General features: G+C 43.3%; 4 protein-coding genes across 4 annotated transcripts; 3 read left to right on the top strand and 1 right to left on the bottom strand.

The window, feature by feature from the left end:
* Positions 1 to 12,279: 12,279 nt before the first annotated feature.
* LOC147882708 (jasmonoyl--L-amino acid synthetase JAR1-like) lies at positions 12,280 to 14,442 on the top strand. Its single transcript, XM_087400485.1, has 4 exons — positions 12,280 to 12,644; positions 12,775 to 12,876; positions 13,059 to 13,855; positions 14,111 to 14,442. The coding sequence occupies exons 1-4, from the start codon at positions 12,280 to 12,282 to the stop codon at positions 14,440 to 14,442; spliced, it is 1,596 nt and encodes a 531-aa protein (XP_087256611.1).
* An 18,156-nt stretch (positions 14,443 to 32,598) lies between these two features.
* LOC147882707 (jasmonoyl--L-amino acid synthetase JAR1-like) lies at positions 32,599 to 44,271 on the top strand. The gene is made up of 5 exons (XM_087400484.1): positions 32,599 to 32,963; positions 33,094 to 33,195; positions 33,378 to 34,174; positions 34,430 to 34,775; positions 44,181 to 44,271. Exons 1-5 carry the CDS (start codon positions 32,599 to 32,601, stop codon positions 44,269 to 44,271), a joined length of 1,701 nt encoding a protein of 566 aa, XP_087256610.1.
* Positions 44,272 to 52,572: 8,301 nt separating this feature from the next.
* Positions 52,573 to 64,965, top strand: LOC147882706 (jasmonoyl--L-amino acid synthetase JAR1-like). The gene is made up of 5 exons (XM_087400483.1): positions 52,573 to 52,937; positions 53,068 to 53,169; positions 53,352 to 54,148; positions 54,404 to 54,640; positions 64,871 to 64,965. Exons 1-5 carry the CDS (start codon positions 52,573 to 52,575, stop codon positions 64,963 to 64,965), a joined length of 1,596 nt encoding a protein of 531 aa, XP_087256609.1.
* A 592-nt stretch (positions 64,966 to 65,557) lies between these two features.
* Positions 65,558 to 67,524, bottom strand: LOC147882705 (jasmonoyl--L-amino acid synthetase JAR1-like). Its single transcript, XM_087400482.1, has 4 exons — positions 67,160 to 67,524; positions 66,928 to 67,029; positions 65,979 to 66,745; positions 65,558 to 65,694 (listed from the first exon to the last, which is right to left on the bottom strand). The coding sequence occupies exons 1-4, from the start codon at positions 67,522 to 67,524 to the stop codon at positions 65,558 to 65,560; spliced, it is 1,371 nt and encodes a 456-aa protein (XP_087256608.1).
* Positions 67,525 to 72,089: the final 4,565 nt, after the last annotated feature.

Raw genomic sequence — 72,089 nt, 5'->3', positions numbered from 1 at the left:
ACACCAACAAAACAAACAAGCTAAGCTACAGCAACAGATCCAACAGTTCCAGAAAGAAAAAGAGGCAACACAGTAATTAATGATCAAACATTCTGACATGCAGCAACAGCTTTCCAATGCACAGGCCAAACTTGCAGAACTTCAAGAAGAATATGCAAAGTCCACAGAGCAGCAGAGCAAACATATTGCAAAGCTGATAGCACAAGTCAAAGTACAACAAGATTGCATGCCGACTATGATAGAATGGCTCCAAGAAATGAAAGATGAATTCTTTGTCCAGCTCGACCATATGGGAACAAGTCATAATGACCTTCAAATCGAAAATCTTTTGTTAAAGCAACAGCTTCATGCACTACCACATGTAGAACAGCAACTCAAGGAAATGGCCGACGAGGTAGATGGCGTATTCCTTAGCAAATATGACTTTCTGAATTGAAGAATCAGCTGATCCGGACATCCCAAGAGTCATGGAATACCTTGAAGGGCAGAGTCTTTACTATAGCAAAAGACCATACGATGCTTTCGCATTGGCTGCATATGCCTACAAGGCCATGGCCTATGAGCTGGAGACTCTAGGGGAAAAATAAAAGGATGCCCAGAAAAAGCAGATGCCACTGGAGGACGCTCTCACAATCTTTGACACAAGGAAAGCAGGAACTTTTGCAAATTTCGATGAACCTGCAGAATTCATGATAGAAATTACTAAGCTTACAGCAGAATAGCTTGAGGAACATGCCAGCACAGAAGTGAGAACTAACCCCAGCCACTCCAGTAGAACCCCAGTGAACAGCCAGAAGCAGTAGAGGCACCACCGGATACTCAAGAAAAGAAAGAAGAAATCAAAACTGCGAATCCAATTGTCACCTGGGGAACACTGATTGACCTCAATGCTTCACATATCTTCAAGATGCACTTGAAGGAGTATTTTCAGTAAAGAAAACAGCACTCCTTAGTGGCCTTATCCAACATGTAATTTTTTTGACTATGAGTGTTACATTTTGAAACTTATTGTTGCCTTACAACAGTCGGACTAATCTCAGATGGCTATAAAACCTTGTATTAGCTCTTGTTGAGAGTTTGAGTTGTTGAGTTGATGTATTCTCTGGCAAAACATAATATACAAGAAGCATACTACCTTTTGTAAGATTTCCTCTCTGCCCTTTTTACATCTCCTGATAGTCTTTTGTAGTCCGATTACTTTCTGACTATACTCCCACTTCTGGCACCTTGTTGTCAGGAGTGCAGATGTGTTTGTGTTTTTCATTTATTTGAAGACACGATGAACAAAGTCCAATAGACCCTCTTCATCTCGACAAAAGGTGTCTAGTGGCATATTTTAAACATCATAATTTATATTCAAAAGGTTAGAGATGTAGAAGAGAAAGAGATAGATAGTAACGTCTAATAATGCAACCATTGTTTGTTCACCACTAATATAATTCATATCTATCTATCAAGTAAAAAATACTTAAATCGATTTATGTAGTTTAATAATCCTTATATCCAATTATCGGCAATTATCGGAATGGATATATAGCAATTATGAAATGTTATTGCTAATGATAATGGCTTGGAGTAACTCCCACACATGTGTCAAAGATGGGTTGAGGAGTAAAGATCTAAGAGTCCAAGGTATGATAGTAGTAATGTTAAAAAATGATGGCTAAAATTTACATCATAGTTCAGTACCATTGTCACACTTGTGTCAACTCATAAGACCGATCTTACAAAGTTGTGAGTATAAACAATGTGCATTGTGTGCAAAGCATTTGAGAACCACTTTTCTTTAGGCAGACTCTTGTTTCGAATGACTTCTTGAAAGGAACACTTTGCTCTTGATCTCACCCTTTGGACTTCAACTCATTGAGTTACAGAGCTCAACCACTCCATTCTAATGGAATCTGTCACAACTCAGAATGAGGATAGATCTATGCATATGTTTGTTCGCACATCTATAAGTAGAGGAGTGTTGTCAGAGATGGTGCTTGCTGGCCATTTTCAATTCACACTCGGGTCCATATCTATCCATCAACACTTCGGTGATAATGGGTCTGATTTGACAATGGAGCTACAATACGAATTCCATGACGATGGATACAAATTGTTTCACCTTGATGCATAGTTCAGTGATATTCTCACATTGAAGGGAGAGAGATTCAAGCTTGATGACAATGAACTTCAGAAGACTCTACTACATGAAAACCAAAAATATTTCTACTCTTTTTCCAACAAAAATGATGAGGGAAGGAAACTTGATTCAACTAGCAATATTGAGAATGACAAACAACTTAGTGTCATTGACATTATTATGCGACTACCAACAAAGAACAGATTGCGTGAGGCCTATGAGAAGGTTGAAATGCACATCACAGTGGATGAGTTGCCTTCTACTTATGATGGTGATGTTTTCTTTGAGTTACGAGGTACTTCTACGAAATATCGCACAAAAAGTATTGAGTCAAAATGTGATGGTCATGTTTGGAGTGATCTTATTACAACAAATATAGTATTTCCTAGTGTGATTCATAGAAAGGAATGTGGAGGTCACCTTCGTTGTATGAATGCAACTTGTGGTTATAAAAAAAGAATTGGGATAGAGAATGAGATCTGATAAGAGACAACAAATGTGTCAATTGAATCATATGGCTCCTTATCATGTAGACATTGTGGTCGTCCACCAGTTTTTTTGGAGAGATGTTACTGTAAAATGTTACTTTGCATGCTCAAATGTAGAGATGGTGTGAATCTTACTCATGCAGCCATACACCATGGCCATCATAATCATCCAGTTGGAGATGGTTTGACTAGGAGAGCAAAGGATGCCATTAAACCAAAGTTTCTGAAATGGTGAGGACTGGTGGTGTTGTATGTCCTAAAGGGATACAAAATATAATTGTCCAAGACATTATTATGGAAACTTTATTGTCTAAAAAAGTGCAAGATGGGATAAAGATGTCAGATGTTGAGCTACAAGATTTGCTAAAACAATGTGAACCTTTGCTCCATAAAAGAAGGTAATTACCATACTATTTGTCATTACCTTAGTTTATTAAATTATGTTATTGACAATGAATATTGACCAATTTTTTGTGTGTGCATAGATTATCAAGATGGATTAAGGAGGGCCGACGTGACTCTTGACCTGTGTCAGATCGGCTAGATGGAATTTTATACTTGAAAAGACATTGTAGATATAATTTTTTTCAAAGTGTAGTGTTTCCTGGACAATTGCAACATAGTTCATTCAATAGGTGTCATGTATTTAAAATGTCTACCCAAGGTTTTGGTTCAAGGTTTGACTTATTAAATAAAATGAGACCTAGGGGAGAACTAGGTCATTTTTGGGTGTTGTTTGATTTTGTGAAGAGAATGAAAGATTGGACTACAATCCTTTTATCCATGTGTATAATCCTTTTGATTTTTTCATTGCCAGGTGTATAATCCTTTCCAAGAGTTGCAAACAATTGCAACTTGTGACTTCAAGGCGGAAGATACGGATGCACAAATTCTATTTTGGGATACTCTCATCAAAGTAATGGTTTCAGAAGGGTTTGACCATGCTGAATTCAAAGGGTTCATGGCAAATGAGGCCCAAGCCAATTGGAGAGCTATACGTGCCACTTTCAATGGTGGCCCTGACAATATAATGGAAGGGAAAGAGCGATCTTGCTTTTTCCATTGGGAGCAAAGTCTTCATTCCCATGCAAAGGCATGTATAAAAGTTGGCAACCAAGAGGAATTTAAAATTCGATGTAGACGCTGGAAGGATGCCTCTACAGAGCAAGCTACAAAAGTCGAAATGAGAAGCCTAAGGGCTGGTGGAATGCAGGCCATGCAAGTGATTCAGACTTGCCATGGCTTGAAACATGGTTTGCATGGTTGCATGCTAGGATTTCCCATTGGTACCAATACATTATAGACGTTGTTTATTTCTATTGAATTGGATTTTATCATGTTAATAATGTAATTTAGCCATTACAATATTCCTACAATGCTTGGTTTGCAGAGTATGTTGGATAATGAGAAGTACTTGATACCTCCAACAAATCTAGCTGAACCTATTCATGGTAGTTGGAGGGCTGGATTGAACCATGTCAAATATGTTGGTCTCTACAATGCGTCTGTCAGTGATCTCTCAAATGCAATTCTGAAAAGTTCTAGATGCATATCTTTTTTGAAGGGCCAGTTCATCGGAAGTGGGCCGAGTCTAGAGAACCTTTTTTTTTTTAAAGAACTTCAAAATCTTGGATTTACATTAGTTCCAAAACAATTGTTAATCTAACAAGTAATGTTGCAAAGGAAATGGGTGTTGCATCTGAAGAATGTTTTAATGATGGAGATAACAAGACTATGCGAAGGAAAAGGCCAAAGTCAATGCCTTCAAATATATGTGAGGATGACAATCACAGCCCTGAGCATAGTTACGCAAATAAGAGAAGATACTCCATCTCTCCCAAATCTAGTACTAAATTTGCACCAGAGAGATTTGAGGATAATGATTCTAAGAGCGTGCAAGAATATGAAGTGCATGATGCAAATTGGGCATTGCAAATAGTTCCTGTAACAAGCCAAGTCCGTTGCCTGGCTTGGCTTAGACAAGGAGGAAAATGTAACAAGCTTGTCAATATAAAGGATCATGAAAATTGACGTGGAGATGTTGCACCATCACTTTTTGGGAGGATTCAAACACCAATTGGAGTGCGCTCCCAAATGATTTGGTTTTGTCAAAATGATGTAACCCACACGTGGAAGCCATCAACTAGCATTAGAGGTATTTCATGACTATCACCAAGAAGGTGGAAGGTTCAATCAAGAACATCTTTGACAAGTGTGGAGATTGCCAAGTTGACAACCTCAGGGTTTGTTATATTAGGAGTATCAACTCCAATGGTGGGCTGCAAGTTGTGCTTCACCAATTCAAGCCCATGATGAAACAATAGTATTGCATAAAGATCGACCTCGGCGTCGAGATGGCAAAGCAATCAGATGGTGAAACAAAATCACCAAAGAATTAAAACATAGAAAAGGTCATTGGTCATGAAATGCATTGTAATGGATGCAACTGTTGTGAAGGCCATGGAGCATGCTAAGTTATAAGGTTGACATTTATCCATTTCCTTCTTGAAATTGTGAAGACTTCATTGGACGATCATGCAAATTGGACACCTATATTCCATGCAAACATATTTATTACATCTTCCTTTTATGTCTTGGATTGGATAGCAAAAATAATATGTTTGTTCACTAAGCCACCTTGAGGAGTAAAAAAGAGATCTTCCAAGCATTATCATGCATGCCTTGAGGTTTAGTTTTTGGAGACTGCACCTTCATGATGGTCAACAGAAATGGAAGGGCTATTATAATAATCATTTTTTCCATGAGGATTTTGAACCACAAAAATAGTATTTTTTTGGAGACCAAACCTTCATGATGTTGAATACAAAATGAAAAGATATTTATTATAGTCCTTTTTGCCATGAAGATTTACAACAATAATGTTTTTTAAGTCTTTTACATTTCACCTTGCATAAATTTATGGTTTGTAAGCACTGCCTACCAAGCAGCGCTATCGTTACAATTTTCTTGAAAAAGCGTCCCACACCATTTTTCGCCACGTGGCCCCCTTCTATTTTGGTTCTTTCTCTCTCACTCACTCACACTTTCTTTTTTTAAGAGCTCTCTCTCTCTCTCTCTCTCAGAGTTTGCAAATCATTCATTCCTATACACGGCCTTCCATCACAAGTTTTGGAAATTAATCATTCATTCATCTTGACAATTGTTTTCCTTTGATAGAACCAATTGAAAGCAGTGCTCACGAGTACAAGTACTCACTTGTTTCTCTACTTGTTGATAATTGTGACAGGACACTTTGTAGCATGATTTTGCAATCACAAAACTTTAAATATGTCTTTTATTTGATAAATCATGTCTTCCTTTGCAGTGATGTAGGTTGGAAACTTATTTGAATTAACATGAACTCAACACAACAATTAGCAAAATAGTAGACTATGAGTGTAAAATGTTTTGACTTAAATTTAGCAGCAAAAATACGGAACCCCCTCCTGCACATGTCGACCCTTCTCCCTCTCAAAAAGATCGGGAGAGGTGGCCTATGAGACCATGCACATCTTGGATATAATTAAATTTGTTTTTGGGAATTGCCAAGCATACCCATGGCAAGAAGGAGCAGGCCTTGAACCAGGGGTTGGAGATTTAGACATTATTTCCTTGCAGAGACTTGGGAACATGATGCATGAAGGCTGCCCTGTGCTGAAGAGTTTTGAGGTACACTCTATATGGATGCCCATAAAGAGAGAGAGAGAGAGAGAGATGGCTGTGGACACTACCTTCATTGCTTTCTGTTGGGGCTTGGTAATGGCCAGTAATACACCCCTGCACATATGTGCTGCTACATCTGCTGTTGCTCGAAGACTGTTGGCTACTGCTACTGAGATCTGCTGAAGTTGATGCTGTGTTGCTGCTCTTGAGAGGGGTAAAGGTACTGCTGGGGTTGCTGATGGCCTGAGTCATGCTTCTGGAGGTAAAGCGAACACGGGAGGCCCTTGCTGAAGGGAGGGAATCTTACAGGAGCTTCTGCTTCACTGGGAGGCTGCTCACTGGCCGATCTAGTCTGTGGCCTTCCAGATGCCAATGATGCAAGCCACGCCCTCCCCATCAAAGTCTATAGCCTTCACATCTCCTGAAGGAAAGGATGAGGAGTGGATGAAATAGGAAGGGTTGTATTGTATCTCCCTAACTATAGTTGTTTTCTATACAAACCGACCAGCAGGTTGACCTAGGGGACAGGGAAGACCTGGGACAGATCCCCTACTACATTGCAACCTGGCAAATGATACTTCTGGTCCAACCACGGCCAATCACCCTCGGCCAAGCAGAGGTTGGGAAGGAGCCTACTTACAGCCAGCTTTCAGATGACATTCCACCTGACGTGTGTTACCTGCATCAAATAAATGATGACATTTCATGCTCCTAGGACTGTCACAACAGATTCTTTGCGGAAAAAAAAAAAGGGGGCTGTCACAACAGAAGAGACAATCACCCTGGGCCAAGAAGAGGTTGGGAAGGAAGCTATTACAACCAGCTTTCAGATGACATTCACCTGACATATGTTAGCTGCATCAAACAAATGATGACATTTCATGCTCCTAGGACTGTCACAACAGGAGCCAGCCATGGAGGGATAGAAGACAATCAATAGGTTCCATGAGGCAGCCAAGCAAGTGGATACATGAATTGCCACAATCGAAACTGCTACTTGGCAGGCGATAGTAGATCAGCAGCTGTACATGCACAGCAAAGACATTAGTACCTGGTAGGAGCTGACAGACTTCCACAGAGCTACAAATACCAACAGGCAAGCCAGCAGCAGCAGCACAGGAAGCCGAATAGGCCATCCTGACGGGGGGACATCAACGTATGCCTCCCCTTCATTCCTCATCAGCCCACAGCAGTTTGGCCTCTTCATTAAGACCCCCCTTAGCAGACTCAGCTCACTTAGAAGGCTCTTCATTCATGCCTAACGAGGACCTCTTAGTAGTACTATAGCACTAGTGGCAATCAGTGTACCCAAGTGTACAATGCCAAGCCATTATCAATAAGCAGCAGGTAGTGAACATACATGGAAGTACTCTAATAAGTAATCCATGTGTGTATTGAGCACAATAAGTGTCTATCTTACAAGGGTATTAAAGAAATCTCCAGCAACAGATTACCTTGAAACAACAGCATAGATATTGGAGCTGTTTTGCCAGCAAATATCCTCTACAGAGCCTCTCATGGGGAGGTTGATGAGATTGATTTTGGAAAAAGGCAACCTTGTGACGCCTAAGGAGCAACACATGGTACTGGAGGCCTACTTCGACACACACATAAAGGACTTGAACAGGTCCAGCATGAAGGCAGGGAAGCAGGACCAGGATTGCGACCGATTCGAGAGCACTTCTGGCCAGGGAAAAGGCCTGGGCTGGAATCAGGTCGGATGAGCCTAGGCCAGTGGCAGGCTGCCATGTGACCAGACTGGGCAGTAAACTACAGCAGACCCAGTCAGATCTACAGACTGGTGGATCGCCTATTACAGTCGGCTGCTTTTAGGGCTGGGACTCCAGCCTATAAACGGGAGCTATTCCATGGCTCAAACCATCCATTCGATGAGCAGATTTTGGGAACATTCCAGCCTGCTTCAATGTGCCCTCCCGGAGGAAGTGGCTGCGTGCAACATACAAGGAGCTCATAAGTCCTCACCATTGGCCCTCACAGCAGCAAGGAAGAAGGGATCGCTGAGGGAACTTGTGCCTCTGCAAAGGCTGCATTCAGAGCAGCAGGGAGGTCAAGGAAACATAACAAGCACTGCCTTGGAATTGGCTGTTCATAGGAGCAGCAAGGAGGGCTGATTGCAGGGCACACATACGAGGCCCACTCAAGCTCTAGAGGAGCCCTAGTGTTTTAGAAGTGCCAAGGGTAGGAGAACAGCCTTGTATGAACAGGAGTACACATCTAGTCAGCATCCACTAATACAAGGTGGTATACTGGGCATTGTGTCCACATTGGACAGACATATACTTTGCTGGTTCTACGTCTCTCTTTTGAGCACTGTCAAGTTGCGGCCTGCTGGTATTGTGATAATTCTTTCTATCTTAAATGGTGCGTTGCCCTATCAGCTAGATTTAGTTTTAGATGCTCGTTGGGGAGAGACTAAAATGAAAATGTTTAGACTTCACAAGCAGTTGTAGCTTGAATGAAGAGATTTTGGACTACCTTTTGATTAGCCTTCTCCTTTAGTGCTAGCCTTCATCATGGCTGAGTCTGCCCTTCACCTCCGGAGTGCCGACAGAAACTCAGTACGAAGACTTTGTATAAATGGATGCTCAAGTATGTGTGGGTGTGTGGATTTGTATGTGTGAGAGCATATTTTTTTACTATGGTCTACACCCACTGTTGGGCGCTGATGACGTCAGTGGGGATGTCATAGTAGCTAGTCCCTGCTATGCATGATGGAGTTTATGGTTTCCAACCTTGTGAGTGACTATCATGAGATTGAAACTGCACTATGTTGTGTTTTTAGAGGATGAGTTTGGGAATGTTCCTGGATTCATCTAGGTATATGCTTCTGCCGCATTAGCGGACATGCAAATTTCACCTTGTGAAGTTTTCGTCCAAGTTGCGGCCTGCTGGTATTGTGATAATTCTTTCTATCTTAAATGGTGCGTTGCCCTATCAGCTAGATTTAGTTTTAGATGCTCGTTGGGGAGAGACTAAAATGAAAATGTTTAGACTTCACAAGCAGTTGTAGCTTGAATGAAGAGATTTTGGACTACCTTTTGATTAGCCTTCTCCTTTAGTGCTAGCCTTCATCATGGCTGAGTCTGCCCTTCACCTCCGGAGTGCCGACAGAAACTCAGTACGAAGACTTTGTATAAATGGATGCTCAAGTATGTGTGGGTGTGTGGATTTGTATGTGTGAGAGCATATTTTTATACTATGGTCTACACCCACTGTTGGGCGCTGATGACGTCAGTGGGGATGTCATAGTAGCTAGTCCCTGCTATGCATGATGGAGTTTATGGTTTTCAACCTTGTGAGTGACTATCATGAGATTGAAACTGCACTATGTTGTGTTTTTACAGGATGAATGTTCCTGGATTCATCTAGGTATATACATCTATTGAAGTACACACTAAGGACAAGAAGTTTGGATTTGAATATACCATTATGTGAGTTCCTCGGCTCAAAAACTCTCTCTCTCTCTCTTGGGTTAGCTTCCACTGCACATACCCTCTCTTGTATTCTCTAACACAACTTAAGCCTTATGTATCCAGTTCGTCGTTGTAACCGTATTTGCATATGGGACTAATCTTAAGTTCCCCAAGTTCATAGATCTAGTAACACTTTCGTAAGATTGCCTCCTTTTGTCCCTGGAAGGGAATATGCATTCATGCTGGCTTTTTTGCTAATCAGGGCCGATGGCCCTTCTTCATGTGTATCTGGTCAAGCTGACCCTATTAAAAGAGGTTTAGTCTACCTTAATTGTACTAAGCTTCATTTTGTAGTCAATTTGCGAGAGGTTAAGCCTTTTAAATGTATAACAATGGATTCCATTCCATGGCTTCCATATATTTATTGGCCCTTCACCCTCTTTCACCTCTCTCATTCATTTTCATTCATCTTCCTCCATTTATTTCGTTGTCAAATTCTATTACTTTAGTGCAGGGAGTTAGTGGTTGTGCCACCTTGTTTTTATCCATTAGGCACCTCCATATGTTACACCAGCCAAGGAGGCGTGGACTCGAGAAGTCTGTCTATTAACTAGATCTTTTTGGGGTTGGTCACCAGCGATGATCAAGTCATATAAATAAGGTATCATGATCGTCCTCTTGTTCGCCTTTGTGAAGAGATACATGGTGGCATTCAAGGGACTATGAGAGAGACTGATCCTCAAGAAGTTGTCATCGATCTTCCAGTCCCAAGTGTTCCAAATGACAGGCTTTTGGGACTGTTCATTGATTTCTTGGTGTAGAAGGGTAGCAGGAATCCGCTAAGATCTTCCAGAGAAGTAATCTTTGAAGGTTCTAAAGAGATTCAGGAGGGACGTCTATACAGAAGCTGTGACCCTTGAGCTGTGACCCAGCGGCATAGTTACTAGGGAACGGCAACTTTTTGGGATGGGCGAGCGTGGAAGGCGTCAGATGGCATGCCATCAAATGACATGCAAATATACCAAGACATGAAAACAAAATCCCTTTTTAACAATAAACTTTCCATCTCAGCTTTAAACTTTAAAAAAACATAAATCGCTCAGAGGAAGGGGCCAAGAATAAAGACTGAGAGAAGGGCTGAGAGGAAAGGCTGAGAAGAGCGGGCTGCGAGGAGTAAGGGGCCAAGGTGCTGAGATGATTGCAAGGTAGATAGCAGGGCAGGAGTGCCAGGAGTAAGGGGCCAGGGTGCTGAGATGATTGCTGGCATGAGGGTACTCAGGTACATCTGGGTATGGGGTTACTTATTAGACTAGTACCACCTTGGGTGGGTAAGCACTTCACCAAATGGAGTGGGCTAGAGAGCTCAACATGTGACCCTCACTATGGGCTGTAGGACTAGGGCAGCAACATGCCCTATAAGCCAGCCACAAGACAATCCATCTCTTTGGCATATATTCACAGTCCCTTGCGGAACGAGCTTGCAATGGTGCCGAACTTGAGCTACCTATGCGACAGATTCACAATACTGTACTGCTCATGCCCAAAAGAATAGGTCACTTCATGGACACGTTAAAAGAATTTACTCACTAGAATATGGTAGCATCTATACGAGCCTAGGACTTGCCCAGATCTGCAACGTTAGATCTGGAGTCATCGATGTGATCCCTTAGAACTGCTACCATGATTTTGGCTCGGAATCTGTTAACCTGCGTGGCAGCCTCTTTCCTCCATTTCTGATGCATCTCAGCCTTCTTGTCAGCCCTTCTATATGCATCTAACGCAGCATTGAAAATGGTTCTATGCCTGAATTCCGCATTTGCAGCAGGACCTTTTCTACTTTCCGCAAAACTCCTTTCTTTCCAAAGGCATCTATTAAAGAGCAGAAGGTATGAGTGTCTTCCTTCACTCCCATAGATCGCATCTCACGATAGGCAGTAGGCCTGCTTTACCATAGGCGTGAATGAGAATATTATACGTTATGGTATCACCCCTATAGTAGTATGTACGCATGAAATCAAGTACAGTCTCCATCTTCTCATATTGACACTCGATTGCGTATGCTTGTATAAGGGTGTTGAATGTGATAACATCAGGTCGACATCCAAAGCTTTGCAGCTTCATGTACCATTGCTCCATTGCTCTGATATTCCCTGCCCTTGAAAATTTTCGTAGGATAGCATTCTGGGTCCTACAATCGCAAAAAAATCCATGCTTTCCATCGAGGCGCCGGGCCTTTTGGAGGTCGGGAACTTGGCACGCTCTACTAAATGAACGACACCAATGCCCGACTGAGAGAAGGGTCATGCGGGATCGAAAGGGGTGCAGGGAGAGTAGGGTGTGAAAAGACAAGCGTATTTCTTTGGAGACGAAAGCAAGCGTATTTGTTTGGAAGCCTATTTCAAAAACCCAGCGTACGCGTACGTAAGAGGAGACAAGGGTCAAGTGTTTGGGCAATCATATAAAAGGGGTACATGATTCTTGCAATCTCTAAGAACTCACCACCAGTACCTTCAACGTCCTCTCTTTCGCGTCTTCAAGAATAACCCGTCTACAAGGCTCTCCAGATATGGCTGCAATTCAAGCTACCCACCTGATACTCCAATCCCCCTCGGAACAGGCTTGTGGAAACGACGCGGCACTGGTCTCCAGATTCGACAATCTAACTCGAGATTCCGCGCAAGTGCAACGCCTAGTTTTGCAAAAAATCCTGCAGCGCAATGGGGAGACGGTGTACTGGCAACAGCAGCTCAACTTGCATATGAAGGCGAACGGATCGCGGCAGCCCACGGACGGTCGTGCGCTGGAGGAGAGGTTCCGAGCAGCAGCGCCTCTGTCGACGTATCAAGATATTGAGTCTCATGTAGAGGGCATTGCTGACGGCAAAGGCTCCTCTTTACTGTGCGGTGATCCTGTGATACACCTGAACATGAGGTATGTAAGCCATTGCATTTGCAGTCCGATCTAAGAACGAATGTGACGCATGGCGTTGTTAGAGCTTCAAAGCAAGCCAGGAGATATAATTGGTGCCTAATTCATTGTGGTTGTACACTGAGTAATGCAGCTCCGGAACATCCTCAGGAAAGCCTAAAAGGTTTCCTGCCACTCAACTCACAGCCCAGCACCCTATCGACACCATGTGGCTGAGCGCGGCATTCAGAAACAGGTTCGCATCACAAACGCGTACCTCGTCTCACCAATGGATGAATTTTGTTTCTCGTAACTGGGCAACTCCGAGTTTTGACACAACACAGAATATGCCACCCTGCAAAAGCGAACTTTTACGAGAGATCCATGTGCTTCGTCCTACCTAGTATTTAAGATTGAAACACTTGTATGTGTTGGCAGGATTTACCCGATCTCAGACGGAGGAAAATGCCTGGCTTTTGTCCATGCACCCAAACGTTTCGACACAAACTGCGGGATCAAGGCAGGCGGCGTGACTGCCAACTACTTTTGGAGCGACGCGTTCAGACATAAGACCCAAAGGCGCCCTCCAATGGTCAATTTTGCGAGCCTAGACGAAGTGATCTTCGAGCCCGATGCTCAACAATCTATCTACTGTCACCTCGTTTGTGCACTGGTGCGCTCTACAGAGTTGGAATTGTGTTCATCTCTGTTCCCTTTCAGCATCATCCAGGCTTTCAAGATGTTCGAGAAAGTCTGGCCATATATCTGCGATGATATTGAGAGAGGGACCTTGAGCACACGGATCACGAGCCCAATTTTAAGAGCAGCCATGCGCGAAGTCCTATACTGGCCTAATCCACAGCTTGCCAAGTTTGTTCGGAAGGAATGTGAAAAGTCGTCTTGGTCCGGCATCGTCGAGCGATTGTGGCCAACGTTAAAGTATGTGCACTGCGTTCTAACTGGTCCGATGGCATCCTATTTGCCCTTGCTAAGATACTACTGTGGACAGTTACCATTAGTATGTGGAGACTACGGGTGCTCTGAATGTGCTTGGCTCGGCATTAACATGGACCCGAAGTCCACAGCAGAGGCTATTTCGTTCACACTGGTACCACATCTTGCATACGTGGAGTTTTTGCCTGTTACATGGAACCGCGCTGAACAGAAAAGTCTCGTTGGAATGGAGCAAGTGGAAGTGGGACAAGAGTACGAGATCATTTTGACGACGTATGCAGGTAGTATATTTGCCTGTTACACTGCATGGTAGCTTCAGCATTGCACCACTTGTGAAATTGTTTCGTAGGCACGAATTCATAATTTCAAACAATGAATCACTCATGTATGCACATACATACATGATTTTTTACATAACCAGTCCTGTATTAATCAGTTTAATATGTGTGCCAAGAATGCCTAATTCCATAACAAGGTGATGAGTGTGCATCTAGAGTGCAAATTGAACTTAAATTTGTGTTCGGCGGTGATCACAGGGCTATGTAGGCATCGAGTGGGCGACATTGTAAAGGTAACGAGGTTCTACAACACGGCTCCACAGTTTGCATACGTGGCGAGGAGGAACGGCCTCCTAAGCGTGTGCGATGACAAGACAGATGAGAAAGAGTTGCGAGAGGTGGTGGAGAAAGCAGCGGAAATACTCAAGGAAGCGGGCCTCGACCTAGTGGAGTACAGCAGCTATGCATCAAAAGGTGGAGAAGGGGAGGTAGCGGGTAAGTATGAGATATACTGGGAAGTGAAGGGGCGCGGAGGTGGAGGTGGAGAGGGCAAGCCGACTGCTGGAGAGATGTTGCACAGCAATGGATAGGGGGCTAGGGTACTTTTATAGGAAGGGCAGGATGGAGGGGATGATAGGACCATTGGAGGTGTGTGTGAGAGAGGGCACATTTGCAAGGATGGCAGAGGAGGCAATGTGCAACGGTGCCCACCTTCTACAGTACAAGACGCCCAAGAGATGGTGGTATCACCACCTCTCCTAGCTGTGCTCCGTGTCGGCACCCTCGCTCGTTTCACTAGCCCGCCCATGCCCCCACAACTTGTCGCCCCCCAACCCCACCCCTCTCATCCTCCTACCCGTGTTCTATCTTCACTCTAAGTTAACCAAGCATGTCTCACTCTTAACATCATTGAGCACTACTATTTACACTCACTATCACCAGCCACCACAGGTCGCCCCCAACTTGTTGGAGATTAATCTCACATCACGATCATCCAACAATAGGACAAGACAATGCACTCTGTGCCTCCCTATTGTAAAACCATGTTACCTTTACAATGTCACTCATGCAATACTTGCATAGCCCTGTGACCACCACGGTACAGAAATTGTGTAATTTCTTTCTCATGCTTATAAATGGTATGATCAAAGGCATTAGCTTTTTAGGGAAGCTCTAGTGTTGAAATTCTTGACACAAATAAGTGATTTGGTGTTAGAAATTATTGTTGGCACATATAAGTGACTATGTTATATAAAAAGTTGTGTTCATGTGCTAGTCTCGAACATATGAGCGATGTAGTGTTTGACATTATAGGATTAGGTTATATAAAGAATTTGTGGACTATAGCAAAACAGAAAACACCATCATTCTCTACAATAGAAGCCTCATGGGATGCACTATGAAGTAACCCCATGTATCACGTAGGTTCAAGGGGTATTTTAAAAACCACTTAACTCAAATTTTCCCCCCAATAAAAACATTCCTCTTTACTTTTGTAATAAGTGAATTTTTTCTAAAATTTAATAAAAAACCCCTGCTGTTATTGTAAACGTGTTACATTTTCTAATAAATTTGAATTGAAATACCCCTCCTTTTGAATGCACGTGGTACAATAAATTCTATGAGGTGAACTCCCCAAAGTTTAAGCACAATCTCAAGTGGTAGCATTTTGTCAAAGACTTGGTCAAATGATCCAAGAGTTGATCATTTTTTGTGCAAAGTGCAATGAATTTGTCCACCAACACCCACATAAATCTCATGAGACATTTGTTAAAAATTCTCTAGACTATTCTTTCGAAGGTATCCGGAGTGGCATTAAGCTGAAAATCATGGCATTGAATGCACTGAAGCATCTTATTCTATCATATGAAAACTTTAGGACAACATTGCACATCCTATAGACGATTACAGATCCTATTAATTAGATCTTTTTTAGTCATAAGAAGTCTCAAGTAATGCACTTTTGAATGAACACTTGGTTGCATGTATGTGTACAACAAAACTTTTATGTCATGAATAAATTCCTATCCCCAAAGAGTCTAGGATACATGCTTCACATGCAAAATAGTAGTTCCAATGTTTGATGATCACAATCAAGAAGGCAATTCCATAATATTCTAGTCTCATATTCAAGTTTGAAATTCTTAGGTTAATTTACACACCAAGTTTGTGGAATTTTTTTATCTATATACAATAAATTGCTCGAGTGTCATAGTACTTATGGCTATATGGATCCAATAGATAACATGGACAATTACTCTTATCTTGAACCAATCAAGAATGAGGTCATAGACCTTAGGTAAAGTATTCCACCATCTTTCAATATTCACTTTTGCAATCTATTTTGGAATTCGCAAACAAAATTTTATTCTTATATATACAAATTTCATAGTGAACACCTCTTTCTTGAGCTTCTGCCCTCTACTCTCAACCAGTAAATGTTACGATAATGAAGCACCAATATGTACATATAAGAATCTCGATAAAAATACGATAATAACATGCATAGGTGTCCCAAGTTTGATTAGTATACAGGTGTTATATTTACTCACATTTATAGGTGCAATTCATCACGTTCAATGATATGGATTAAAAACAATTCTTCATTAGCCGAGGGTATTTTGCTTGGGAAAAAGATGATAACTGCAGTTTGAGAGAGCTTCTTCAAAGGATGCACAAGAGAAGGCACCTTCATCTTGTAAGTGAGTTCCGGAGTAGGTAGTATCCATCATCTTCTACTTTGTTGAAAATTCTCATTCGACATGGCAAACACATAGGAAGCATCTTCAGATGAAGGAGCTATGGGGGGCGAAGTTTCCCTTGATTGTCTTTTAGGTTCAGGAGAGAGTGCTCTCTTGACATAATACTTGGTTATTTCTGCCATGCTCACAGACAAACGGAGGGCTAGATGGGATGCACACCCAAATGGAGAGAAGCAGATGGGGCACGAGAAGGACTGACAGGCTGTACGGATGTACGAAAAGACTGACAGGCTGTATTGAAAGACTGACAGGGTGTACGAAAAGACTGACATGCTGTACGGAAAGAGTGACGGTTGTACAGAAAGGCTAACAATTGCATGGAAAAACTGACATGCTGTACGGATGTACGGAAAGGTAGGCTGCAAGAAAAGGTACGGCGATGTAGGCAGGTACAGAGCTCCGTTCAAAGCTGCGCAGAGGCAAGCCAAACCTGACGTAGTTGTTTCTACTATCGTACGGAAACATTACGGTGGCCGTACAGATGTACGAATGGAGAGGCAGGCTGCATGCGATCCCTGACGAGGCTGAACAGCAGAGCTGTCGAGCTCTCACCACACTCCTCTCTCACACACACACCACACCACACCACACACGAATACACACACACTTTTGTCTTGTGAAACCAAGAAAATTATATTGTCCCCCTCCTCCCTCCACCACTTCCATCTCCACCACGCCCTCCCCCCCCCCCTTCTCCCTCCACCACCACCCTTTCTTCCCCCCTCCACACCCCCCTTCCATCTCCTCCACCCCGCCTCCACCACCACCCCTCCTCCCTCCACCCCCCCTTCCATCTTCTCCACTCCCCCTCCACCACCACCCCCTCCCCCTGCCCCCTCCTCCATCTCCCCCTCCCCCTCCACCACCACCCCCTCCCCCCCCCCCCCTCTCCTCCATCCCCCCCTCCACCACCACCCCTTTCCCCCCCCCCCCCTCTTTCTCTCTCTCTCGCTTTTCCCCCCCCTCTTTCTCTCTCTTTTCTCCTTTTCTCTCTACTACCTCCTTCTCTCTCTCTCTCTCTCTCTCTCTCTCTCTCTCTCTCTCTCTCTCTCTTTCTCTCTCTCTCTTTTCCACCTCTCTCTCCCCCGTTCCCCCCTTCTCTCTCTCTCTCTCTCTCTCTCTCTCTCTCTCTCTCTCTCTCTCTCTCTCTCTTTCCCCCCTTCTCTCTCTTTCTCTCTCTCTCTCTCTCTCTCTCTCTCTCTCTCTCTCTCTCTCTCTCTCTCTCTCTCTCTCTCTCGCTCTCTCTTTTCCCCGCTTCTCTATCTCTCTCTCTCTCTCTCTCTCTCTCTCTCTCTCTCTCTCTCTCTCTCTCTCTCTCTCTCTCTCTCTCTACCTCCTCCCTTGTCGACCGCTCCACCAACTAAACCACCCTACACATCCTATAGACGATTACAGATCCTATTAATTAGATCTTCTTTAGTCATAAGAAGTCTCAAGTAATGCACTTTTGAATGAACACTTGGTTGCATGTATGTGTACAACAAAACTTTTATGTCATGAATAAATTCCTATCCCCAAAGAGTCTAGGATACATGCTTCACATGCAAAATAGTAGTTCCAATGTTTGATGATCACAATCAAGAAGGCAATTCCATAATATTCTAGTCTCATATTCAAGTTTGGAATTCTTAGGTTAATTTACACACCAAGTTTGTGGAATTTTTTTATCTATATACAATAAATTGCTCGAGTGTCATAGTACTTGTGGCTATATGGATCCAATAGATAACATAGACAATTACTCTTATCTTGAACCAATCAAGAATGAGGTCATAGACCTTAGGTAAAGTATTCCACCATCTTTGAATATTCACTTTTGCAATCTATTTTGGAAGTCGCAAACAAAACTTTATTCTTATGTATACAAATATCATAGTGAACACCCCTTTCTTGAGCTTGTGCAGTCTACTCTCAACCAGTAAATGTTACGATAATGAAGCACCTATATTTACATATAAGAATCTCGATAAAAATACGATAATAACATGCATAGGTGTCCCAAATTTGATTAGTATACAAGTGTTATATTTACTCACATTTATAGGTGCAATTCATCACGTTCAATGATATGGATTAAAAACAATTCTTCATTAGCCAAGGGTATTTTGCCTGGGAAAAAGATGATAACTGCAGTTTGAGAGAGCTTCTTCAAAGGATGCACAAGAGAAGGCAACTTCATCTGGTAAGTGAGTTGCGGAGCAGGTAGTATCCATTCTATTCTACTTTGTTGAAAATCCTCATTTAACATGTCAAACACATAGGAAGCATCTTCAGATGAAGGAGCTATGGGGGGCGAAGTTTCCCTTGATTGTCTTTTAGGTTCAGGAGAGAGTGCTCTCTTGACATAATACTTGCTTGTTTCTGCCATGCTCACAGACAAATGGAGGGCTAGATGGGAGGCACACCCAAATGGAGAGAAGCAGACGGGGCACGAGAAGGACTGACAGGCTGTACGGATGTACGGAAAGATTGACAGGCTATACGGAAAGATGGACAGGGTGTACGGAAAGACTGACATGCTGTACGGAAAGAGTGACGGTTGCACGGAAAGGCTAATGGTTGCACGAAAAAACTGACAAGCTGTACGAATATACGGAAAGGTAGGCTGCTGCAAGAAAAGGTATGGTGATGTAGGCAGGTACAGAGCTCCGTTCAAAGTTGCGTAGAGGCAAGCCAAACTTGACGTAGTTGTTTCTACTGTCATACGGAAACAGAGTACGGTGGCCGTACAGATGTATGGATGGAGAGGCAGGCTGCATGTGATCCCTGACGAGGCTGAACAGCAGAGGTGTTGAGCTCTCATCACACTCCTCTCTCACACACACACCACACCACACCACACACGCATACACACACACTTTTTTTTTGTGAAACCAAGAAAAATATATTCTCCCCCTCCTCCCTCCACCCCTTCCATCTCCACCACCCCCTCCCCCCCCCCCCCCCACCCCCTCTTCTCCCTCCACCACCACCCTTTCTTCCCCCCCTCCCCACCCCCCCTTCCATCTCCTCCACCCTGCCTCCACCACCACCCCCTCCCCCCCTCCACACCCCCTTCCATCTCCTCCATCCCCCCTCCACCACCACCCCCCCCCCCCCCCTCCTCCATCTGCCCCTCCCCCTCCACCACCACCACCACCCCCTCCCCCCCCCCCCTCCTCCATCCCCCCCTAGTGTAGGTTACTTTAACTTAGTTAGGTTTAACTTGGATTCCTCTTGGCTATATCGATCCAATAGATGACATAGACAATTACTCTTATCTTGAACCAATCACGAATGAGGTCATAGACCTTAGGTAAAGTATTCCACCATCTTTCAATATTCACTTTTGCAATCTATTTTGGAATTCGCAAACAAAACTTTATTCTTATATATACAAATTTCATAGTGAACACCCCTTTCTTGAGCTTATGCCCTCTACTCTCAACTAGTAATTGTTACAATACTGAAGCACCAATATTTACATATAAGAATCTCGATAAAAATACGATAATAACATGCATAGGTGTCCGAAATTTGATTAGCATACACGTGTTATATATACTCACATTTATAGGTGCAATTCATCACATTCAATGATATACATTAAAACAATTACTTATGCATCAAACACAAGTATGGTTACATGGTCCTAAAAAATAAGAGAATTTTTCCCAATGATAATTATGACACTTGATCTTCTAAGAAATTCCATAATTTCACCCATCAAATGATATAACGTGCAAGGCTTGAGTCAACAACCAATCTAAAGAGGCAAAAACAAGAGCCCTCTCATAACTTATTTATGGTTTTGATTGTATGTAGACTTTTTTTATATATGTTACAAAAGAGTTATGTTTTTTGTACTAATACTCTACTTATACATGGTGTTCTTTGGGTCTTGCGTAAGAGGTTATATGTTGTGAGTGGAATTTGCTGATTAAGGGACAAAATTTGTGAAATTCAAAGAGAAGGAAGTTTGATCCACACACTAGGATACATATCTTGACATAAGCTACATGAAATGATGATTATGTAGAAATTGATTAGCTAACATCAGACATCAAGAGTAGACTTGAAAATTGTAGGGGAGTTATCACAAGATCTACCTTCTCCATTGAAAGTTGTAAGGGAGGTATCGCTAGAGGTGCCTTCCTCATTACTAACAATCAACCAATTTTACTTGAGTGGTTACATGTCACCACAGCGGAGGAGGCATTAATTCAACAAGTCACCGCAGCAAAGGAGGCATGGATGGTCTTGAAAAATCAGTATGATACCATGAATCAGATGCGGATTCAGAATCTGGAGACTCAACTCGCGAATGAGAAGTTGTCTGAGTTTGAAGCGACAGAGAAGTTCATCACCAGGGTGAAAGATCAGATGATTGCGATTGGCATCACCATCACCAGCGAGAATCTAGCACGAAGGTGCATACGGATTCTCCCACCAAAGTACGATGGTCTTGTTATGGCACTGAATACGCAAAACAGAAATCCGCCCCTCAACTTTGAGGTTTTCAGCGCGATGCTTCTGGAGGAGGAGATGCGTCAAAAGACGAGGATTGGAGAAGATTCCGCTTTCTGGATTGGATCAAAGAAAGGTAAGGGTAAGGACTCTGGTAACCCATCTGATGATAAAAAGAGAAAGAAGAAGATCAAGTGCTTCTATTGCAACAAGGCAGGGCACAAGCAGAATAAGTGCAGAATGAGCATCCCAGATGAAGTTCCTGATGCATGTATATTTATGATAAGAATAGAAGAACCACCAAACTGGTATGACAAGATATTATTTTTCCTTACTGATGGACTAATTCTAGAAACATTGAATAGGGATCAAAGAAAAAAATTAGTATTGCAAGGCAGACCTTTCCTTATCATTGCTGGAGTGTTGTACAAAAGAGGTATCGACCAGGTCATCAGAAGGTGTGCCCAAGACCATGAGCAAAAAACTGCGTTAGCAGAGGCACATGGAGGGCCAGCAGGAGGCCACTTCTCAGGTGATATCACGGGTAAGAAAATCTTGCAGGCTGGATTATGGTGGCCCACAATGTTAAAAGATGCACACAATTATGCCAAATCATGCTTGTCATGTTAAAGGGATGACCGACCAATGGATAGTGACAGAATGGCAAATCAGTCATTTATTCCATTGGGACCTTTTCAAAAGTGGGGATTGGACTTTATTGGACCAATCAAACCTGCAGCCAAATTCTTAGGTAATCAATATATTCTTGGTGCTATTGATTATTGCACTAAATGAGTTGAGGCTCTAGCATTGAGGACATGCAAAGCTAGAATAGTTGCACATTTTTTGTATCACAATAGTGTAACCAGATTTGGTGTTCCTATTGAGATTGTATTTGACAGACGAACCCATTTCATTAACAAAACCATCAGAAAAATGACCAAGATGCACATGATGCTGCACAAAAAATCCACAACATATACCCACAAGCCAATGGATTGGCTGAGAGCTACAACAAGCTCATGAAAAAGGTTTACAGCAGAATAATTGCTGATCACCCAGAGGATTGGGATCAGCATTTTAGACTCGGTGCTTTGGGCACTTTGGATAGCACACAAGGTAGCCATAGGATTGACACCTTTCAGGCTATTGTATGGTTGTGAAGTAGTGGTACCCATGGAGTTTGTTGCAGGCATAGCAATTGACAACAAACTTTCACCAGAAGACTCCATCCATGCTAGGTTGGAGCAACTTTTACAATTGGATGAAGATAGATTGGCCAGCTCCCTTGGCCAGCTCCCATATAGCTGACATTAACCAAAAAAGAAGGGTAGCCTGGAGATTCAATAGAAATATTAAATTCAAGCTTTTAAAAAACGGAGACTTGGTGTTGATGTTCAACACTAAGTTGGGCAAAATGCCAGGTAAATTCAAATTAAGGTATGATGGTCCATTCAAGGTGATTGATACATATGAGCAAGGGACATTTCTCTTGGCAGACCTACATGGAAACTCCATTGAGAAGCCAATCAATGGTTTTATACTTAAGCCTTACATTGGCCCTGATCCCACACAGGCGAAGATCAACACAATCTCACTGCAGAACCATTTTGAGGTACACAGTTATATAGTCTCTATTTCAACCTATCTGCTCACTAATGGGGTATCATGCAACTTTTCAAAGAAGCCTTCAAAGACAAATTCAGAAGCGTTTCGTGGTGACAGCTCTGAACAACATCATAGAAGCAACCGATCACATGAATAGCAACTATAATCATAGTCCAACCCGATTCTACCAACAATGCAGCAGAGACATTGCCACACTTCCATACAGTTCAAGTATAATCAAATACCCTACAATAAACAAAGGTAATTTTGCAGGTGAGAAGATGCAACAACAAGATGAAGATGCAACGAGCTTCACTCCAACAATGCTCCGATGTGTTTCAGACCAAAGTCCAACAAAACTAACTGAGAACTCTACCATAGTTCCGACAGGGACCAAACTAAGCAAATCTGACTCCGATCCACTGCACACGCGTGGCACATGTCTTTTTTGACTTTTTGGAGTACGACTGAGGTCCGCGTATTCAGTCTCGCATTCGATCCACCCACTCCAGTCCGAATTCCATCCAACTCTTGCGTCCTGTCCGACCCTACAGCCTGACTACAATTCTCCACATGAATCACAACAAAGTCCGACTATGCTCCACCTATCCGCCGCCCTCAGTCTGTCGACTCACAAAATAGACTATACTAGCCGTGCCAACCCATCAGCACCCATATGTACACAGTATCAATGATACAAATTTCGACAAGGCTGCTCACACAAACGACGCCCTCAACATGAGGAAAAGCATCATCGCCGATGCACACCTCACCGACCCCATGATGCAAACCCATATAAGCAAGGAGGGATGGGAGGTGGATTATACACCCACCCAATCGTCGCTTCATACTGCCAGTTTGGCACATGCGAGACTACTAGTGAATCTCCACACAAGCCCAATGAACGATGACTTGTGCAGTCAAGCTTCCCTTCAAATGGCTCCAAAACATAGTTTATGGGTCACAATAAAAAGTCCCTGACTCCGGCAAGAAAGAGCCCCCGAACAAGCCCAGACGAGGACAAGGCGATTGTCATCACAGAGAGTGAGGAGACAGAGTCCATGACAAACCCCCCCAACCACCACTCAACAAGCAGATTGTGACGGCTAGTTTCACCATCTTCAAAGTCTCTCTAGACCTCAACAATGGACCTCAACCAAAACCAGAAGTGGTTAAAGAAGATTGGCTTGCTTCAGTATGCAAGGCTTCCGTGGAGATCCTGGGAGGCTCCGCAAGATCCTCTCGTGCAATATGAAGCTTTCTAGAAATCGGGAGGTATGTTGAGTAACACTCTCATGGTGACACCCGAGATTATCTATGAGGTTTTTCACTTGCTTTTGATCAGGGAGGAAGTTGCATGCAACAAAGATATCGATAGTGAGATGCACAAGGAATTTGGACCGCCTGGAACGCAGAAAAATTATTTTTGTGAGTGATGTACAAGATACAAGCCGCCGCCAAAAACTGTTGTGGTATCTAGAAAGAATGTAGCTTTTGGTGAAGCCCAACACAGAGAGCCGAGATTCATATGCAGTACTCCACGTAGCAGAGAAGGGCACACGCATAAGTTGGGCTCACCTATTGCACACACGTCTCATGGGGGAGATAGCAAAGAAAGATTTGACTACATCAAATGCACATTCGAAGATTGCACCGTTCATTACAGCATTGCTTGAATTTGCAACACAAAATAAGGAAGAAGTGCCAAACGTCATTATACAATACACAGAGGATCAAAAAAACCAGAAGCATGATAGAACAATGCAAGACAACAAAGAATCTGACAAATTAAAGGCTGCAATAGTGCAAGATTTGCAAGCAGCTCAGTACTCTCAGGATGAGGCATTACAAGCAGTGTATGGTAAGTCCTTGGCAGATACACTCTGGGACACACCATTGGAAAAGGAGGAGATGCCCCCTCAGCAAATAGAACATAAATCCACCAAAAAAATCAAGCTCAATCAACGAGCTAAAGCATAGATGCCGAAGGAAGCATGGCTCACGACATGGCTTGTTTGTTGCTCAACTCACCCCCCAAGTCCTAATTTGAAAATTTGTCTCCAATCCGCAAGCTCGACTTGCAGAGGAAACTCCTGTGAAGGACAAACAGGCATTCGTAGCAAACGCAGAGGTGTCATGCATGCAAGTTGGCAATGCCCTACTCATATTCCAACATTATTTTGAACACCAACAAAACAAACAAGCTAAGCTACAGCAACAGATCCAACAGTTCCAGAAAGAAAAAGAGGCAACACAGTAATTCATGATCAAACATTATTCTGACATGCAGCAACAGCTTGCCAATGCACAGGCCAAACTTGCAGAACTTCAGGAAGAATATGCAAAGCCCACAGAGCAGCAGAGCAAACATATTGCAAAGCTGATAGCACAGGTCAAAGTACAACGAGATTGCATGCCGACTATGATAGAATGGCTCCGCGAAATGAAAGATGAATGTTTTGTCCAGCTCGACCATATGGGAACAAGTCATAATGACCTTCAAATCGAAAATCTTTTGTTAAAGCAATAGCTTCATGCACTACCACATGTAGAACAGCAACTCAAGGAAATGGCCGACGAGGTAGATGGCCTATTCCTTAGAAAATATGACTTTCTGAATTGAAGAATCAGCTGATCCGGACATCCCAAGAGTCGTGGAATACCTTGACGGGCAGAGTCTTTACTATAGCAAAAGACCATACGATGCTTTCGCATTGGCTGCATATGCCTACAAGGCCATGGCCTATGAGCTGGAGACTCTAGGGGAAAAATCAAAGGATGCCCAGAAAAAGCAGATGCCACTGGAGGACCCTCTCACAATCTTCGACACAAGGAAAGCAGGAACTTTTGCAAATTTCGATGAACCTGCAGAATTCATGATAGAAATTACTAAGCTTACAGCAGAATAGCTTGAGGAACATGCCAGCACAGAAGTCAGAACTAACCCCAACCACTCCAGTAGAACCCCAGTGAACAGCGAGAAGCAGTAGAAGCACCACCGGATACTCAAGAAAAGAAAGAAGAAATCGAAACTGCGAATCCAGTTGTCACCCGCCGAGAAACACTGATTGACCTCAATGCTTCACATATCTTCAAGATGCACTTGAAGGAGTATTTTCAGTAAAGAAGGGTTCGTGTCCTCGACTTTTTGTGAAAAAGCCTCTCCACTAGAAGTGCCAGGTGTTGAAGGTATAGCCTCCACCCACGTGGACACTGACCATGGGATAGGTTAAATACATCTTTAGTAAGAGGGAGTTATTAGGACAAGGTAGTGGGATAATTTTGTAACTGCAGGGATAGTTGTAACTGTCCCTAACAGCACTCCTTAGTGGCCTTATCCAACACGTAATTTTTTTGACTATGATTGTTACATTTTGAAACTTGTTGTTGCCTTACAACACGGACTAATCTCAGATGGCTATAAAACCTTGTATCAGCTCTTGTTGAGAGTTTGAGTTGTTGAGTTGATGTATTCTCTGGCAAAACATAATATACAAGAAGCATACTACCTTTTGTAAGATTTCCTCTCTGCCCTTTTTACATCTCCTGATAGTCTTTTGTAGTCCGATTACTTTCTGACTATACTCCCACTTCTGGCACCTTGTTGTCAGGAGTGCAGATGTATTTGTGTTTTTCATTTATTTGAAGACACGATGAACAAAGTCCAATAGACCCTCTTCGTCTCGACAAAAGGTGTCTAGTGGCATATTTTAAACATCATAATTTATATTCAAAAGGTTAGAGATGTAGAAGAGAAAGAGATAGATAGTAACGTCTAATAATGCAACCATTGCTTGTTCACCACTAATATAATTCATATCTATCTATCAAGTAAAAAATACTTAAATCGATTTATGTAGTTTAATAATCCTTATATCCAATTATCGGAATGGATATATAGCAATTATGAAATGTTATTGCTAATGATAATGGCTTGGAGTAACTCCCACACATGTGTCAAAGATGGGTTGAGGAGTAAAGATCTAAGAGTCCAAGGTATGATAGTAGTAATGTTAAAAAATGATGGCTAAAATTTACATCATAGTTCAGTACCATTGTCACACTTGTGTCAACTCATAAGACCGATCTTGAAAAAGCGATCTTGAAAAAGATCTTGAGTCAGTACCATTGTCACACTTGTGTCAACTCATAAGATGGGTTGAGGAGTAAAGATCTAAGAGTCCAAGGTATGATAGTAGTAATGTTAAAAAATGATGGCTAAAATTTACATCATAGTTCAGTACCATTGTCACACTTGTGTCAACTCATAAGACCGATCTTGAAAAAGCGTCCCACACCATTTTTCGCCACGTGGCCCCCTTCTATTTTGGTTCTTTCTCTCTCACTCACTCACACTTTCTTTTTTTAAGGGCTCTCTCTCTCTCTCTCTCTCTCACAGAGTTTGCAAATCATTCATTCCTATACACGGCCTTCCATCACAAGTTTTGGAAATTAATCATTCATTCATCTTGACAATTGTTTTCCTTTGATAGAACCAATTGAAAGCAGTGCTCACGAGTACAAGTACTCACTTGTTTCTCTACTCGTTGATAATTGTGACAGGACACTTTGTAGCATGATTTTGCAATCACAAAACTTTAAATATGTCTTTTATTTGATAAATCATGTCTTCCTTTGCAGTGATGTAGGTTGGAAACTTATTTGAATTAACATGAACTCAACACAACAATTAGCAAAATAGTAGACTATGAGTGTAAAATGTTTTGACTTAAATTTAGCAGCAAAAATACGGAACCCCCTCCTGCACATGTCGACCCTTCTCCCTCTCAAAAAGATCGGGAGAGGTGGCCTATGAGACCATGCACATCTTGGATATAATTAAATTTGTTTTTGGGAATTGCCAAGCATACCCATGGCAAGAAGGAGCAGGCCTTGAACCAGGGGTTGGAGATTTAGACATTATTTCCTTGCAGAGACTTGGGAACATGATGCATGAAGGCTGCCCTGTGCTGAAGAGTTTTGAGGTACACTCTATATAGATGCCCATAAAGAGAGAGAGAGAGAGAGAGAGAGATGGCTGTGGACACTACCTTCATTGCTTTCTGTTGGGGCTTGGTAATGGCCAGTAATTCACCCCTGCACATATGTGCTGCTACATCTGCTGTTGCTCGAAGACTGTTGGCTACTGCTACTGAGATCTGCTGAAGTTGATGCTGTGTTGCTGCTCTTGAGAGGGGTGAAGGTACTGCTGGGGTTGCTGATGGCCTGAGTCATGCTTCTGGAGGTAAAGCGAACACGGGAGGCCCTTGCTGAAGGAGGGAATCTTACAGGAGCTTCTGCTTCACTGGGAGGCTGCTCACTGGCCGATCTAGTCTGTGGCCTTCCAGATGCCAATGATGCAAGCCACGCCCTCCCCATCAAAGTCTATAGCCTTCACATCTCCTGAAGGAAAGGATGAGGAGTGGATGAAATAGGAAGGGTTGTATTGTATCTCCCTAACTATAGTTGTTTTCTATACAAACCGACCAGCAGGTTGACCTAGGGGACAGGGAAGACCTGGGACAGATCCCCTACTACATTGCAACCTGGCAAATGATACTTCTGGTCCAACCACGGCCAATCACCCTGGGCCAGGTTGGGAAGGAGCCTACTTACAGCCAGCTTTCAGATGACATTCCACCTGACGTGTGTTACCTGCATCAAATAAATGATGACATTTCATGCTCCTAGGACTGTCACAACAGATTCTTTGCAGAAAAAAAAAAAGGGGGCTGTCACAACAGAAGAGACAATCACCCTGGGCCAAGAAGAGGTTGGGAAGGAAGCTATTACAACCAGCTTTCAGATGACATTCACCTGACGTGTTAGCTGCATCAAACAAATGATGACATTTCATGCTCCCAGGACTGTCACAACAGGAGCCAGCCATGGAGGGATAGAAGACAATCAATAGGTTCCATGAGGCAGCCAAGCAAGTGGATACATGGATTGCCACAATCGAAACTGCTACTTGGCAGGCGATAGTAGATCAGCAGCTGTACATGCACAGCAAAGACATTAGTACCTGGTAGGAGCTGACAGACTTCCACAGAGCTACAAATACCAACAGGCAAGCCAGCAGCAGCAGCACAGGAAGCCGAATAGGCCATCCTGACGGGGGGACATCAACGTATGCCTCCCCTTCATTCCTCATCAGCCCACAGCAGTTTGGCCTCTTCATTAAGACCCCCCTTAGCAGACTCAGCTCACTTAGAAGGCTCTTCATTCATGCCTAACGAGGACCTCTTAGTAGTACTATAGCACTAGTGGCAATCAGTGTACCCAAGTGTACAATGCCAAGCCATTATCAATAAGCAGCAGGTAGTGAACATACATGGAAGTACTCTAATAAGTAATCCATGTGTGTATTGAGCACAATAAGTGTCTATCTTACAAGGGTATTAAAGAAATCTCCAGCAACAGATTACCTTGAAACAACAGCATAGATATTGGACCTGTTTTGCCAGCAAATATCCTCTACAGAGCCTCTCATGGGGAGGTTGATGAGATTGATTTTGGAAAAAGGCAACCTTGTGACGCCTAAGGAGCAACACATGGTACTGGAGGCCTACTTTGACACACACATAAAGGACTTGAACAGGTCCAGCATGAAGGCAGGGAAGCAGGACCAGGATTGCGACTGATTCGAGAGCACTTCTGGCCAGGGAAAGGCCTGGGCTGGAATCAGGTCGGATGAGCCTAGGCCAGTGGCAGGCTGCCATGTGACCAGACTGGGCAGTAAACTACAGCAGACCCAGTCAGATCTACAGACTGGTGGGTCGCCTATTACAGTCGGCTGCTTTTAGGGCTGGGACTCCAGCCTATAAACGGGAGCTATTCCATGGCTCAAACCATCCATTCGATGAGCAGATTTTGGGAACATTCCAGCCTGCTTCAATGTGCCCTCCCGGAGGAAGTGGCTGCGTGCAACATACAAGGAGCTCATAAGTCCTCACCATTGGCCCTCACAGCAGCAAGGAAGAAGGGATCGCTGAGGGAACTTGTGCCTCTGCAAAGGCTGCATTCAGAGCAGCAGGGAGGTCAAGGAAACATAACAAGCACTGCCTTGGAATTGGCTGTTCATAGGAGCAGCAAGGAGGGGTGATTGCAGGGCACACATACGAGGCCCACTCAAGCTCTAGAGGAGCCCTAGTGTTTTAGAAGTGCCAAGGGTAGGAGAACAGCCTTGTAGGAACAGGAGTACACATCTAGTCAGCATCCACTAATACAAGGTGGTATACTGGGCATTGTGTCCACATTGGACAGACATATACTTTGCTGGTTCTATGTCTCTCTTTTGAGCACTGTCTATTTACTGTCTGCACATCTATTGAAGTACACACTAAGGACAAGAAGTTTGGATTTGAATATACCATTATGTGAGTTCCTCCGCTCAAAAACTCTCTCTCTCTCTCTTGGGTTAGCTTCCACTGCACATACCCTCTCTTGTATTCTCTAACACAACTTAAGCCTTATGTATCCAGTTCGTCGTTGTAACCGTATTTGCATATGGGACTAATCTTAAGTTCCCCAAGTTCATAGATCTAGTAACACTTTCGTAAGATTACCTCCTTTTGTCCCTGGAAGGGAATATGCATTCATGCTGGCTTTTTTGCTAATCAGGGACGATGGCCCTTCTTCATGTGTATCTGGTCAAGCTGACCCTATTAAAAGAGGTTTAGTCTACCTTAATTGTACTAAGCTTCATTTTGTAGTTAATTTGCGAGAGGTTAAGCCTTTTAAATGTATAACAATGGGTTCCATTCCATGGCTTCCATATATTTATTGGCCCTTCACCCTCTTTCACCTCTCTCCTCCATTTTCATTCATCTTCCTCCATTTATTTCGTTGTCAAATTCTATTACTTTAGTGCAGGGAGTTAGTGGTTGTGCCACCTTGTTTTTATCCATTAGGCACCTCCATATGTTACACCAGCCAAGGAGGCGTGGACTCCAGAAGTCTGTTTATTAACTAGATCTTTTTGGGGTTGGTCACCAGCGATGATCAAGTCATATAAATAAGGTATCATGATCGTCCTCCTGTTCGCCTTTGTGAAGAGATACATGGTGGCATTCAAGGGACTATGAGAGAGACTGATCCTCAAGAAGTTGTCATCGATCTTCCAGTCCCAAGTGTTCCAAATGACAGGCTTTTGGGACTGTTCATTGATTTCTTGGTGTAGAAGGGTAGCAGGAATCCGCTAAGATCTTCCAGAGAAGTAATCTTTGAAGGTTCTAAAGAGATTCAGGAGGGACGTCTATACAGAAGCTGTGACCCTTGAGCTGTGACCCAGCGGCATAGTTACTAGGGAACGGCAACTTTTTGGGATGGGCGAGCGTGGAAGGCGTCAGATGACATGCCATCAAATGACATGCAAATATACCAAGACATGAAAACAAAATCCCTTTTTAACACTAAACTTTCCATCTCAGCTTTAAACTTTAAAAAAAACACAAATCGCTCAGAGGAAGGGGCCAAGAATAAAGACTGAGAGAAGGGCTGAGAGGAAAGGCTGAGAAGAGCGGGCTGCGAGGAGTAAGGGGCCAAGGTGCTGAGATGATTGCAAGGTAGATAGCAGGGCAGGAGTGCCAGGAGTAAGGGGCCGGCATGAGGGTACTCAGGTACATCTGGGTATGGGGTTACTTATTAGACTAGTACCACCTTGGGTGGGTAAGCACTTCACCAAATGGAGTGGGCTAGAGAGCTCAACATGTGACCCTCACGTGCAGACTATGGGCTGTAGGACTAGGGCAGCAACATGCCCTATAAGCCAGCCACAAGACAATCCATCTCTTTGGCATATATTCACAGTCCCTTGCGGAACGAGCTTGCAATGGTGCCGAACTTGAGCTACCTATGCGACAGATTCACAATACTGTACTGCTCATGCCCAAAAGAATAGGTCACTTCATGGACACGTTAAAAGAATTTACTCACTAGAATATGGTAGCATCTATACGAGCCTAGGACTTGCCCAGATCTGCAACGTTAGATCTGGAGTCATCGATGTGATCCCTTAGAACTGCTACCATGATTTTGGCTCGGAATCTGTTAACCTGCGTGTATTTATCAGCCTGGCAGCCTCTTTCCTCCATTTCTGATGCATCTCAGCCTTCTTGTCAGCCCTTCTATATGCATCTAACGCAGCATTGAAAATGGTTCTATGCCTGAATTCCGCATTTGCAGCAGGACCTTTTCTACTTTCCGCAAAACTCCTTTCTTTCCAAAGGCATCTATTAAAGAGCAGAAGGTATGAGTGTCTTCCTTCACTCCCATAGATCGCATCTCACGATAGGCAGTAGGCCTGCTTTACCATAGGCGTGAATGAGAATATTATACGTTATGGTATCACCCCTATAGTAGTATGTACGCATGAAATCAAGTACAGTCTCCATCTTCTCATATTGACACTCGATTGCGTATGCTTGTATAAGGGTGTTGAATGTGATAACATCAGGTCGACATCCAAAGCTTTGCAGCTTCATGTACCATTGCTCCATTGCTCTGATATTCCCTGCCCTTGAAAATTTTCGTAGGATAGCATTCTGGGTCCTACAATCGCAAAAAAATCCATGCTTTCCATCGAGGCGCCGGGCCTTTTGGAGGTCGGGAACTTGGCACGCTCTACTAAATGAACGACACCAATGCCCGACTGAGAGAAGGGTCATGCGGGATCGAAAGGGGTGCAGGGAGAGTAGGGTGTGAAAAGACAAGCGTATTTCTTTGGAGACGAAAGCAAGCGTATTTGTTTGGAAGCCTATTTCAAAAACCCAGCGTACGCGTACGTAAGAGGAGACAAGGGTCAAGTGTTTGGGCAATCATATAAAAGGGGTACATGATTCTTGCAATCTCTAAGAACTCACCACCAGTACCTTCAACGTCCTCTCTTTCGCGTCTTCAAGAATAACCCGTCTACAAGGCTCTCCAGATATGGCTGCAATTCAAGCTACCCACCTGATACTCCAATCCCCCTCGGAACAGGCTTGTGGAAACGACGCGGCACTGGTCTCCAGATTCGACAATCTAACTCGAGATTCCGCGCAAGTGCAACGCCTAGTTTTGCAAAAAATCCTGCAGCGCAATGGGGAGACGGTGTACTGGCAACAGCAGCTCAACTTGCATATGAAGGCGAACGGATCGCGGCAGCCCACGGACGGTCGTGCGCTGGAGGAGAGGTTCCGAGCAGCAGCGCCTCTGTCGACGTATCAAGATATTGAGTCTCATGTAGAGGGCATTGCTGACGGCAAAGGCTCCTCTTTACTGTGCGGTGATCCTGTGATACACCTGAACATGAGGTATGTAAGCCATTGCATTTGCAGTCCGATCTAAGAACGAATGTGACGCATGGCGTTGTTAGAGCTTCAAAGCAAGCCAGGAGATATAATTGGTGCCTAATTCATTGTGGTTGTACACTGAGTAATGCAGCTCCGGAACATCCTCAGGAAAGCCTAAAAGGTTTCCTGCCACTCAACTCACAGCCCAGCACCCTATCGACACCATGTGGCTGAGCGCGGCATTCAGAAACAGGTTCGCATCACAAACGCGTACCTCGTCTCACCAATGGATGAATTTTGTTTCTCGTAACTGGGCAACTCCGAGTTTTGACACAACACAGAATATGCCACCCTGCAAAAGCGAACTTTTACGAGAGATCCATGTGCTTCGTCCTACCTAGTATTTAAGATTGAAACACTTGTATGTGTTGGCAGGATTTACCCGATCTCAGACGGAGGAAAATGCCTGGCTTTTGTCCATGCACCCAAACGTTTCGACACAAACTGCGGGATCAAGGCAGGCGGCGTGACTGCCAACTACTTTTGGAGCGACGCGTTCAGACATAAGACCCAAAGGCGCCCTCCAATGGTCAATTTTGCGAGCCCAGACGAAGTGATCTTCGAGCCCGATGCTCAACAATCTATCTACTGTCACCTTGTTTGTGCACTGGTGCGCTCTACAGAGCTGGAATTGTGTTCATCTCTGTTCCCTTTCAGCATCATCCAGGCTTTCAAGATGTTCGAGAAAGTCTGGCCATATATCTGCGATGATATTGAGAGAGGGACCTTGAGCACACGGATCACGAGCCCAATTTTAAGAGCAGCCATGCGCGAAGTCCTATACTGGCCTAATCCACAGCTTGCCAAGTTTGTTCGGAAGGAATGTGAAAAGTCGTCTTGGTCCGGCATCGTCGAGCGATTGTGGCCAACGTTAAAGTATGTGCACTGCGTTCTAACTGGTCCGATGGCATCCTATTTGCCCTTGCTAAGATACTACTGTGGACAGTTACCATTAGTATGTGGAGACTACGGGTGCTCTGAATGTGCTTGGCTCGGCATTAACATGGACCCGAGGTCCACACCAGAGGCTGTTTCGTTCACACTGGTACCACATCTTGCATACGTGGAGTTTTTGCCTGTTACATGGAACCGCGCTGAACAGAAAAGTCTCGTTGGAATGGAGCAAGTGGAAGTGGGACAAGAGTACGAGATCATTTTGACGACGTATGCAGGTAGTATATTTGCCTGTTACACTGCATGGTAGCTTCAGCATTGCACCACTTGTGAAATTGTTTCGTAGGCACGAATTCATAATTTCAAACAATGGATCACTCATGTATGCACATACATACACGATTTTTTACATAACCAGTCCTGTATTAATCGGTTTAATATGTGTGCCAAGAATGCCTAATTCCATAACAAGGTGATGAGTATGCATCTAGAGTGCAAATTGAACTTAAATTTGTGTTCGGCGGTGATCACAGGGCTATGTAGGCATCGAGTGGGCGACATTGTAAAGGTAACGGGGTTCTACAACACGGCTCCACAGTTTGCATACGTGGCGAGGAGGAACGGCCTCCTAAGCGTGTGCGATGACAAGACGGATGAGAAAGAGTTGCGAGAGGTGGTGGAGAAAGCGGCGGAAATACTCAAGGAAGCGGGCCTCGACCTAGTGGAGTACAGCAGCTATGCATCAAAAGGTGGAGAAGGGGAGGTAGCGGGTAAGTATGAGATATACTGGGAAGTGAAGGGCAGGGAGGTGGAGGTGGAGGTGGAGAGGGCAAGCCGACTGCTGGAGAGATGTTGCACAGCAATGGATAGGGGGCTAGGGTACTTTTATAGGAAGGGCAGGATGGAGGGGATGATAGGACCATTGGAGGTGTGTGTGGTGAGAGAGGGCACATTTGCGAGGATGGCAGAGGAGGCAATGCGCAACGGTGCCCACCTTCTACAGTACAAGACACCCAAGATGGTGGTATCACCACCTCTCCTAGCTGTGCTCCGTGTCGGCACTCTCGCTCGTTTCACTAGCCCGCCCATGCCCCCACAACTTGTCGCCCCCCAACCCCACCCCTCTCATCCTCCTACCCGTGTTCTATCTTCACTCTAAGTTAACCAAGCATGTCTCACTCTTAACATCATTGAGCACTACTATTTACACTCACTATCACCAGCCACCACAGGTCGCCCCCAACTTGTTGGAGATTAATCTCACATCACGATCATCCAACAATAGGACAAGACAATGCACTCTGTGCCTCCCTATTGTAAAACCATGTTACCTTTACAATGTCACTCATGCAATACTTGCATAGCCCTGTGACCACCACGGTACAGAAATTGTGTAATTTCTTTCTCATGCTTATAAATGGTATGATCAAAGGCATTAGCTTTTTAGGGAAGCTCTAGTGTTGAAATTCTTGACACAAATAAGTGATTTGGTGTTAGAAATTATTGTTGGCACATATAAGTGACTATGTTATATAAAAAGTTGTGTTCATGTGCTAGTCTCGAACATATGAGCGATGTAGTGTTTGACATTATAGGATTAGGTTATATAAAGAATTTGTGGACTATAGCAAAACAGAAAACACCATCATTCTCTACAATAGAAGCCTCATGGGATGCACTATGAAGTAACCCCATGTATCACGTAGGTTCAAGGGGTATTTTAAAAACCACTTAACTCAAATTTTCCCCCCAATAAAAACATTCCTCTTTACTTTTGTAATAAGTGAATTTTTTCTAAAATTTAATAAAAAACCCCTGCTGTTATTGTAAACGTGTTACATTTTCTAATAAATTTGAATTGAAATACCCCTCCTTTTGAATGCACGTGGTACAATAAATTCTATGAGGTGAACTCCCCAAAGTTTAAGCACAATCTCAAGTGGTAGCATTTTGTCAAAGACTTGGTCAAATGATCCAAGAGTTGATCATTTTTTGTGCAAAGTGCAATGAATTTGTCCACCAACACCCACATAAATCTCATGAGACATTTGTTAAAAATTCTCTAGACTATTCTTTCGAAGGTATCCGGAGTGGCATTAAGCTGAAAATCATGGCATTGAATGCACTGAAGCATCTTATTCTATCATATGAAAACTTTAGGACAACATTGCACATCCTATAGACGATTACAGATCCTATTAATTAGATCTTTTTTAGTCATAAGAAGTCTCAAGTAATGCACTTTTGAATGAACACTTGGTTGCATGTATGTGTACAACAAAACTTTTATGTCATGAATAAATTCCTATCCCCAAAGAGTCTAGGATACATGCTTCACATGCAAAATAGTAGTTCCAATGTTTGATGATCACAATCAAGAAGGCAATTCCATAATATTCTAGTCTCATATTCAAGTTTGAAATTCTTAGGTTAATTTACACACCAAGTTTGTGGAATTTTTTTATCTATATACAATAAATTGCTCGAGTGTCATAGTACTTATGGCTATATGGATCCAATAGATAACATGGACAATTACTCTTATCTTGAACCAATCAAGAATGAGGTCATAGACCTTAGGTAAAGTATTCCACCATCTTTCAATATTCACTTTTGCAATCTATTTTGGAATTCGCAAACAAAATTTTATTCTTATATATACAAATTTCATAGTGAACACCTCTTTCTTGAGCTTCTGCCCTCTACTCTCAACCAGTAAATGTTACGATAATGAAGCACCAATATGTACATATAAGAATCTCGATAAAAATACGATAATAACATGCATAGGTGTCCCAAGTTTGATTAGTATACAGGTGTTATATTTACTCACATTTATAGGTGCAATTCATCACGTTCAATGATATGGATTAAAAACAATTCTTCATTAGCCGAGGGTATTTTGCTTGGGAAAAAGATGATAACTGCAGTTTGAGAGAGCTTCTTCAAAGGATGCACAAGAGAAGGCACCTTCATCTTGTAAGTGAGTTCCGGAGTAGGTAGTATCCATCATCTTCTACTTTGTTGAAAATTCTCATTCGACATGGCAAACACATAGGAAGCATCTTCAGATGAAGGAGCTATGGGGGGCGAAGTTTCCCTTGATTGTCTTTTAGGTTCAGGAGAGAGTGCTCTCTTGACATAATACTTGGTTATTTCTGCCATGCTCACAGACAAACGGAGGGCTAGATGGGATGCACACCCAAATGGAGAGAAGCAGATGGGGCACGAGAAGGACTGACAGGCTGTACGGATGTACGAAAAGACTGACAGGCTGTATTGAAAGACTGACAGGGTGTACGAAAAGACTGACATGCTGTACGGAAAGAGTGACGGTTGTACGGAAAGGCTAACAGTTGCATGGAAAAACTGACATGCTGTACGGACGTACGGAAAGGTAGGCTGCAAGAAAAGGTACGGCGATGTAGGCAGGTACAGAGCTCCGTTCAAAGCTGCGCAGAGGCAAGCCAAACCTGACGTAGTTGTTTCTACTATCGTACGGAAACATTACGGTGGCCGTACAGATGTACGAATGGAGAGGCAGGCTGCATGCGATCCCTGACGAGGCTGAACAGCAGAGGTGTCGAGCTCTCACCACACTCCTCTCTCACACACACACCACACCACACCACACACGAATACACACACACTTTTTTCTTGTGAAACCAAGAAAATTATATTGTCCCCCTCCTCCCTCCACCACTTCCATCTCCACCACGCCCTCCCCCCCCCCCTTCTCCCTCCACCACCACCCTTTCTTCCCCCCCTCCCCACCCCCCTTCCATCTCCTCCACCCCGCCTCCACCACCACCCCTCCCCCCCTCCACCTCCCCCCCTCCACCCCCCCTTCCATCTTCTCCACTCCCCCTCCACCACCACCCCCTCCCCCCGCCCCCTCCTCCATCTCCCCCTCCCCCTCCACCACCACCCCCTCCCCCCCCCCCCCCCTCTCCTCCATCCCCCCCTCCACCACCACCCCTTCCCCCCCCCCCCCTCTTTCTCTCTCTCTCGCTTTTCCCCCCCCTCTTTCTCTCTCTTTTCTCCTTTTCTCTCTACTACCTCCTTCTCTCTCTCTCTCTCTCTCTCTCTCTCTCTCTCTCTCTCTCTCTCTCTCTCTCTCTCTCTCTCTTTCTCTCTCTCTCTTTTCCACGTCTCTCTCCCCCGTTCCCCCCTTCTCTCTCTCTCTCTCTCTCTCTTTCCCCCCTTCTCTCTCTTTCTCTCTCTCTCTCTCTCTCTCTCTCTCTCTCTCTCTCTCTCTCTCTCTCTCTCTCTCTCTCTCTCTCTCTCTCTCTCTCTCGCTCTCTCTTTTCCCCGCTTCTCTATCTCTCTCTCTCTCTCTCTCTCTCTCTCTCTACCTCCTCCCTTGTCGACCGCTCCACCAACTAAACCACCCTACACATCCTATAGACGATTACAGATCCTATTAATTAGATCTTCTTTAGTCATAAGAAGTCTCAAGTAATGCACTTTTGAATGAACACTTGGTTGCATGTATGTGTACAACAAAACTTTTATGTCATGAATAAATTCCTATCCCCAAAGAGTCTAGGATACATGCTTCACATGCAAAATAGTAGTTCCAATGTTTGATGATCACAATCAAGAAGGCAATTCCATAATATTCTAGTCTCATATTCAAGTTTGGAATTCTTAGGTTAATTTACACACCAAGTTTGTGGAATTTTTTTATCTATATACAATAAATTGCTCGAGTGTCATAGTACTTGTGGCTATATGGATCCAATAGATAACATAGACAATTACTCTTATCTTGAACCAATCAAGAATGAGGTCATAGACCTTAGGTAAAGTATTCCACCATCTTTGAATATTCACTTTTGCAATCTATTTTGGAAGTCGCAAACAAAACTTTATTCTTATATATACAAATATCATAGTGAACACCCCTTTCTTGAGCTTGTGTAGTCTACTCTCAACCAGTAAATGTTACGATAATGAAGCACCGATATTTACATATAAGAATCTCGATAAAAATACGATAATAACATGCATAGGTGTCCCAAATTTGATTAGTATACAAGTGTTATATTTACTCACATTTATAGGTGCAATTCATCACGTTCAATGATATGGATTAAAAACAATTCTTCATTAGCCAAGGGTATTTTGCCTGGGAAAAAGATGATAACTGCAGTTTGAGAGAGCTTCTTCAAAGGATGCACAAGAGAAGGCAACTTCATCTGGTAAGTGAGTTGCGGAGCAGGTAGTATCCATTCTCTTCTACTTTGTTGAAAATCCTCATTCAACATGTCAAACACATAGGAAGCATCTTCAGATGAAGGAGCTATGGGGGGCGAAGTTTCCCTTGATTGTCTTTTAGGTTCAGGAGAGAGTGCTCTCTTGACATAATACTTGCTTGTTTCTGCCATGCTCACAGACAAATGGAGGGCTAGATGGGAGGCACACCCAAATGGAGAGAAGCAGACGGGGCACGAGAAGGACTGACAGGCTGTACGGATGTACGGAAAGACTGACAGGCTATACGGAAAGATGGACAGGGTGTACGGAAAGACTGACATGCTGTACGGAAAGAGTGACGGTTGCATGGAAAGGCTAATGGTTGCACGAAAAAACTGACAAGCTGTACGAATATACGAAAAGGTAGGCTGCAAGAAAAGGTATGGTGATGTAGGCAGGTACAGAGCTCCATTCAAAGTTGCGTAGAGGCAAGCCAAACTTGACGTAGTTGTTTCTACTGTCATACGGAAACAGTACGGTGGCCATACAGATGTATGGATGGAGAGGCAGGCTGCATGTGATCCCTGACGAGGCTGAACAGCAGAGGTGTTGAGCTCTCATCACACTCCTCTCTCACACACACACCACACCACACCACACACGCATACACACACACTTTTTTTTTGTGAAACCAAGAAAAATATATTCTCCCCCTCCTCCCTCCACCCCTTCCATCTCCACCACCCCCTCCCCCCCACCCCCTCTTCTCCCTCCACCACCACCCTTTCTTCCCCCCCTCCCCACCCCCCCTTCCATCACCTCCACCCTGCCTCCACCACCACCCCCTCCCCCCCCCCTCCTCCATCCCCCCCTAGTGTAGCTTACTTTAACTTAGTTAGGTTTAACTTGGATTCCTCTTGGCTATATCGATCCAATAGATGACATAGACAATTACTCTTATCTTGAACCAATCACGAATGAGGTCATAGACCTTAGGTAAAGTATTCCACCATCTTTCAATATTCACTTTTGCAATCTATTTTGGAATTCGCAAACAAAACTTTATTCTTATATATACAAATTTCATAGTGAACACCCCTTTCTTGAGCTTATGCCCTCTACTCTCAACTAGTAATTGTTACAATACTGAAGCACCAATATTTACATATAAGAATCTCGATAAAAATACGATAATAACATGCATAGGTGTCCGAAATTTGATTAGCATACACGTGTTATATATACTCACATTTATAGGTGCAATTCATCACATTCAATGATATACATTAAAACAATTACTTATGCATCAAACACAAGTATGGTTACATGGTCCTAAAAAATAAGAGAATTTTTCCCAATGATAATTATGACACTTGATCTTCTAAGAAATTCCATAATTTCACCCATCAAATGATATAAGGTGCAAGGCTTGAGTCAACAACCAATCTAAAGAGGCAAAAACAAGAGCCCTCTCATAACTTATTTATGGTTTTGATTGTATGTAGACTTTTTTTATATATGTTACAAAAGAGTTATGTTTTTTGTACTAATACTCTACTTATACATGGTGTTCTTTGGGTCTTGCGTAAGAGGTTATATGTTGTGAGTGGAATTTGCTGATTAAGGGACAAAATTTGTGAAATTCAAAGAGAAGGAAGTTTGATCCACACACTAGGATACATATCTTGACATAAGCTACATGAAATGATGATTATGTAGAAATTGATTAGCTAACATCAGACATCAAGAGTAGACTTGAAAATTGTAGGGGAGTTATCACAAGATCTACCTTCTCCATTGAAAGTTGTAAGGGAGGTATCGCTAGAGGTGCCTTCCTCATTACTAACAATCAACCAATTTTACTTGAGTGGTTACATGTCACCACAGCGGAGGAGGCATTAATTCAACAAGTCACCGCAGCAAAGGAGGCATGGATGGTCTTGAAAAATCAGTATGATACCATGAATCAGATGCGGATTCAGAATCTGGAGACTCAACTCGCGAACGAGAAGTTGTCTGAGTTTGAAGCGACAGAGAAGTTCATCACCAGGGTGAAAGATCAGATGATTGCGATTGGCATCACCATCACCAGCGAGAATCTAGCACGAAGGTGCATACGGATTCTCCCACCAAAGTACGATGGTCTTGTTATGGCACTGAATACGCAAAACAGATATTTGCCCCTCAACTTTGAGGTTTTCAGCGCGATGCTTCTGGAGGAGGAGATGCGTCAAAAGACGAGGACTGGAGAAGATTCCGCTTTCTGGATTGGATCAAAGGAAGGTAAGGGTAAGGACTCTGGTAACCCATCTGATGATAAAAAGAGAAAGAAGAAGATCAAGTGCTTCTATTGCAACAAGGCAGGGCACAAGCAGAATAAGTGCAGAATGAGCATCCCAGATGAAGTCCCTGATGCATGTATATTTATGATAAGAATAGAAGAACCACCAAACTGGTATAACAAGATATTATTTTTCCTTACTGATGGACTAATTCTAGAAACATTGAATAGAGATCAAAGAAAAAAATTAGTATTGCAAAGCAGACCTTTCCTTATCATTGCTGGAGTGTTGTACAAAAGAGGTATCGACCAGGTCATCAGAAGGTGTGCCCAAGACCATGAGCAAAAAACTGCGTTAGCAGAGGCACATGGAGGGCCAGCAGGAGGCCACTTCTCAGGTGATATCACGGGTAAGAAAATCTTGCAGGCTGGATTATGGTGGCCCACAATGTTAAAAGATGCACACAATTATGCCAAATCATGCTTGTCATGTTAAAGGGATGACCGACCAATGGATAGTGACAGAATGGCAAATCAGTCATTTATTCCATTGGGACCTTTTCAAAAGTGGGGATTGGACTTTATTGGACCAATCAAACCTGCAGCCAAATTCTTAGGTAATCAATATATTCTTGGTGCTATTGATTATTGCACTAAATGAGTTGAGGCTCTAGCATTGAGGACATGCAAAGCTAGAATAGTTGCACATTTTTTGTATCACAATAGTGTAACCAGATTTGGTGTTCCTATTGAGATTGTATTTGACAGACGAACCCATTTCATTAACAAAACCATCAGAAAAATGACCAAGATGCACATGATGCTGCACAAAAAATCCACAACATATACCCACAAGCCAATGGATTGGCTGAGAGCTACAACAAGCTCATGAAAAAGGTTTACAGCAGAATAATTGCTGATCACCTAGAGGATTGGGATCAGCATTTTAGACTCGGTGCTTTGGGCACTTTGGACAGCACACAAGGTAGCCATAGGATTGACACCTTTCAGGCTATTGTATGGTTGTGAAGTAGTGGTACCCATGGAGTTTGTTGCAGGCATAGCAATTGACAACAAACTTTCACCAGAAGACTCCATCCATGCTAGGTTGGAGCAACTTTTACAATTGGATGAAGATAGATTGGCCAGCTCCCTTGGCCAGCTCCCATATAGCTGACATTAACCAAAAAAGAAGGGTAGCCTGGAGATTCAATAGAAATATTAAATTCAAGCTTTTAAAAAACGGAGACTTGGTGTTGATGTTCAACACTAAGCTGGGCAAAATGCCAGGTAAATTCAAATTAAGGTATGATGGTCCATTCAAGGTGATTGATACATATGAGCAAGGGACATTTCTCTTGGCAGACCTACATGGAAACTCCATTGAGAAGCCAATCAATGGTTTTATACTTAAGCCTTACATTGGCCCTGATCCCACACAGGCGAAGATCAACACAATCTCACTGCAGAACCATTTTGAGGTACACAGTTATATAGTCTCTATTTCAACCTATCTGCTCACTAATGGGGTATCATGCAACTTTTCAAAGAAGCCTTCAAAGACAAATTCAGAAGCGTTTCGTGGTGACAGCTCTGAACAACATCATAGAAGCAACCGATCACATGAATAGCAACTATAATCATAGTCCAACCCGATTCTACCAACAATGCAGCAAAGACATTGCCACACTTCCATACAGTTCAAGTATAATCAAATACCCTACAATAAACAAAGGTAATTTTGCAGGTGAGAAGATGCAACAACAAGATGAAGATGCAACGAGCTTCACTCCAACAATGCTCCGATGTGTTTCAGACCAAAGTCCAACAAAACTAACTGAGAACTCTACCATAGTTCCGACAGGGACCAAACTAAGCAAATCTAACTCTGATCCACTGCACATGCGTGGCACATGTCTTTTTTGACTTTTTGGAGTACGACTGAGGTCCGCGTATTCAGTCTCGCATTCGATCCACCCACTCCAGTCCGAATTCCATCCAACTCTTGCGTCCTGTCCGACCCTACAGCCTGACTACAATTCTCCACATGAATCGCAACAAAGTCCGACTATGCTCCACCTATCCGCCGCCCTCAGTCTGTCGACTCACAAAATAGACTATACTAGCCGTGCCAACCCATCAGCACCCATATGTACACAGTATCAACGATACAAATTTCGACAAGGCTGCTCACACAAACGACGCCCTCAACATGAGGAAAAGCATCATCGCCGATGCACACCTTACCGACCCCATGATGCAAACCCATATAAGCAAGGAGGGATGGGAGGTGGATTATACACCCACCCAATCGTCGCTTCATACTGCCAGTTTGGCACATGCGAGACTACTAGTGAATCTCCACACAAGCCCAATGAACGATGACTTGTGCAGTCAAGCTTCCCTTCAAATGGCTCCAAAACATAGTTTATGGGTCACAATCCGGCAAGAAAGAGCCCCCGAACAAGCCCAGACGAGGAGAAGGCGATTGTCATCACAGAGAGTGAGGAGACAGAGTCCATGACAAACCCCCCCAACCACCACTCAACAAGCAGATTGTGACGGCCAGTTTCACCATCTTCAAAGTCTCTCTAGACCTCAACAATGGACCTCAACCAAAACCAGAAGTGGTTAAAGAAGATTGGCTTGCTTCAGTATGCAAGGCTTCCGTGGAGATCGTGGGAGGCTCCGCAAGATCCTCTCGTGCAATATGAAGCTTTCTAGAAATCGGGAGGTATGTTGAGTAACACTCTCATGGTGACACCCGAGATTATCTATGAGGTTTTTCACTTGCTTTTGATCAGGGAGGAAGTTGCATGCAACAAAGATATCGATAGTGAGATGCACAAGGAATTTGGACCGCCTGGAACGCAGAAAAATTATTTTTGTGAGTGATGTACAAGATACAAGCCGCCGCCAAAAACTGTTGTGGTATCTAGAAAGAATGTAGCTTTTGGTGAAGCCCAACACAGAGAGCCGAGATTCATATGCAGTACTCCACGTAGCAGAGAAGGGCACACGCATAAGTTGGGCTCACCTATTGCACACACGTCTCATGGGGGAGATAGCAAAGAAAGATTTGACTACATCAAATGCACATTCGAAGATTGCACCGTTCATTACAGCATTGCTTGAATTTGCAACACAAAATAAGGAAGAAGTGCCAAACGTCATTATACAATACACAGAGGATCAAAAAAACCAGAAGCATGATAGAACAATGCAAGACAACAAAGAATCTGACAAATTAAAGGCTGCAATAGTGCAAGATTTGCAAGCGGCTCAGTACTCTCAGGATGAGGCATTACAAGCAGTGTATGGTAAGTCCTTGGCAGATACACTCTGGGACACACCATTGGAAAAGGAGGAGATGCCCCCTCAGCAAATAGAACATAAACCCACCAAAAAAATCAAGCTCAATCAACGAGCTAAAGCATAGATGCCGAAGGAAGCATGGCTCACGACATGGCTTGTTTGTTGCTCAACTCACCCCCCAAGTCCTAATTTGAAAATTTGTCTCCAATCCGCAAGCTCGACTTGCAGAGGAAACTCCTGTGAAGGACAAACAGGCATTCGTAGCAAACGCAGAGGTGTCATGCATGCAAGTTGGCAATGCCCTACTCATATTCCAACATTATTTTGAACACCAACAAAACAAACAAGCTAAGCTACAGCAACAGATCCAACAGTTCCAGAAAGAAAAAGAGGCAACACAGTAATTCATGATCAAACATTATTCTGACATGCAGCAACAGCTTGCCAATGCACAGGCCAAACTTGCAGAACTTCAGGAAGAATATGCAAAGCCCACAGAGCAGCAGAGCAAACATATTGCAAAGCTGATAGCACAGGTCAAAGTACAACGAGATTGCATGCCGACTATGATAGAATGGCTCCAAGAAATGAAAGATGAATGTTTTGTCCAGCTCGACCATATGGGAACAAGTCATAATGACCTTCAAATCGAAAATCTTTTGTTAAAGCAATAGCTTCATGCACTACCACATGTAGAACAGCAACTCAAGGAAATGGCCGACGAGGTAGATGGCCTATTCCTTAGAAAATATGACTTTCTGAATTGAAGAATCAGCTGATCCGGACATCCCAAGAGTCGTGGAATACCTTGACGGGCAGAGTCTTTACTATAGCAAAAGACCATACGATGCTTTCGCATTGGCTGCATATGCCTACAAGGCCATGGCCTATGAGCTGGAGACTCTAGGGGAAAAATCAAAGGATGCCCAGAAAAAGCAGATGCCACTGGAGGACCCTCTCACAATCTTCGACACAAGGAAAGCAGAAACTTTTGCAAATTTCGATGAACCTGCAGAATTCATGATAGAAATTACTAAGCTTACAGCAGAATAGCTTGAGGAACATGCCAGCACAGAAGTCAGAACTAACCCCAGCCACTCCAGTAGAACCCCAGTGAACAGCGAGAAGCAGTAGAAGCACCACCGGATACTCAAGAAAAGAAAGAAGAAATCGAAACTGCGAATCCAGTTGTCACACGCCGGGGAACACTGATTGACCTCAATGCTTCACATATCTTCAAGATGCACTTGAAGGAGTATTTTCAGTAAAGAAGGGTTCGTGTCCTCGACTTTTTGTGAAAAAGCCTCTCCATTGGAAGTCCCAGGTGTTGAAGGTATAGCCTCCACCCACGTGGACACTGACCATGGGATAGGTTAAATACACCTCTAGTAAGAGGGAGTTATTAGGACAAGGTAGTGGGATAATTTTGTAACTGCAGGGATAGTTGTAACTGTCCCTAACAGCACTCCTTAGTGGCCTTATCCAACACGTAATTTTTTTGACTATGATTGTTACATTTTGAAACTTGTTGTTGCCTTACAACACGGACTAATCTCAGATGGCTATAAAACCTTGTATCAGCTCTTGTTGAGAGTTTGAGTTGTTGAGTTGATGTATTCTCTGGCAAAACATAATATACAAGAAGCATACTACCTTTTGTAAGATTTCCTCTCTGCCCTTTTTACATCTCCTGATAGTCTTTTGTAGTCCGATTACTTTCTGACTATACTCCCACTTCTGGCACCTTGTTGTCAGGAGTGCAGATGTATTTGTGTTTTTCATTTATTTGAAGACACGATGAACAAAGTCCAATAGACCCTCTTCGTCTCGACAAAAGGTGTCTAGTGGCATATTTTAAACATCATAATTTATATTCAAAAGGTTAGAGATGTAGAAGAGAAAGAGATAGATAGTAACGTCTAATAATGCAACCATTGCTTGTTCACCACTAATATAATTCATATCTATCTATCAAGTAAAAAATACTTAAATCGATTTATGTAGTTTAATAATCCTTATATCCAATTATCGGAATGGATATATAGCAATTATGAAATGTTATTGCTAATGATAATGGCTTGGAGTAACTCCCACACATGTGTCAAAGATGGGTTGAGGAGTAAAGATCTAAGAGTCCAAGGTATGATAGTAGTAATGTTAAAAAATGATGGCTAAAATTTACATCATAGTTCAGTACCATTGTCACACTTGTGTCAACTCATAAGACCGATCTTGAAAAAGCGTCCCACACCATTTTTCGCCACGTGGCCCCCTTCTATTTTGGTTCTTTCTCTCTCACTCACTCACACTTTCTTTTTTTAAGGGCTCTCTCTCTCTCTCTCACACACAGAGTTTGCAAATCATTCATTCCTATACACGGCCTTCCATCACAAGTTTTGGAAATTAATCATTCATTCATCTTGACAATTGTTTTCCTTTGATAGAACCAATTGAAAGCAGTGCTCACGAGTACAAGTACTCACTTGTTTCTCTACTCGTTGATAATTGTGACAGGACACTTTGTAGCATGATTTTGCAATCACAAAACTTTAAATATGTCTTTTATTTGATAAATCATGTCTTCCTTTGCAGTGATGTAGGTTGGAAACTTATTTGAATTAACATGAACTCAACACAACAATTAGCAAAATAGTAGACTATGAGTGTAAAATGTTTTGACTTAAATTTAGCAGCAAAAATACGGAACCCCCTCCTGCACATGTCGACCCTTCTCCCTCTCAAAAAGATCGGGAGAGGTGGCCTATGAGACCATGCACATCTTGGATATAATTAAATTTGTTTTTGGGAATTGCCAAGCATACCCATGGCAAGAAGGAGCAGGCCTTGAACCAGGGGTTGGAGATTTAGACATTATTTCCTTGCAGAGACTTGGGAACATGATGCATGAAGGCTGCCCTGTGCTGAAGAGTTTTGAGGTACACTCTATATAGATGCCCATAAAGAGAGAGAGAGAGAGAGAGAGAGATGGCTGTGGACACTACCTTCATTGCTTTCTGTTGGGGCTTGGTAATGGCCAGTAATTCACCCCTGCACATATGTGCTGCTACATCTGCTGTTGCTCGAAGACTGTTGGCTACTGCTACTGAGATCTGCTGAAGTTGATGCTGTGTTGCTGCTCTTGAGAGGGGTGAAGGTACTGCTGGGGTTGCTGATGGCCTGAGTCATGCTTCTGGAGGTAAAGCGAACACGGGAGGCCCTTGCTGAAGGAGGGAATCTTACAGGAGCTTCTGCTTCACTGGGAGGCTGCTCACTGGCCGATCTAGTCTGTGGCCTTCCAGATGCCAATGATGCAAGCCACGCCCTCCCCATCAAAGTCTATAGCCTTCACATCTCCTGAAGGAAAGGATGAGGAGTGGATGAAATAGGAAGGGTTGTATTGTATCTCCCTAACTATAGTTGTTTTCTATACAAACCGACCAGCAGGTTGACCTAGGGGACAGGGAAGACCTGGGACAGATCCCCTACTACATTGCAACCTGGCAAATGATACTTCTGGTCCAACCACGGCCAATCACCCTGGGCCAGGTTGGGAAGGAGCCTACTTACAGCCAGCTTTCAGATGACATTCCACCTGACGTGTGTTACCTGCATCAAATAAATGATGACATTTCATGCTCCTAGGACTGTCACAACAGATTCTTTGCAGAAAAAAAAAAAGGGGGCTGTCACAACAGAAGAGACAATCACCCTGGGCCAAGAAGAGGTTGGGAAGGAAGCTATTACAACCAGCTTTCAGATGACATTCACCTGACGTGTTAGCTGCATCAAACAAATGATGACATTTCATGCTCCCAGGACTGTCACAACAGGAGCCAGCCATGGAGGGATAGAAGACAATCAATAGGTTCCATGAGGCAGCCAAGCAAGTGGATACATGGATTGCCACAATCGAAACTGCTACTTGGCAGGCGATAGTAGATCAGCAGCTGTACATGCACAGCAAAGACATTAGTACCTGGTAGGAGCTGACAGACTTCCACAGAGCTACAAATACCAACAGGCAAGCCAGCAGCAGCAGCACAGGAAGCCGAATAGGCCATCCTGACGGGGGGACATCAACGTATGCCTCCCCTTCATTCCTCATCAGCCCACAGCAGTTTGGCCTCTTCATTAAGACCCCCCTTAGCAGACTCAGCTCACTTAGAAGGCTCTTCATTCATGCCTAACGAGGACCTCTTAGTAGTACTATAGCACTAGTGGCAATCAGTGTACCCAAGTGTACAATGCCAAGCCATTATCAATAAGCAGCAGGTAGTGAACATACATGGAAGTACTCTAATAAGTAATCCATGTGTGTATTGAGCACAATAAGTGTCTATCTTACAAGGGTATTAAAGAAATCTCCAGCAACAGATTACCTTGAAACAACAGCATAGATATTGGACCTGTTTTGCCAGCAAATATCCTCTACAGAGCCTCTCATGGGGAGGTTGATGAGATTGATTTTGGAAAAAGGCAACCTTGTGACGCCTAAGGAGCAACACATGGTACTGGAGGCCTACTTTGACACACACATAAAGGACTTGAACAGGTCCAGCATGAAGGCAGGGAAGCAGGACCAGGATTGCGACTGATTCGAGAGCACTTCTGGCCAGGGAAAGGCCTGGGCTGGAATCAGGTCGGATGAGCCTAGGCCAGTGGCAGGCTGCCATGTGACCAGACTGGGCAGTAAACTACAGCAGACCCAGTCAGATCTACAGACTGGTGGGTCGCCTATTACAGTCGGCTGCTTTTAGGGCTGGGACTCCAGCCTATAAACGGGAGCTATTCCATGGCTCAAACCATCCATTCGATGAGCAGATTTTGGGAACATTCCAGCCTGCTTCAATGTGCCCTCCCGGAGGAAGTGGCTGCGTGCAACATACAAGGAGCTCATAAGTCCTCACCATTGGCCCTCACAGCAGCAAGGAAGAAGGGATCGCTGAGGGAACTTGTGCCTCTGCAAAGGCTGCATTCAGAGCAGCAGGGAGGTCAAGGAAACATAACAAGCACTGCCTTGGAATTGGCTGTTCATAGGAGCAGCAAGGAGGGGTGATTGCAGGGCACACATACGAGGCCCACTCAAGCTCTAGAGGAGCCCTAGTGTTTTAGAAGTGCCAAGGGTAGGAGAACAGCCTTGTATGAACAGGAGTACACATCTAGTCAGCATCCACTAATACAAGGTGGTATACTGGGCATTGTGTCCACATTGGACAGACATATACTTTGCTGGTTCGATGTCTCTCTTTTGAGCACTGTCTATTTACTGTCTGCACATCTATTGAAGTACACACTAAGGACAAGAAGTTTGGATTTGAATATACCATTATGTGAGTTCCTCCGCTCAAAAACTCTCTCTCTCTCTCTTGGGTTAGCTTCCACTGCACATACCCTCTCTTGTATTCTCTAACACAACTTAAGCCTTATGTATCCAGTTCGTCGTTGTAACCGTATTTGCATATGGGACTAATCTTAAGTTCCCCAAGTTCATAGATCTAGTAACACTTTCGTAAGATTGCCTCCTTTTGTCCCTGGAAGGGAATATGCATTCATGCTGGCTTTTTTGCTAATCAGGGACGATGGCCCTTCTTCATGTGTATCTGGTCAAGCTGACCCTATTAAAAGAGGTTTAGTCTACCTTAATTGTACTAAGCTTCATTTTGTAGTTAATTTGCGAGAGGTTAAGCCTTTTAAATGTATAACAATGGGTTCCATTCCATGGCTTCCATATATTTATTGGCCCTTCACCCTCTTTCACCTCTCTCCTCCATTTTCATTCATCTTCCTCCATTTATTTCGTTGTCAAATTCTATTACTTTAGTGCAGGGAGTTAGTGGTTGTGCCACCTTGTTTTTATCCATTAGGCACCTCCATATGTTACACCAGCCAAGGAGGCGTGGACTCCAGAAGTCTGTTTATTAACTAGATCTTTTTGGGGTTGGTCACCAGCGATGATCAAGTCATATAAATAAGGTATCATGATCGTCCTCCTGTTCGCCTTTGTGAAGAGATACATGGTGGCATTCAAGGGACTATGAGAGAGACTGATCCTCAAGAAGTTGTCATCGATCTTCCAGTCCCAAGTGTTCCAAATGACAGGCTTTTGGGACTGTTCATTGATTTCTTGGTGTAGAAGGGTAGCAGGAATCCGCTAAGATCTTCCAGAGAAGTAATCTTTGAAGGTTCTAAAGAGATTCAGGAGGGACGTCTATACAGAAGCTGTGACCCTTGAGCTGTGACCCAGCGGCATAGTTACTAGGGAACGGCAACTTTTTGGGATGGGCGAGCGTGGAAGGCGTCAGATGACATGCCATCAAATGACATGCAAATATACCAAGACATGAAAACAAAATCCCTTTTTAACACTAAACTTTCCATCTCAGCTTTAAACTTTAAAAAAAACACAAATCGCTCAGAGGAAGGGGCCAAGAATAAAGACTGAGAGAAGGGCTGAGAGGAAAGGCTGAGAAGAGCGGGCTGCGAGGAGTAAGGGGCCAAGGTGCTGAGATGATTGCAAGGTAGATAGCAGGGCAGGAGTGCCAGGAGTAAGGGGCCGGCATGAGGGTACTCAGGTACATCTGGGTATGGGGTTACTTATTAGACTAGTACCACCTTGGGTGGGTAAGCACTTCACCAAATGGAGTGGGCTAGAGAGCTCAACATGTGACCCTCACGTGCAGACTATGGGCTGTAGGACTAGGGCAGCAACATGCCCTATAAGCCAGCCACAAGACAATCCATCTCTTTGGCATATATTCACAGTCCCTTGCGGAACGAGCTTGCAATGGTGCCGAACTTGAGCTACCTATGCGACAGATTCACAATACTGTACTGCTCATGCCCAAAAGAATAGGTCACTTCATGGACACGTTAAAAGAATTTACTCACTAGAATATGGTAGCATCTATACGAGCCTAGGACTTGCCCAGATCTGCAACGTTAGATCTGGAGTCATCGATGTGATCCCTTAGAACTGCTACCATGATTTTGGCTCGGAATCTGTTAACCTGCGTGTATTTATCAGCCTGGCAGCCTCTTTCCTCCATTTCTGATGCATCTCAGCCTTCTTGTCAGCCCTTCTATATGCATCTAACGCAGCATTGAAAATGGTTCTATGCCTGAATTCCGCATTTGCAGCAGGACCTTTTCTACTTTCCGCAAAACTCCTTTCTTTCCAAAGGCATCTATTAAAGAGCAGAAGGTATGAGTGTCTTCCTTCACTCCCATAGATCGCATCTCACGATAGGCAGTAGGCCTGCTTTACCATAGGCGTGAATGAGAATATTATACGTTATGGTATCACCCCTATAGTAGTATGTACGCATGAAATCAAGTACAGTCTCCATCTTCTCATATTGACACTCGATTGCGTATGCTTGTATAAGGGTGTTGAATGTGATAACATCAGGTCGACATCCAAAGCTTTGCAGCTTCATGTACCATTGCTCCATTGCTCTGATATTCCCTGCCCTTGAAAATTTTCGTAGGATAGCATTCTGGGTCCTACAATCGCAAAAAAATCCATGCTTTCCATCGAGGCGCCGGGCCTTTTGGAGGTCGGGAACTTGGCACGCTCTACTAAATGAACGACACCAATGCCCGACTGAGAGAAGGGTCATGCGGGATCGAAAGGGGTGCAGGGAGAGTAGGGTGTGAAAAGACAAGCGTATTTCTTTGGAGACGAAAGCAAGCGTATTTGTTTGGAAGCCTATTTCAAAAACCCAGCGTACGCGTACGTAAGAGGAGACAAGGGTCAAGTGTTTGGGCAATCATATAAAAGGGGTACATGATTCTTGCAATCTCTAAGAACTCACCACCAGTACCTTCAACGTCCTCTCTTTCGCGTCTTCAAGAATAACCCGTCTACAAGGCTCTCCAGATATGGCTGCAATTCAAGCTACCCACCTGATACTCCAATCCCCCTCGGAACAGGCTTGTGGAAACGACGCGGCACTGGTCTCCAGATTCGACAATCTAACTCGAGATTCCGCGCAAGTGCAACGCCTAGTTTTGCAAAAAATCCTGCAGCGCAATGGGGAGACGGTGTACTGGCAACAGCAGCTCAACTTGCATATGAAGGCGAACGGATCGCGGCAGCCCACGGACGGTCGTGCGCTGGAGGAGAGGTTCCGAGCAGCAGCGCCTCTGTCGACGTATCAAGATATTGAGTCTCATGTAGAGGGCATTGCTGACGGCAAAGGCTCCTCTTTACTGTGCGGTGATCCTGTGATACACCTGAACATGAGGTATGTAAGCCATTGCATTTGCAGTCCGATCTAAGAACGAATGTGACGCATGGCGTTGTTAGAGCTTCAAAGCAAGCCAGGAGATATAATTGGTGCCTAATTCATTGTGGTTGTACACTGAGTAATGCAGCTCCGGAACATCCTCAGGAAAGCCTAAAAGGTTTCCTGCCACTCAACTCACAGCCCAGCACCCTATCGACACCATGTGGCTGAGCGCGGCATTCAGAAACAGGTTCGCATCACAAACGCGTACCTCGTCTCACCAATGGATGAATTTTGTTTCTCGTAACTGGGCAACTCCGAGTTTTGACACAACACAGAATATGCCACCCTGCAAAAGCGAACTTTTACGAGAGATCCATGTGCTTCGTCCTACCTAGTATTTAAGATTGAAACACTTGTATGTGTTGGCAGGATTTACCCGATCTCAGACGGAGGAAAATGCCTGGCTTTTGTCCATGCACCCAAACGTTTCGACACAAACTGCGGGATCAAGGCAGGCGGCGTGACTGCCAACTACTTTTGGAGCGACGCGTTCAGACATAAGACCCAAAGGCGCCCTCCAATGGTCAATTTTGCGAGCCCAGACGAAGTGATCTTCGAGCCCGATGCTCAACAATCTATCTACTGTCACCTCGTTTGTGCACTGGTGCGCTCTACAGAGCTGGAATTGTGTTCATCTCTGTTCCCTTTCAGCATCATCCAGGCTTTCAAGATGTTCGAGAAAGTCTGGCCATATATCTGCGATGATATTGAGAGAGGGACCTTGAGCACACGGATCACGAGCCCAATTTTAAGAGCAGCCATGCGCGAAGTCCTATACTGGCCTAATCCACAGCTTGCCAAGTTTGTTCGGAAGGAATGTGAAAAGTCGTCTTGGTCCGGCATCGTCGAGCGATTGTGGCCAACGTTAAAGTATGTGCACTGCGTTCTAACTGGTCCGATGGCATCCTATTTGCCCTTGCTAAGATACTACTGTGGACAGTTACCATTAGTATGTGGAGACTACGGGTGCTCTGAATGTGCTTGGCTCGGCATTAACATGGACCCGAGGTCCACACCAGAGGCTGTTTCGTTCACACTGGTACCACATCTTGCATACGTGGAGTTTTTGCCTGTTACATGGAACCGCGCTGAACAGAAAAGTCTCGTTGGAATGGAGCAAGTGGAAGTGGGACAAGAGTACGAGATCATTTTGACGACGTATGCAGGTAGTATATTTGCCTGTTACACTGCATGGTAGCTTCAGCATTGCACCACTTGTGAAATTGTTTCGTAGGCACGAATTCATAATTTCAAACAATGAATCACTCATGTATGCACATACATACACGATTTTTTACATAACCAGTCCTGTATTAATCGGTTTAATATGTGTGCCAAGAATGCCTAATTCCATAACAAGGTGATGAGTATGCATCTAGAGTGCAAATTGAACTTAAATTTGTGTTCGGCGGTGATCACAGGGCTATGTAGGCATCGAGTGGGCGACATTGTAAAGGTAACGGGGTTCTACAACACGGCTCCACAGTTTGCATACGTGGCGAGGAGGAACAGCCTCCTAAGCGTGTGCGATGACAAGACGGATGAGAAAGAGTTGCGAGAGGTGGTGGAGAAAGCGGCGGAAATACTCAAGGAAGCGGGCCTCGACCTAGTGGAGTACAGCAGCTATGCATCAAAAGGTGGAGAAGGGGAGGTAGCGGGTAAGTATGAGATATACTGGGAAGTGAAGGGCGGGGAGGTGGAGGTGGAGAGGGCAAGCCGACTGCTGGAGAGATGTTGCACAGCAATGGATAGGGGGCTAGGGTACTTTTATAGGAAGGGCAGGATGGAGGGGATGATAGGACCATTGGAGGTGTGTGTGGTGAGAGAGGGCACATTTGCGAGGATGGCAAAGGAGGCAATGCGCAACGGTGCCCACCTTCTACAGTACAAGACACCCAAGATGGTGGTATCACCACCTCTCCTAGCTGTGCTCCGTGTCGGCACTCTCGCTCGTTTCACTAGCCCGCCCATGCCCCCACAACTTGTCGCCCCCCAACCCCACCCCTCTCATCCTCCTACCCGTGTTCTATCTTCACTCTAAGTTAACCAAGCATGTCTCACTCTTAACATCATTGAGCACTACTATTTACACTCACTATCACCAGCCACCACAGGTCGCCCCCAACTTGTTGGAGATTAATCTCACATCACGATCATCCAACAATAGGACAAGACAATGCACTCTGTGCCTCCCTATTGTAAAACCATGTTACCTTTACAATGTCACTCATGCAATACTTGCATAGCCCTGTGACCACCACGGTACAGAAATTGTGTAATTTCTTTCTCATGCTTATAAATGGTATGATCAAAGGCATTAGCTTTTTAGGGAAGCTCTAGTGTTGAAATTCTTGACACAAATAAGTGATTTGGTGTTAGAAATTATTGTTGGCACATATAAGTGACTATGTTATATAAAAAGTTGTGTTCATGTGCTAGTCTCGAACATATGAGCGATGTAGTGTTTGACATTATAGGATTAGGTTATATAAAGAATTTGTGGACTATAGCAAAACAGAAAACACCATCATTCTCTACAATAGAAGCCTCATGGGATGCACTATGAAGTAACCCCATGTATCACGTAGGTTCAAGGGGTATTTTAAAAACCACTTAACTCAAATTTTCCCCCCCATAAAAACATTCCTCTTTACTTTTGTAATAAGTGAATTTTTTCTAAAATTTAATTAAAAACCCCTGCTGTTATTGTAAACGTGTTACATTTTCTAATAAATTTGAATTGAAATACCCCTCCTTTTGAATGCACGTGGTACAATAAATTCTATGAGGTGAACTCCCCAAAGTTTAAGCACAATCTCAAGTGGTAGCATTTTGTCAAAGACTTGGTCAAATGATCCAAGAGTTGATCATTTTTTATGCAAAGTGCAATGAATTTGTCCACCAACACCCACATAAATCTCATGAGACATTTGTTAAAAATTCTCTAGACTATTCTTTCGAAGGTATCCGGAGTGGCATTAAGCTGAAAATCATGGCATTGAATGCACTGAAGCATCTTATTCTATCATATGAAAACTTTAGGACAACATTGCACATCCTATAGACGATTACAGATCCTATTAATTAGATCTTTTTTAGTCATAAGAAGTCTCAAGTAATGCACTTTTGAATGAACACTTGGTTGCATGTATGTGTACAACAAAACTTTTATGTCATGAATAAATTCCTATCCCCAAAGAGTCTAGGATACATGCTTCACATGCAAAATAGTAGTTCCAATGTTTGATGATCACAATCAAGAAGGCAATTCCATAATATTCTAGTCTCATATTCAAGTTTGAAATTCTTAGGTTAATTTACACACCAAGTTTGTGGAATTTTTTTATCTATATACAATAAATTGCTCGAGTGTCATAGTACTTATGGCTATATGGATCCAATAGATAACATGGACAATTACTCTTATCTTGAACCAATCAAGAATGAGGTCATAGACCTTAGGTAAAGTATTCCACCATCTTTCAATATTCACTTTTGCAATCTATTTTGGAATTCGCAAACAAAATTTTATTCTTATATATACAAATTTCATAGTGAACACCTCTTTCTTGAGCTTCTGCCCTCTACTCTCAACCAGTAAATGTTACGATAATGAAGCACCAATATGTACATATAAGAATCTCGATAAAAATACGATAATAACATGCATAGGTGTCCCAAGTTTGATTAGTATACAGGTGTTATATTTACTCACATTTATAGGTGCAATTCATCACGTTCAATGATATGGATTAAAAACAATTCTTCATTAGCCGAGGGTATTTTGCTTGGGAAAAAGATGATAACTGCAGTTTGAGAGAGCTTCTTCAAAGGATGCACAAGAGAAGGCACCTTCATCTTGTAAGTGAGTTCCGGAGTAGGTAGTATCCATCATCTTCTACTTTGTTGAAAATTCTCATTCGACATGGCAAACACATAGGAAGCATCTTCAGATGAAGGAGCTATGGGGGGCGAAGTTTCCCTTGATTGTCTTTTAGGTTCAGGAGAGAGTGCTCTCTTGACATAATACTTGGTTATTTCTGCCATGCTCACAGACAAACGGAGGGCTAGATGGGATGCACACCCAAATGGAGAGAAGCAGATGGGGCACGAGAAGGACTGACAGGCTGTACGGATGTACGAAAAGACTGACAGGCTGTATTGAAAGACTGACAGGGTGTACGAAAAGACTGACATGCTGTACGGAAAGAGTGACGGTTGTACGGAAAGGCTAACAGTTGCATGGAAAAACTGACATGCTGTACGGACGTACGGAAAGGTAGGCTGCAAGAAAAGGTACGGCGATGTAGGCAGGTACAGAGCTCCGTTCAAAGCTGCGCAGAGGCAAGCCAAACCTGACGTAGTTGTTTCTACTATCGTACGGAAACATTACGGTGGCCGTACAGATGTACGAATGGAGAGGCAGGCTGCATGCGATCCCTGACGAGGCTGAACAGCAGAGGTGTCGAGCTCTCACCACACTCCTCTCTCACACACACACCACACCACACCACACACGAATACACACACACTTTTTTCTTGTGAAACCAAGATGCCAAAGGTGGTGGCATCACTTCCTCCCCTAGCCATGCTCCATTCCATCACACTTGGTCATTTCACCGGCTTGCCTATGCCCCCACATCTTGTTGCCCCCTAACCCCACCCCTCTCATCTTATGGGTTGTGTTCTATCTTTGCTCTAAGTCTACATGTCTCACTCTCCACATTATTGGGTACTATCCACACTCACTATCACCCACCATAGGTAGGGCCAGGGTTCAAGTAATTACGTAATCATCACAAGCCTTTTTTACGTTAATAATGTGTGTAACACACTTCACATCATCACGTTATTAAGAGCTTGGTAAAAAGCCGGTGTGCAGTGACCTGATAACCTGCAAAATCCCTAGCGAGATTTGGCAAAATCCCACCAAGGCCCACCAGGAAATATGCTTTTCTCGCTGGGCCCGAAGAGAAAACCCAAAAGCCTACCGAGACCTACCGAGATAATCAAAAAGCTCGGTGGGCTATTTATTATATATGGCGGGCCCGTAGCGGGCTCCCTCACATTCATCTCCCTACAACCTACTTGTCCTATAGCCTTCAGCCTTCAAGTAAATTTTAAACCTTTATCATTATGTTATTTTGAATTTTAATTTCGTGGTTTTGATTCGGCTCTGTCGTTCATTTGACATAATGAGTCGTCTCACTAGTTTAGGTAGTTAATGTAAAAATGTTCAGCTTGATGTTGTACTGTCGGCATATTAGGTAGTTCAAAAATACTATAATTAGTAAAATAGTATGCCATATATATGGTACCTAGCTGTCAGCTCTTTGTCATGCATTCGGCAAGATGGGTTGTTCGCATAATTATGTTACTCTCCTCGACACTTGGTCATCTTTTCGATCGTGTGTGTCGTTGAGACATAGCACCTTCCTTTCCAACCAATATCTAGGTATAGTTTGGCACTTAGTCATTTATTCGACTGTGTACGTTGTTCTTAGAAGTGTGCACTACTGGGTAGAAGGGACTCGGCTCCTACTCGTTTAGTCGACCGTGTGTGTCATTCTTGGGTAGTGGGGAGTTATGTAGGGTTTGTTTAAGTTATGTAGGATGTCGACACTTGGTCATTTATACGGCCATCTGCACCACTTGATGACTTCACTCATGCAATACTGAGTGCAGCAAACATGCAACCTTAAGGAGAGGGAAAAGGAAATTTGATGGAGGCAAGATTATGGCGCCCAGAAGTGGTCAAAGATATGTGTCTCAGTGTTACTGGAAATGTCACCAAGTATGTCACTGACCTAGGACTCCAATGACCAGCTGAAGATATGGAAAGAATACTTTTATGGCATGCTCAATGGGTAGAGGAGAAGTGTAGGAGCAAGGGAGCAAAGTATTAGACTAGGATTAGGACTCTGTAACCATTGCTTGTGGTCTATAGCCTTGTGACAAGCATGGCTAACTGACTTACACTAAACTAGGATCTGTACCATCTTCCATTGACTCCTTTGTTCTAGTATAAGGCCTAATTATCACAAATCCCTCACGAGAGTCAATAACTTCTAGCTTGTAATAATGACTAAGGATTCTACATCTTTTACATCAACCTTTATCACATAATTTTCCATCAACACATTTAAGTAATTAACTCATATTTCATAGAGTTTACAATATGAACATGCAACAATAAAATACTAAACTTTATGACACATACTACCCAGAATAGGACACAATGCCCAAAAGTCAACCACACAACAAAACACAAATGCAACTAAGATGAATGGCCTCCTCAGGGATTAGTTTTTCCGAACTCACTATATGACAACTAACCCAAGATTCATCCACTGCACAATACCTATGTCAGAAACGTCACACGAGGACTACTACTGCCCAATAATAGGACTAGTAGCCTACAATATGTACACAACAAATAGCATAAAATGACAAGCAACACGTGAGAATAGACATTAGGACTACTCTTGCCCAAAGAAGGACAAATAGCCCAAATACCTAAACACAAGCTCTACAATTAACAGACTGAGTGTCGAAGGTCCTTGCGATGATATGTATCATGGACTACCCTTGCCCAATAAAGGAAAACTAGCCCAGTCCACGTAACAAGCTAGGTCTCATCAACACTCTAAAGAAATGTCTGTATTAAGGACCAACACAGCCCAAGAGTAGGACAAATGGACCAATCAACAAATCATTTCAGAGATTAGTTCTAAGAACAATGAACAACCAAGCCTTAGCAAGGGTGTGCTGCCCAAGGAGCTGTCTATACATGCTTCTCCAAATTTGGGAAAGTTATATTATGCATTAAGAAAGCCTTCTAGGATTTAGTCATCTCCTGGCGAGGCCCACGGTGCTATTGTAATAGGCCACCGGGAATAAAATTTCTTGGTGGGATAATTGAATATCCCGCCGAGGCCAGCCAGGAAAGTGGATTATCCCACCAAGGCCCGGTGGGATAATCCATTTTCTCAGTGAGATAGTTAGATAGCCGATTTACCATTTAATCTTTGACCTGTTACGATAACACACACATTATTGACATGAGTTTTCAACGTAAGTACGCAACGTTAATAACATGTTCACATTTACGATATTATGTTAATGTAATCCCTGGGTAGGGCCCAACTTGGACACTAATTTGACATCATTGTTGGCCAACAACCCTGACATATAGAAAGGAAATGCACTCCACACCTCTATCACATGTAACCACTCAAGTAAATTTGGTTGATTGTTAGTGATGAGGAAGGCACCTTTAGTGATACCTCCCTTACAACTTTCAATGGAGAAGGTAGATCTTGTAATAACTCCCCTACAATTTTCAAGTCTACTCTTGATGTCTCATGTTAGCCAATCAATTTCTACATAATCATCATTTCAGGTGGCTTTTTTTAACCTAGTGTGTGTATCAAACTTCCTTCTCTTTGAATTTCACAAATTTGGTCCCTTAAAGGAAAAGGAAATTTGATAGACGAAAGATTATGATGCCCGGAGGTGGTCAAGCACACGTGTCTCAGTGTCATTGGAAATGTCACTGAGTGTGTCATTGACCTAGGACTCCAATGAGTAGCTGAAGATATGGAAAGGATATCTTTATGGGATGCTCAATGGGTAGAGGAGAAGTGTAGGGCAAGAGACCAAAGGACTAGACTAAGATTAGACTCTGTAACTATTGCTTGTGGTCTAGAGCCTTGTGACGAGCATGGATGACTTACTTGCAATAAACTAGGATCTGTACCATCTTCCATTGACTCCTTTGTTCTAGTATAAGGCCTAATTATCACAAATCCCTTAGGAGAGTCAATAACTTCTAGCTTCTAATAATGACTAAGGATTCTACATCTTTTACATCAACCTTTATCACATAATTTTCCATGAACACATTTAAGCAATTAACTCATATTCCATAGAGTTTACAATATGAACATGCAACAATGAAATACTAAACTAACATTTTACAAAGCAATAGGCAATAGCACTTACATATATTCTTAATAACTAAAACATTGCAAAATTAAAAAACATAAGCTTTTGCATACCTGAGACCTAGTAGCAGTCTATAATCTTCTCTCTAGAGTTACCAATGTATAATTCGAAAGCCTCTCTATTGTCTTCACATGTGGTCCTATATAAAAATTATTATTGAAAAATACATGCATGCAGACTGCAACACAAGCCTAACAATACAAGATACACATGATTCAAAAAATAACAACACAATAGTGAGCTTTTCTTTAGGACATATATTGCCCAGAATAGGACACAAGCCCAAAAGTCAACCACACAACAAAACACAAATGCAAATAAGATGAATGGCCTCCTCAGGGATTAGTTTTTCCCAACTCACTATACGACAACTAAACCAAGATCCATCCACTGCACAATACCTATGTCAGAAACATCACACGAGGACTACTACTACCTAATAATAGCACTAGTAGCCCACAATACACAACAAATAGCTTACAATCACAAGCAACACGTGAGAATAGATTTTAGGATTACTCTTTCCCAAACAAGGATAAATGGCCCAAATACCTAAACACAAACTCTACAATTAACAAACTGAGTGTCGGAGGTCCTTGCAATGATACGTATCATGGACTACCCTTGCTCGACAAAGGGCAACTAGCCCAATCTACGTAACAAGCTAGGTCTCATCAACACTTTAAAGAAATGTCTGTATCAAGACCAACACAGTAGGCCTAACAAATGGCCCAATCAACAAATCATTTCAGAGCTTAGTTCTAAGAGCAGTGAAAAACAAAGCCTTAGCAAGGGTGTGCTGCCCAAGAAGATGTCTCTACATGCTTCTCCAAAAATGGGGACATTTATATTATGTATTAAGAAAGCCTGTCGGGATTTAGTCATCTCTTGGCGGGGGCCCCTGGGCTATTGCAATAGCCCGTCGAGAATAAAATTTCCTCGTGGGATACTTGAATATCCTGGCGGGATAATTAAATAGCCGGTTTACCTGGTTAATCTTTGACTAGTTACGATAATACACATGTTATTAGCATGAGAAATCAATGTAAGTACGCAACGTTAATAACATGTTCATGTTTACAATATTACATTAACATAATCCCTGGGTAGGGACCAACTTGGAGACTAATCGCACATCATTGTTGGCCAACAACCTTGACATATAGAAAGGAAATGCACTCCACACCTCGATCACATGTAACCACTCAAGTAAAATTGGTTGATTGTTAGTGATGAGGAAGGCACCTCTAGCGATACCTCCCTTACAAATTTCAATGGAGAAGGTAGATCTTGTGATAACTCCCCTACAATTTTCAAGTCTACTCTTGCTGACTCATGTTAGCCAATCAATTTCTACATAATCATCATTTCATGTAGCTTATATCAAGATATGTACCCTAGTGTGTGTATCAAACTTCCTTCTCTTTGAATTTCACAAATTTTGTACCTTAATCAGCGAATTCGACTCACAACATATAACCTCTTATGCAAGACCCAAAGAACACCATGTATAAGTAGAGTATTAGTACAAAAAGCATAACTCTTTTGTAACATATATAAAAAAAGTCTAGATACAATAAAAACCATAAATAAGTTATGAGAGGGCTCTTGTTTTTGCCTCTTTAGATTGGTTGTTGACTCAAGCCTTGCATCTTATATCATTTGATGGGTGAAATTATGGAATTTCTTAGATGATCAGCTGTCATAATTATCATTGAGAAAAATTCACTTATTTTTTAGGACCATGTAACCATACTTGTGTTTGAAGCATAAGTAATTGTTTTTAATCCATATCATTGAACGTGATGAATTGCACCTATAAATGTGAGTAAATATAACACGTGTATGCTAATCCAATTTGGGACACCTATGCATGCTATTATCGTAATTTTATCGAGATTCTTATATGTAAATGTTGGTGCTTCATTATCGTAACATTTATTGGTTGAGAGTAGAGGGCACAAGCTCAAGAAAGCGGTGTTCACTATGAAATTTGTATATATAAGAATAAAGTTTTGTTTTGCGAATTCCAAAATAGGTTGCAAAAGTGAATATTCAAAGATGGTGGAATACTTTACCTAAGGTCTATGACCTCATTCTTGATTGGTTCAAGATAAGAGTAATTGTCTACGTTATCTATTGGATCGATATAGCCACAAGTACTATGACACTCAAGCAATTTATTGTATATATGTTAAAAAATTCCACAAACTTAGTAACTAAATTAACCTAAGAATTTCAAACTTGAACATGAGACTAGAATATTATGGAATTGCCTTCTTGATTGTGATCATCAAACATTGGAACCACTATTTTGCATGTGAAGCATGTATCCTAGACTCTATGGGGATAGGAATTTATTCATGACATAAAAATTTTGTTGTAGACATACATGCAACCAAGTGTTCATCCAAAAGTGCATTACTTGAGATTTCTTATGACTAAAGAAGATCTAATTAATAGGATGGTTATCGTCTATAGGATGTGCAATGTTGTCCTAAAGTTTTCATGTAATAGAATGGGACGCTTCATTGCATTCGGGGGGAGGGCACAAGCTCAAGAAAGAGGTGTTCACTATGAAATTTGTATATATAAGAATAAAATTTTGTTTGCGAATTCCAAAATAGATTGCAAAAGTGAATATTGAAAGATGGTGGAATACTTTACCTAAGGTCTATGACCTCATTCTTGATTGGTTCAAGATAAGAGTAATTGTCCATGTTATCTATTGGATCCATATAGCCATAAGTACTATGACACTCGAGCAATTTATTGTATATAGATAAAAAAATTCCACAAACTTGATGTGTAAATTAACCTAAGAATTCCAAACTTGAATATGAGACTAGAATATTATGGAATTGCCTTCTTGATTGTGATCATCAAACATTGGAACTACTATTTTGCATGTGAAGCATGTATCCTAGACTCTTTGGGGATAGGAATTTATTCATGACATAAAAGTTTTGTTGTACACATACATGCAACCAAGTGTTCATTCAAAAGTGCATTACTTGAGACTTCTTATGACTAAAAAAGATCTAATTAATAGGATCTGTAATCGTCTATAGGATGTGCAATGTTGTCCTAAAGTTTTCATGTGATAGAATAAGATGCTTTAGTGCATTCAATGCCATGATTTTCAGCTTAATGCCACTCCGGATACCTTCAAAAGAATAGTCTAGAGAATTTTTAACAAATGTCTCATGAGATTTATGTGGGTGTTGGTGGACAAATTCATTGCACTTTGCACAAAAAATGATCAACTCTTGGATCATTTGACCAAGTCTTTGACAAAATGCTACCACCTGAGATTGTGCTTAAACTTTGGGGAGTTCACCTCATAGAATTTATTGTACCACGTGCATTCAAAAGGAGGGGTATTTCAATTCAAATTTATTAGAAAATGTAACACGTTTACAATAACAGCAGGGGTTTTTAATTAAATTTCAGAATAAATTCACTTATTACAAAAGTAAAGAGGAATGTTTTTATTGGGGGGAAAATTTGAGTTAAGTGGTTTTTAAAATACCCCTTGAACCTACGTGATACATGGGGTTACTTCATAGTGCATCCCATGAGGCTTCTATTGTCGAGAATGATGGTGTTTTCTGTTTTGCTATAGTCCACAAATTCTTTATATAACCTAATCCTATAATGTCAAACACTACATCGCTCATATGTTTGAGACTAGCACATGAACACAACTTTTTATATAACATAGTCACTTATATGTGCCAACAATAATTTCTAACACCAAATCACTTATTTGTGTCAAGAATTTCAACACTAGAGCTTCCCTAAAAAGCTAATGCCTTTGATCATACCATTTATAAGCATGAGAAAGAAATTACACAATTTCTGTACCGTGGTGGTCACAGGGCTATGCAAGTATTACATGAGTGACATTGTAAAGGTAACATGGTTTTACAATAGGGAGGCACAGAGTGCATTGTCTTGTCCTATTGTTGGATGATCGTGATGTGAGATTAATCTCCAAGTTGGGGGCGACCTGTGGTGGCTGGTGATAGTGAGTGTAAATAGTAGTGCTCAATGATGTTAAGAGTGAGACATGCTTGGTTAACTTAGAGTGAAGATAGAACACGGGTAGGAGGATGAGAGGGGTGGGGTTGGGGGGCGACAAGTTGTGGGGGCATGGGCGGGCTAGTGAAACGAGCAAGGGTGCCGACACGGAGCACAGCTAGGAGAGGTGGTGATACCACCATCTTGGGTGTCTTGTACTGTAGAAGGTGGGCACCGTTGCGCATTGCCTCCTCTGCCATCCTCGCAAATGTGCCCTCTCTCACCACACACACCTCCAATGGTCCTATCATCCCCTCCATCCTGCCCTTCCTATAAAAGTACCCTAGCCCCCTATCCATTGTTGTGCAACATCTCTCCAGCAGTCAGCTTGCCCTCTCCACCTCCACCTCCCCGCCCTTCACTTCCCAGTATATCTCATACTTACCCGCTACCTCCCCTTCTCCACCTTTTGATGCATAGCTGTTGTACTCCACTAGGTCGAGGCCCGCTTCCTTGAGTATTTCCGCCGCTTTCTCCACCACCTCTCACAACTCTTTCTCATCCGTCTTGTCATCGCACATGCTTAGGAGGCCGTTCCTCCTCGCCACGTATGCAAACTGTGGAGCCGTGTTGTAGAACCCCGTTACCTTTACAATGTCGCCCACTCGATGCCTACATAGCCCTGTGATCACCGCCGAACACAAATTTAAGTTCAATTTGCACTCTAGATGCATACTCATCACCTTGTTATGGAATTAGGCATTCTTGGCACACATATTAAACCGATTAATACAGGACTGGTTATGTAAAAAATCGTGTATGTATGTGCATACATGAGTGATCCATTGTTTGAAATTATGAATTCGTGCCTACGAAACAATTTCACAAGTGGTGCAATGCTGAAGCTACCATGCAGTGTAACAGGCAAATATACTACCTGCATACGTCGTCAAAATGATCTCGTACTCTTGTCCCACTTCCACTTGCTCCATTCCAACGAGACTTTTCTGTTCAGCGCGGTCCATGTAACAGGCAAAAACTCCACGTATGCAAGATGTGGTACCAGTGTGAACGAAACAGCCTCTGGTGTGGACCTCGGGTCCATGTTAATGCCGAGCCAAGCACATTCAGAGCACCCGTAGTCTCCACATACTAATGGTAACTGTCCACAGTAGTATCTTAGCAAGGGCAAATAGGATGCCATCGGACCAGTTAGAACGCAGTGCACATACTTTAACGTTGGCCACAATCGCTCGACGATGCCGGACCAAGACGACTTTTCACATTCCTTCCGAACAAACTTGGCAAGCTGTGGATTAGGCCAGTATAGGACTTCGCGCATGGCTGCTCTTAAAATTGGGCTCGTGATCCGTGTGCTCAAGGTCCCTCTCTCAATATCATCGCAGATATATGGCCAGACTTTCTCGAACATCTTGAAAGCCTGGATGATGCTGAAAGGGAACAGAGATGAACACAATTCCAGCTCTGTAGAGCGCACCAGTGCACAAACAAGGTGACAGTAGATAGATTGTTGAGCATCGGGCTCGAAGATCACTTCGTCTGGGCTCGCAAAATTGACCATTGGAGGGCGCCTTTGGGTCTTATGTCTGAACGCGTCGCTCCAAAAGTAGTTGGCAGTCACGCCGCCTGCCTTGATCCCGCAGTTTGTGTCGAAACGTTTGGGTGCATGGACAAAAGCCAGGCATTTTCCTCCGTCTGAGATCGGGTAAATCCTGCCAACACATACAAGTGTTTCAATCTTAAATACTAGGTAGGACGAAGCACATGGATCTCTCGTAAAAGTTCGCTTTTGCAGGGTGGCATATTCTGTGTTGTGTCAAAACTCGGAGTTGCCCAGTTACGAGAAACAAAATTCATCCATTGGTGAGACGAGGTACGCGTTTGTGATGCGAACCTGTTTCTGAATGCCGCGCTCAGCCACATGGTGTCGATAGGGTGCTGGGCTGTGAGTTGAGTGGCAGGAAACCTTTTAGGCTTTCCTGAGGATGTTCCGGAGCTGCATTACTCAGTGTACAACCACAATGAATTAGGCACCAATTATATCTCCTGGCTTGCTTTGAAGCTCTAACAACGCCATGCGTCACATTCGTTCTTAGATCGGACTGCAAATGCAATGGCTTACATACCTCATGTTCAGGTGTATCACAGGATCACCGCACAGTAAAGAGGAGCCTTTGCCGTCAGCAATGCCCTCTACATGAGACTCAATATCTTGATACGTCGACAGAGGCGCTGCTGCTCGGAACCTCTCCTCCAGCGCACGACCGTCCGTGGGCTGCCGCGATCCGTTCGCCTTCATATGCAAGTTGAGCTGCTGTTGCCAGTACACCGTCTCCCCATTGCGCTGCAGGATTTTTTGCAAAACTAGGCGTTGCACTTGCGCGGAATCTCGAGTTAGATTGTCGAATCTGGAGACCAGTGCCGCGTCGTTTCCACAAGCCTGTTCCGAGGGGGATTGGAGTATCAGGTGGGTAGCTTGAATTGCAGCCATATCTGGAGAGCCTTGTAGACGGGTTATTCTTGAAGACGCGAAAGAGAGGACGTTGAAGGTACTGGTGGTGAGTTCTTAGAGATTGCAAGAATCATGTACCCCTTTTATATGATTGCCCAAACACTTGACCCTTGTCTCCTCTTACGTACGCGTACGCTGGGTTTTTGAAATAGGCTTCCAAACAAATACGCTTGCTTTCGTCTCCAAAGAAATACGCTTGTCTTTTCACACCCTACTCTCCCTGCACCCCTTTCGATCCCGCATGACCCTTCTCTCAGTCGGGCATTGGTGTCGTTCATTTAGTAGAGCGTGCCAAGTTCCCGACCTCCAAAAGGCCCGGCGCCTCGATGGAAAGCATGGATTTTTTTGCGATTGTAGGACCCAGAATGCTATCCTACGAAAATTTTCAAGGGCAGGGAATATCAGAGCAATGGAGCAATGGTACATGAAGCTGCAAAGCTTTGGATGTCGACCTGATGTTATCACATTCAACACCCTTATACAAGCATACGCAATCGAGTGTCAATATGAGAAGATGGAGACTGTACTTGATTTCATGCGTACATACTACTATAGGGGTGATACCATAACGTATAATATTCTCATTCACGCCTATGGTAAAGCAGGCCTACTGCCTATCGTGAGATGCGATCTATGGGAGTGAAGGAAGACACTCATACCTTCTGCTCTTTAATAGATGCCTTTGGAAAGAAAGGAGTTTTGCGGAAAGTAGAAAAGGTCCTGCTGCAAATGCGGAATTCAGGCATAGAACCATTTTCAATGCTGCGTTAGATGCATATAGAAGGGCTGACAAGAAGGCTGAGATGCATCAGAAATGGAGGAAAGAGGCTGCCAGGCTGATAAATACACGCAGGTTAACAGATTCCGAGCCAAAATCATGGTAGCAGTTCTAAGGGATCACATCGATGACTCCAGATCTAACGTTGCAGATCTGGGCAAGTCCTAGGCTCGTATAGATGCTACCATATTCTAGTGAGTAAATTCTTTTAACGTGTCCATGAAGTGACCTATTCTTTTGGGCATGAGCAGTACAGTATTGTGAATCTGTCGCATAGGTAGCTCAAGTTCGGCACCATTGCAAGCTCGTTCCGCAAGGGACTGTGAATATATGCCAAAGAGATGGATTGTCTTGTGGCTGGCTTATAGGGCATGTTGCTGCCCTAGTCCTACAGCCCATAGTCTGCACGTGAGGGTCACATGTTGAGCTCTCTAGCCCACTCCATTTGGTGAAGTGCTTACCCACCCAAGGTGGTACTAGTCTAATAAGTAACCCCATACCCAGATGTACCTGAGTACCCTCATGCCGGCCCCTTACTCCTGGCACTCCTGCCCTGCTATCTACCTTGCAATCATCTCAGCACCTTGGCCCCTTACTCCTCGCAGCCCGCTCTTCTCAGCCTTTCCTCTCAGCCCTTCTCTCAGTCTTTATTCTTGGCCCCTTCCTCTGAGCGATTTGTGTTTTTTTTAAAGTTTAAAGCTGAGATGGAAAGTTTAGTGTTAAAAAGGGATTTTGTTTTCATGTCTTGGTATATTTGCATGTCATTTGATGGCATGTCATCTGACGCCTTCCACGCTCGCCCATCCCAAAAAGTTGCCGTTCCCTAGTAACTATGCCGCTGGGTCACAGCTCAAGGGTCACAGCTTCTGTATAGACGTCCCTCCTGAATCTCTTTAGAACCTTCAAAGATTACTTCTCTGGAAGATCTTAGCGGATTCCTGCTACCCTTCTACACCAAGAAATCAATGAACAGTCCCAAAAGCCTGTCATTTGGAACACTTGGGACTGGAAGATCGATGACAACTTCTTGAGGATCAGTCTCTCTCATAGTCCCTTGAATGCCACCATGTATCTCTTCACAAAGGCGAACAAGAGGACGATCATGATACCTTATTTATATGACTTGATCATCGCTGGTGACCAACCCCAAAAAGATCTAGTTAATAAACAGACTTCTGGAGTCCACGCCTCCTTGGCTGGTGTAACATATGGAGGTGCCTAATGGATAAAAACAAGGTGGCACAACCACTAACTCCCTGCACTAAAGTAATAGAATTTGACAACGAATTAAATGGAGGAAGATGAATGAAAATGGAGGAGAGAGGTGAAAGAGGGTGAAGGGCCAATAAATATGTGGAAGCCATGGAATGGAACCCATTGTTATACATTTAAAAGGCTTAACCTCTCGCAAATTGACTACAAAATGAAGCTTAGTACAATTAAGGTAGACTAAACCTCTTTTAATAGGGTCAGCTTGACCAGATACTCATGAAGAAGGGCCATCGGCCCTGATTAGCAAAAAAGCCAGCATGAATGCATATTCCCTTCCAGGGACAAAAGGAGGCAATCTTACGAAAGTGTTACTAGATCTATGAACTCGGGGAACTTAAGATTAGTCCCATATGCAAATACAGTTACAACGATGAACTGGATACATAAGGCTTTAGTGGTGTTAGAGAATACAAGAGAGGGTATGTGCAGTGGAAGCTAACCCAAGAGAGAGAGAGAGAGTTTTTGTGCTCAAAAGAGAGATGTAGAACCAGCACAGTATATGTCTGTCCAATGTGGACACAATGCCCAGTATACCACCTTGTATTAGTGGATGCTGACTAGATGTGTACCCCTGTTCATATAAGGCTGTTCTCCTACCCTTGGCACTTCTAAAACACTAGGGCTCCTCTAGAGCTTGAGTGGGCCTCATATGTGTGCCCTGCAATCACCCCTCCTTGCTGCTCCTATGAACAGCCAATTCCAAGGCAGTGCTTGTTATGTTTCCTTGACCTCCCTGCTGCTCTGAATGCAGCCTTTGCAGAGGCACAAGTTCCCTCAGTGATCCCTTCTTCCTTGCTGCTGTGAGGGCCAATGGTGAGGACTTATGAGCTGCTTGTATGTTGCACTCAGCCACTTCCTCTGGGAGGGCACATTGAAGCAGGCTGGAATGTTCCCAAAATCTGCTCATCGAATGGATGGTTTGAGCCATGGAATAGCTCCCGTTTATAGGCCGTTTATAGGCTGGAGTCCCAGCCCTAAAAGCAGCCGACTGTAATAGGCGACCCACCAGTCTGTAGATCTGACTGGGTCTGCTGTAGTTTACTGCCCAGTCTGGTCACATGGCAGCCTGCCACTGGCCTAGACTCATCCAACCTGATTCCAGCCCAGGCCTTTTCCCTGGCCAGAAGTGCTCTCGAATCAGTCGCAAGCCTGGTCCTGCTTCCCTGCCTTCATGCTGGACCTGTTCAAGTCCTTTATGTGTGTGTCGAAGTAGGCCTCCAGTACCATGTGTTGCTCCTTAGGCATCACAAGGTTGCCTTTTTCCAAAATCAATCTCATCAACCTCCCCATGAGAGGCTCTGTAGAGGATATTTGTTGGCAAAACAGGTCCAATATCTATGCTGTTGTTTCAAGGTAATCTGTAGCTGGAGATTTCTTTAATTCCCTTGTAACATAGACACTTATTGTGCTCAATACACACATGGATTACTTATTAGAGTGGAAGACTTCCATGTATGTTCACTACCTGCTGCTTATTGATAATGGCTTGGCATTGTACACTTGGGTACACTGATTGCCACTAGTGCTATAGTACTACTAAGAGGTCCTCGTTAGGCATGAATGAAGAGCCTTCTAAGTGAGCTGAGTCTGCTAAGTGGGGTCTTAATGAAGAGGCCAAACTGCTGTGGGCTGATTAGGAATGAAGGGGAGGCATACGTTGATGTCCCCATGTCAGGATGGCCTATTCGGCTTCCTGTGCTGCTGCTGCTGGCTTGCCTGTTGGTATTTGTAGCTCTGTGGAAGTCTGTCAGTTCCTACCAGGTACTAATGTCTTTGCTGTGCATGTACAGCTGCTGATCTACTATCGCCTGCCAAGTAGCAGTTTTGATTGTGGCAATCCATGTATCCTCTTGCTTGGCTGCCTCATGGAACCTATTGATTGCCTTCTATCCCTCCATGGCTGGCTCTTCTGTTGTGACAGTCCTAGGAGCATGAAATGTCATCATTTGTTTGATGCAGGTAACACATGTCAGGTGAATGTTATCTGAAAGCTGGTTGTAATAGCTTCCTTCCCAACCTCTTCTCGGCCCAGGGTGATTGTCTCTTCTGTTGTGACAGTCCCTTTTTTTTTTTCCCGCAAAGAATCTGTTGTGACAGTCCTAGGAGCATGAAATGTCATTTGATGCAGGTAACACGTGTCAGGTGGAATGTCATCTGAAAGCTGGTTGTAAGTAGGCTCCTTCCCAACCTCTGCTTGGCCCAGGGTGATTGGCCGTGGTTGGACCAGAGGTATCATTTGCCAGGTTGCAATGTAGTAGGGGATCTGTCCCAGGTCTTCCCTGTCCCCTAGGTCAACCTGCTGGTCGGTTTGTATAGAAAACAACTATAGTTAGGGAGATACAATACAACCCTTCCTATTTCATCCACTCCTCATCCTTTCCTTCAGGAGATGTGAAGGCTATAGACTTTGATGGGGAGGGCATGGCTTGCATCATTGGCATCTGGAAGGCCACAGACTAGATCGGCCAGTGAGCAGCCTCCCAGTGAAGCAGAA

The sequence above is a fragment of the Dipteris shenzhenensis genome, chromosome 29, assembly GCF_047967505.1.
Source record: "Dipteris shenzhenensis isolate YYH24624 ecotype China chromosome 29, Dip_SZ_1.0, whole genome shotgun sequence".
NCBI classification, from domain to species: domain Eukaryota; kingdom Viridiplantae; phylum Streptophyta; class Polypodiopsida; order Gleicheniales; family Dipteridaceae; genus Dipteris; species Dipteris shenzhenensis.
This window is presented reverse-complemented; position numbering and strand designations above follow the sequence as displayed.

What these genes read in the sequence shown, in the direction of transcription:
- LOC147882708 (XM_087400485.1), top strand. Translation starts at nt 12,280, where the DNA reads ATGGCTGCAATTCAAGCTACCCACCTGATACTCCAATCCCCCTCGGAA. An exon ending in AGCGCGGCATTCAGAAACAG is followed by an intron (nt 12,877 to 13,058) that starts GTTCGCATCACA and finishes ATGTGTTGGCAG; the next exon opens with GATTTACCCGATCTCAGACG. An exon ending in CATTTTGACGACGTATGCAG is followed by an intron (nt 13,856 to 14,110) that starts GTAGTATATTTG and finishes CGGTGATCACAG; the next exon opens with GGCTATGTAGGCATCGAGTG.
- LOC147882707 (XM_087400484.1), top strand. Translation starts at nt 32,599, where the DNA reads ATGGCTGCAATTCAAGCTACCCACCTGATACTCCAATCCCCCTCGGAA. An exon ending in AGCGCGGCATTCAGAAACAG is followed by an intron (nt 33,196 to 33,377) that starts GTTCGCATCACA and finishes ATGTGTTGGCAG; the next exon opens with GATTTACCCGATCTCAGACG. An exon ending in GCAATGGATAGGGGGCTAGG is followed by an intron (nt 34,776 to 44,180) that starts GTACTTTTATAG and finishes GCTTTTGATCAG; the next exon opens with GGAGGAAGTTGCATGCAACA.
- LOC147882706 (XM_087400483.1), top strand. Translation starts at nt 52,573, where the DNA reads ATGGCTGCAATTCAAGCTACCCACCTGATACTCCAATCCCCCTCGGAA. An exon ending in CATTTTGACGACGTATGCAG is followed by an intron (nt 54,149 to 54,403) that starts GTAGTATATTTG and finishes CGGTGATCACAG; the next exon opens with GGCTATGTAGGCATCGAGTG. An exon ending in TGGAGAAGGGGAGGTAGCGG is followed by an intron (nt 54,641 to 64,870) that starts GTAAGTATGAGA and finishes TGGTGGTCACAG; the next exon opens with GGCTATGCAAGTATTACATG.
- LOC147882705 (XM_087400482.1), bottom strand. Translation starts at nt 67,524, where the DNA reads ATGGCTGCAATTCAAGCTACCCACCTGATACTCCAATCCCCCTCGGAA. An exon ending in GTGATACACCTGAACATGAG is followed by an intron (nt 67,030 to 67,159) that starts GTATGTAAGCCA and finishes TGAGTAATGCAG; the next exon opens with CTCCGGAACATCCTCAGGAA. An exon ending in CAAGTGGAAGTGGGACAAGA is followed by an intron (nt 65,695 to 65,978) that starts GTACGAGATCAT and finishes CGGTGATCACAG; the next exon opens with GGCTATGTAGGCATCGAGTG.